Source organism: Neofelis nebulosa, chromosome X (assembly GCF_028018385.1).
Source record: "Neofelis nebulosa isolate mNeoNeb1 chromosome X, mNeoNeb1.pri, whole genome shotgun sequence".
In the NCBI taxonomy this organism is placed as follows: domain Eukaryota; kingdom Metazoa; phylum Chordata; class Mammalia; order Carnivora; family Felidae; genus Neofelis; species Neofelis nebulosa.
In genome coordinates, this window is record NC_080800.1 from 99,599,610 (window position 1) to 99,671,698 (window position 72,089).

Genomic DNA, 72,089 nt, shown 5'->3' on the forward strand with positions numbered 1-72,089 from the left:
TTCAGAAGTATAATAGTCATTACATGGGATAAAATGGTGAGTCAAGTTCATGTCTTTTCCTTAAGAATCTCAACAACCTCACCCATATCTAGTGTTAGTCTTTTTGCTTTAGTCATTTTTATGGCTATGAAGTATTCTCTCATTTTGATTTTAATTTGTATTTCTCTGATGATTAATGGTGTTGAGCACCTCTTCATGTGCTCACTGGCTATTCATATACCTTTGTTTTTGCACTTTCTCTTTGGCTAATTTTTAGTGGATCATTTATTTTATTTTATTTTTTAATTGTAGGTAGAAGTTCTAAGTTCTGGATGCAAGTCTTTTGGATATATATATTTGAAAACATTTTCCCATTCTGTGGCTTTTCTCTTTATTCATTTAATGGCATATTTTCACAGAGAAGTTAATTTTGATGAAGAATAATTCTTCAATATTTCTTTCTGGGTTTTTATTTTTTTTGAGAGAGAGAGAAAGAGTACGAGCAGGGGTGAGGGGCAGAGGTGGGGAGAGAGAGAATTTTAAGCATGCTCCACACCCAGTGTGGAGCCCAATGTGGGTCTTGATCCTATGAACCATGAGATCATGACCTGAGCTGAAATTGAGTCAGATGCTCAACCGACTGAGCCACCCAGGCACCTCCATCAATTTCTTTTATGTTTAGTATTTTTGTGTTCCACCTATGAAAATGTGTTCACCAAACGTAATGAAGACATTCACCTGTGCTTATTTCTAAAAGCTTTACAGTTTTAGCTTTCATGCTTAGATCTATTATCCATCAATTAAATTTTTGTGTATATTGGGATGTAGAAATCAATGTTTATTTTCTTTCAATATTAATAATTTCTAAAAAATGTTTATGCAGTTATAATTAAAATACAGTGTTACATTAGTTTCAGGTGTACAATATGATTCAACACTTCTCTACATTATTCAGTGCTCATCTCTGTAAAATGCACCCTTGATCTCCACCTGTGACCCATCTTTTTTTTTTCTTTGTTTGTTTTGTTTAGTAGTTTTTTTTCTAAGAGAAGTTTTAGATTTACAGCAAAATTGAGCAGGAAGTACTACCTGTTCACCTGACCACCGCCTCCTCCACTACTATAACACTCCAAATTCTGTGTCCAGTGTCAGGTAGAGAGCAAGCTTCTTTCTCCCCCACAATTTAATAGATTTTATTTTTCTCAAGCAGGTTTAGATTCATAGTAAAATTGGGTGGAAAGAACCCCTGCCCCCTCATATCACCAACTCCTCCATTATCAGAAACAGACTACACCAGGGTGGCACATTTGTTACAATTGATGAACTTACACTGATAAATCATTATTACCCAAGGTACATAGTTTACATTAGGTTTCATTCTTGGTGTTGTATATTTTATGAGTTTTGACAGATTTATAATGACACAAATCCACCATTTTATTTTATTTATTTTTTAAAGTTCAGTTTATTTATTTTTTAAAGTACAGTTGGGGAGGGATAGAGACAGGGAGAGAGAGAATCCCAAGCAGGCTCTGCACTGTCAGTGCAGAGCCCAATGTGGGGCTTGAGCTCACAAACCATGAGATCACAACCTGACCTGAGATCAAGAGTCGGACGCTTAACCGACTGAACCACCCAGGTGCCCCCAAATCCACCATTTTCATATGCTGAATGGTTTTACTTTGCCAAAAATCCTCTGTATAATCATCCGTCCCTCTTTCCTTAACTGGAAACCACTGATCTTTCAGTAGAAAGTGTTCAAAGTTTTGTCTTTTTTAGGATGTCATATATAGTTGAAATCATAGTGTATGTAGCCTTTTCAGATAAGCTTCTTTCACTTAGTGATATGCATTTAAGGTTCCTCCATGTTTTTTCATAGCATGATAACTAATTGATTTTTAGTGTCAAATAATATTCCATTGTCCGGATGCACCACATTTCTTTGTTCACCTACTGAAGGACATCTTAGTTGCTTCTACATTTTGTCAATTACTGATAAAGCTGCTATCAACATCTGTATGTAATGTTTTGCGTGGACCTAATTTTTCTACTCTTTTGGGCAAACATCAAGGAATGCATTTGATGGATCATATGGTAAGAGTATGTTTAGTTTTGTAGGACTGCAAAGTATGTTACTATGTGGGCATTCCATTTTGCATTGCTATCAATAGTGAATGAGATTAATGTTGCTCTTCATCTTTGCCAACATTTGGTGTTGTCAATGTTCCAGACATTGGCCATTCTAATAGGTGTGTAGTGGAATCTCATTGTTTTAATCTGTAATTCCCTGATGGCATATCATGTTGAGCATCTGTTCATGTGCTTGTTTGCCAACTGTATATTTTCTTTGGTGGAATGTCTGCACAGTCTTTGGCTAGTTTTTTTTTTTTTAATTTTTTTTAACGTTTATTTATTTTTGAGACAGAGAGAGACAGAGCATGAATGGGGGAGGGTCAGAGAGAGGGAGACACAGAATCTGAAACAGGCTCCAGGCTCTGAGCGGTCAGCACAGAGCCCGACACGGGGCTCGAACTCACGGACTGCGAGATCATGACCTGAGCCGAAGTCGGCTGCTTAACCGACCAAGCCACCCAAGCGCCCCTGGCTAGTTTTTTAATCAGATTGTTTTCTCATTGTTGAGTTTTAGGAGTTTCTGGAATATTCTGGGTAACAGTTCATTGTCAGATATGTATTTTGCAAATATTTTCTCCTAGTCTATGGCTTGTTTCCTCATTCACTTGACATTGACTTTCAGAGAGCAGAAGTTTTTAATGTTGCTGAAGTGTAGCTTCTCCCTTCTTTCTTTCATGGATTGTGCCTTCGGTGTTATTCAATATCTATCACCACAGTCAAAGTCGTCTAGATTTCTCCTATGATGTACAAATTTTATAATTTTTTATTTTGCATTTAGTTCTGTGATGCAGTTTGAATTGAATTTTGTGAAGGGTATAATGTTTGTGTCTAGATTCTTTTTGTGGGGAGGTTGGCTATGAATGTCCAGTTGTTCCAGTACTATTGGATGAAGGATTCATATTAAAAACATAATTGTCCTGTAATTCTTAGATGTTGAAAAGCCTTTCTTTTCCCTAATTGAATTGTTTTGGTGCCTTTTTGAAAATCAATTTACCATATATTGTATGGGTCTGTTTCTGGACTTTTTATTCTATCTATTGATTTGTCTATTGTTCTGATAACCACATGACTTAAGAATTGTATCTTTAAATACAGTAAGTCCTTACTGTTTTTTAATTAAATTTTTTTAAGTTTTTAAATTTATTTTGAGAGAGACAGTGACAGCATGAGCAAGGGTGGGACAGAGAGAGAGAGAGAGAGAGAATGAATATCTCAAGCAGGCTCCATGCTGCCAGCTCAAACCCATGAATTGTGAGATTATGACCTGAGCTAAAACCAGGAGTTGCATAACTGACTGAGCCACCCAGGTGCCCCTAAATAGAGTAGATTATGTAAGTCTTCTGCCTGTGGATCTGTAGAATTGATATTTTGAAGTTTTACAGTCCATGAACATAATAGATCTCTCAATCTCCTTATGTTTTCTTTAATTTTTGCCATCAATATATTTTAGTTTTCAGTATAGAGACTTTACACAACTTTTCTCAAATTTGTTCTTCAATATTATTATGCTGATGTTATTTATAAACAATATAAGTTTTCTTTCCCAATTTGCTTTCCCCTAGAATAAAATACAATTGATTGTTGTTTACTGACCTATTAAATTAATAATTTAATTGATAATATTTTAACTCCCATCTCATTGCATTCATTAGGACCTCTAGGGCAATGATGAAATAGAAATGAGAGTGAAATCTTTATCTGATTTTTTAGTTTAGGGACCAAATGGCCATTATTTCACCATTACATATGATTTTCTTTTGGATGCTATTTATTGAATTATATCACATATTTACTTCTGTTCCTAATTTGCCAAGAGGTTTTTATCAAAATTATGTGCTGGATATTATCAAATGCTTTCTTTACATTTCCTAAAATGGTTGATTGTTATTTTTTTAACCTTTCTTCTGTTAATGTGGTAAGTAAAGTTCTAAAATCAATCTTAAAAAAGATCTTCTATACTTGGAATAAACTTGCCATAGTCCGTTTTACACGATATAGGATTCAGTTTGTAACTTTTTGTTTAAAGTTTTGCACTTATGTTCTTGAATGATATTGGCATATAATCATCTTTCATAATTTTTGGTTTTGGTCAGGTATTGGTGCTGAAAGTATGGTGATTTCATTAGGTAATTGAACTTTTCTCTCTTTTTATTGTTATTATTTTTTAACTTCTTAGTTTATTAATCCTCTGATGAAAAATCTGCACAGTCTCTGCAGAAAAAGTCACTACAGAATCTTTACTCTTCCTGTTGTCCAATCTCCAGCTTACTTTTTATTGGCATCAACATGGGCTTTCACAGTCCCCCTGACTTTCTTTATTCTGCTCTTGTGTTCCTTTCTCTGTTTTCTTGAGCTCTTTTTCTTTTCATACAGGACATGTCTTGAAAGTCTATGTTTGGGTTCATTTTTCTTTGCATCATCCATGGAATCATAAATCATGGCAAAGCCAGTTGTCTTCCCACCACCAAAATGGGTTCTGATTCAAATACAAAGATGGTATCTGGTGTGGTCTTGTACATTTTGGTTAGTTTTTTCCTGAATATTCTGTTTTAGGTACTGTTGCCTTTCTGAGGTGAAGAACATCAATGACCATCTGTTTCTGGTGATGTAGTCGGTTGGTCTTGAACTTTCTGATCTGGATAGTTAGTGTGCTATTCGTGATGGTGGCCAAGCTTCAAGCAGTGAGGGAGGAAAAGAGCTCCCTCTTTTTAAATGTAAGCTGTGTAAGAGTTAAAGATTGCTGATATGATATATTTATGAATCCTTAAATGTTTGGTAAAATTCTCCAGGAAAGGTTCCTGAGCCTGGAGGTTTCTTTGTGGGAACATAATTACAAATTCAATTCCTTTAATAGATTTTTAAATCTTTTTTATTTTGAGAAAGAGAGTGTGTGTGTGTGTGGGGGGGGTGAGAGGCAGAGGGAGAGAGAGAGAATCTTAAGGAGGCTGAATGCCCAGGGTGGGGTGGGGGTCTGGATTCCATGACCATGAGATCATGACCTCATCCAAAGTCAAGAGTCAGATGTTTAATCGACTGAGCCACCCAGGCACCCTTCCTTTTATAGTTTAAAGTTAGGTAAAAATCTGTCTATTTTGCAGGTTAGGAACAATTTTTCCTCTATACTTCTAGATTATTTGGCTTGTGTAATAATTAAATTGATATAAAACAGGTTTAATGGGAGAAATACAAATTTAGTTTTATATATATGGGAGCTTCATAAAAATATGATGTCTCCTGGCAATCAGTTACAGCCTTATATGCCATCCTGAGTTAAGCAATGGGAAAGGGGCTCTTTGCTCCAAAGAGTAGGAGGGCAATTCATAGGAGCATAAGAAGAGCATATGTTTAGTGATTAGATGTTTGTCTTGACATACAGATAGACATTCATATCAAAGTTATCTCTGGTAATAGCTCTCTTTCTGGGGGGCAAAGACCGTATCTAAATTCTTTTGGGTCGTTAAGGGAGAGGTAAAAGTTTTTGAGTGTACGTGGTCTTGATTGCTTTCAGCCCCAAATAATCTACATGCTAAAGTGGCATATTTCAGATTCATGTATTTTGCTTCCCTTCAATTTTAACTAAATTTTCTTTTTGTTTAATATTTTCGTGACTTTTTTTAAAACTTCTTGAGAGAAATGACTAGTTCAGATCACCTTTTTTTAAAGCTCCAAATAGTAGATATTTTAGGCTTGTGACCAATACAGTCTTTTTCACAATTACTCATCTCTTCTATTGTATTTCAAAGGCACCCATAGGCAATACTTAAACAAGTGAGCTTGACTGTATTTTCCTAAGAATGTTAACAAAAACAGGTGACTGGCCTGTGGGCCATTGTTTGTTAGCTCTTTACCTCCATCATTGATTTTTCAGCCTTTTTTTCCCTAAGTTATGCATTTAAGATTATAAATTTTTCTCTAAACCTCAACTTTTAATATAGCTTATTTTCATGATTGTGTAGTTCAAAATACTAAAGATTTCACTGAGATTTCTTTTTTGCCCCATGGTTATTTTGAACTGTATAGCTTAGTTTCAAAACATGTAAGCGTTTTTAAAGTTACATTTTGTTGTTTTCTAGATTAATTACACTGTGGGCAGAGAGCATGTTCTATGTAATTTAAAGCTTTATGGTCATTTTTGGTATAATTTTGTAAAATTCCACATAACTCTTTAGTTCGTTGTGCTGTTTATATGTACTAATTACATGTAATTTGTTAACAATTTTATTTATAATGTCTCTATTTTATTTGTTTTCTTATTTATCAGTAAGCGAGATAATTGTGTTCAAAATCTCCCACTATGGATGTGAATTTGTCCATTTCCATTCTCTGTGTGTGTGTGTGTGTGTGTGTGTGTGTGTGTTTATATTTTTCCCCCAGTTTTATTGATATATAATAGAATACAGCATTTGTATAAGCTTACAGTGTACAGCATAATGACTTGTCTTACATATATTGTGAAATCCACAGGTTTAGTTCACATCCATTATCTCATGTAGATACACAAAAAGAAAAGGAAAAGAAATATTTTTTGTGACCTGGAACTTTTCATGTTTACTCTTTTAATGTACCATTCAGCAGTGTTAACTATAGCCATACTGTTATATATTACGTCCCTATTATTTATTTCTCTTCTAACAGGAAATCTGTGCCTTTTGACCACCTTTTTTTCCATTTTCAATACTGTGAAATTTTCCTTCCATATTTTGAAGCTATGCTAATGGTTCCTATGAGTTTAGAACTGTGTTATCTTCTTAATGGATTGACTCCTTTATTGTAATGAAGCATCCCTCTCTGTCTTTGGCGTTAGTTCTTTCCTTTAAGTTTACTCCACTGAGTTTTACATAGTATTATAGTAGACTAGCTGTGTCAGCTTCCTTTTGTTTTAAGTGTGCATGGCATATCTTTTTACTTTCAACTTTCTGTTTTCTTCTATTTAAGATGTGTTTCCTTTAAGAAGCATATATATTTGTATTTAGTTTGACAATTGTTTGGCTGGAATATCTTGTTTGTTTAGATTCTCTATAATCAGTACATATATTTTCATTTAAATCTATATTCCTCAACCCATCCAATGTCTTCCATCCATTTTAAGTTCTTGTCTTCTTTCTTATCTTGCCTTCTTTTGGATTTACTATCCATTTTGTATTTTTTATTTTTTCCATTTTCTTTTGCATGCTCACTATATACTTTTTAATTATTTTGTTAATGGCTACCCTAGATATTACAGCATCTATCCATGGTTTCTTCTGACCTTCAAATACAATAACTCCATTTATTACTTTCCAACTTGTGTGCTGTTTGAATTGTGTGTTTTAAATTCAGAAATATATATATTTTTAATTTTAATGTTTATTTATTTTTGAGAGACAGAGACAGAGCATGAGCATGGGAGGGGCAGAGAGAGAGGGAGTCAGAATCTGAAGCAGGCTCCAGGCTCTGAGCTGTCAACACAGAGCCCCATGTGGGGCTTGAACTCAGAAACTGTGAGATCATGGCCTGAGCCAAAATCGGATGCTTAACTGACTGAGCCACCCAGGTGCTCCTAAATTCAGAAATATTTTAAACTCAATCAGATATTATTATCATTGTTGTTGTTTACAGTCAATAGTCCTCTGGATTTACCCCAAAATTTCTGCTTTCCCATCTCCTCCTTTCTTCCTTTATTTCTGTGTTTGTATCTGGGATTATTTTCCTTCTTCCTGAAGAGCATCCTTTTAGTATTTCCCTCAGTGTAAGTCTGGGTGGTAAAAAACCAATTTTGGTTTGGGTTTATAATTATTTTCTTTTGGCATTTTGAGATTACTGTTTGCTTTTCTCGTAGATTTTGTTGTCTTTGTTGAGGTAAGCAGCAAATATGATTATTAACATGCTGGACATCATCTATTATTATTCTTTTTTTATTTCTTGAGATAAAACTTTTTAAACCATTTTAATATATACAATTTCATAGTTTTTAGTATTCTGATTTCCTTTAAGATTTTTTTCATCAGTTTTACTATGAGTGGTTTTAATTATTATATTTCCTGTTTCAAATTCATAGGGCATTTTGAATCATTTATTTGATGTCTTTCTCTAGTTTCAGAATGTGTTCAGTCATATCCCCTCTATTCTTTATTTTCTCTTCCCCTCTTGAGACTTACTTTATTTTTTTCCCACTCTTTTGTCTCTTCATGGTTCTTTTTGCCTATTTTTTAATGACCTACTTTATAGTTTACTGAATTTCTTTTCAGATATATTGTCATTTACTATTAAATTCATCATATGAATTTGTAATTATGGTTGCTGTATTTTTAGTTTTAGAAATTTTATTTTTTAAACTAGAAAGTTTTCTCCACACATTCTTGGCATTTTTCTTTTATTTCATTGAATATATTCACCATGCTTATTAAAAAGATCTGTGTCTGATATCTCCATTAATTTTATTTTCTGATATTTCTTTTTATTTTCTCTATCATTTTTTAATATTTTTTCCTCATCTGTGTACTGTTCTTTGATTTAGTGATGGATATTGTACATAAAAAACTGTAGAAGGAGTGCCTGGGTGGCTCAGTTGGTTAAGCGTCCGACTTCAGCTCAGGTCATGATCTCATGGCTTGTAGGTTGGAGCCCTGTGTCAGGCTCTATGCTGACAGTTCAGAGCCTGGAGCCTGCTTCAGATTCTGTGTCTCCCTCGCTCTCTGCCCCTCCCCCACTCACACTCTGTCTCTCTCTCTCTCTCTCTTAGAAATAAATAAACATTTAAAAATTAATTAAAAATAGACATTAAGAAACTATAGAAAGCATTTGAGCCCTGAAATGACAGTATCTTCCTTAGGCACCCCTCCTCCCACCCCACTCTTTTTAGCTAACAGATGGCTATCGGAACTCACAGTCCTGGATCATCTTAATCCAATTTCAGTGACTAGTAGGCATACATTCTGAGTGATTTGGTCTATTTATAAATTCATCCCTTATTCCTAGGATTTAAACCTTTGTGGCCCCAACCTAAAGCTGTTATCAGCATGCACTCCCTCCTCCACAGTAGACTCTGGACTTTAGTTTTTGTCCCACAACCTCTTCAGATTTTCAAGTGTATTATTTAGTTTTCAGCTTCTAAGCTGTGTGTTCCAGAATGAAAGGTCCAGGTCACCTGTCTTGTTTTTCTTCTCCTTTTGTATCTTTATTCTACAAGTTTTAACCACCTTGTTAATTCTCCAACTTAGAGATGACTGTTCAAATATTTATGCCAGGTTTCCTGGTTGTTTTGGGGGAAAGATTGTCCTTAATACCTAGTTTACCTTTATATGAAGTAGAAATCTGCTATTTGTTTTTAAAATGTCTTCTTGGCCAAATTAAAAAAAAAAAACAACTTAGAAACTTTCATCAGATCTTCAGAGTCTTTTTGTGGAAATTTTGCTTATGCATGAAATTCATAGTTTTAATAGCCACTAATTAAGATGATACAAAAGAAATATAGGCTCCTGTCCTTCTAAGGAGCTTTATTTTCAGTTACTAAGTCCTACGTAGTTACTAAGTCCTAAGTAGTTAGTGATTTGTAGTATATTCCTTTTGTTGTTGTTGCTGTTGTTGTTGTTGTTGTTGTTATTATTACATGGGGCTCAAACTTAGAACCCTGAGATCAAGAATCACATGCTCTACTGACTGAGCCAGCCAGGCACTTCTGTAGAATATTGTTTTTATGCTAGGCTTTGATTGGGTGGATAACCTCCACATAGTAGTTGAGAATTCACATAGAAGTTAAGGGCTGGAGCTAGGGTTTGGTAGATGGAGATCACCAGAGGGAGGGAGAAGGGTATTGCTTGTATGGAACCACATAAGCTAGGGTTTAGTCACCACTGAACCTATTTAATTCATACCATGGTGACTGAATAGTTTATCCCTTAATCCTTCTTTCCCTTGATTTGTTGTTAATACTAATCAGGCTGTGCTGGAAGCTTGGGAATTCATTGGTGCACATTGTAAAACATGTGTTAATTTGATTGCCTGTGATTTCTGTGGCAGACCCAGGAGTGCAGCAAACATACAGGTGATTGTATAAAGTCTGCAGAGTCCCCCAGTTGGGTGTTTTACAATCAGCTCTACCTCAAGAGTATCTCAGTTAATCTAGCTGTTTTCTTCTAATACTCAGTTGGAGAATCCTGCGTACTCACTACCCCTTGCGTTAGTACCTGAGTGAGATGACTGTGAGTATAACCCTAAAGCATAAGCCACACTGGTAAAGATTAAGAAGGGCCCACATTGTACCTGCCTATTCAGCATGCTGATTTCACCTGCCTGAAGTGACTGCTTTTTGGAGCTCAGTATTTTTTCTTGTGAATTTGCCAGAGATGCATGAGGCATCTTGGTCAACTCCTCAGGGTCTAGAGCCTGTATCTTTGAGGCTCTCTGTGGCTCTGTATCTCTGGTGGGTGTAAGGAAAGGAGGCAAGGTAGTATAGTGACCATGAACTTAATTTCATAAACTCAGTTGTACAAGATATATTTTATGTGTTTCCTGTAAGTCAAATTTCATCTATTCTGAGCATCCAGTTTATCAGGCTGGTTGGAAATTCAGTCTAAATTATTATTGGTCTTTTTCCTATCACTTTACCCTCCTACATTGTGTTATGGTCCTGAGAGTCTGGCGCCAAACAGGACATGCAGGAAGGACGTTGATCTTTTGTTTGTACTGATGTACTCCTCATACATACACTGACCCACTCCTCATCCAAGCCTGCATCATCTCTTGAAGGTAAGGTCCACTGTGGCTTCCATGGATTTTTGCTGAGTTTTAGAGCCTCTAGGATTTAGCATCTTTGTAGACCTCTGGGCACATATTTTCCTCTGAGGTCTTTTTTTTTTTTTTTAATCATTTTTAAGGTTTATTTTTGAGAGAGAGAGAGTGCAAGCAGCAGAGAGGTCGAGAAAAGGGGAGACACAGAACCAGAAGCAGGCTCCAGGCTCTGAACTGTCAGCACAGAGCCTGACGTGGGGCTTGAACTTACTAGCCATGTGATCACGACCTGCGGGGAAGTTGGATGCTTAACCGACTGAGCCACCCAGGCGCCCCTCCTCTGAGGTCTTGATGCCATGACAGGGTGCTTTGAGGGAGAGAGCATCCAAACGTGGTTCCCACTTCAGTCTCTTAGAATTTTTTCTTCATTTGTGGAAGCAAAGGTGAACGTGTAACGAAAGTACTCTGAAGTTACCTTGAAACTGTAAACATCTCTTTCTTCCACTGGATGAAAGGGGGCTGTGGGAAGCTGTCAACTCTAAGACACAGAGGTGCGGAGACTGGACTTTATAATCATTAGTTGATTTCCTGATTACCTATTGGGTGTCAGATCCTGTGCAATGAATAAAATTTACTTTGTGTTCTCAGGGAGGTGATGTTCCTAGTGGGGGAATAAAGAATATAGTAGAAAAAGGGGTTCTTATTACTAATGACCTCAACTTCCCAGGCAACCATCTTAACTCTTCGCTCTCAAATTGCCTTTTTAAAGTTCCACTGGTAATTATGAGTCAGTCATTCTTTGGGGGTGTTTGGCCTATAACGGTGGGGATGGCTGAATGTGTCTATTTTTGTACTAGGTGTTCTTGGGCTGTGGTCTCAAAGGATGGAACCGTGTGGCTCAGGCAGTTTTCTGAAATCTGTGGCTTTACAAGACTTCCTGCTGTAGATAAGGACACTGACTTCTCTTATCTGCTTGTCCCTAGGTGCCTCTTTCTGGCGAGATAGTGAATTTACCTGCAGAGTTGGATTGCTTTTATCCCTGAACTATATACTGCAGACACTTGAGATTAGTGCCAGGAGAGGAGAAAGGGTAATTGTTTCTGGGGAAAAGAATTGTGTAGGTAGTAGTTGTTTAAAAAAAAAAACTGGGGGCTAGAGTGGTAGTTAGTCAAATATGGCTGCCAGACAGCAGAGAAAGAGCCTTTTAGCATCTTTTTCAACGAGCTCTGTACTGACGTGCTTTGTACTCTGACAGTTATTCTAGGGAAGAGTGCTTAAAATGTTACAGCCTTTTAAAAAAATTCCTCACCTGTTTTAGTTGTATATCACGTTTTTGTTGAGTCTTCTGGAATGCTAGGGATATCAGGGTTTTATGAATTCAGTGATACTGCATTGTAAATCAGAAAGTTGGCGTTCTTGGCCCACACCGTTTTAATTTTCTAAGCATCTGAGCAAACTACAACTATTACCTCAGAGATATCTGAATGCTCTTCTTGTTAAGTATACATTTATCCTAAAAAACTTGGTTCTGGAGAGAGCCTTTTATGTGCAATTTTGACTTTATATTTTGTAAACCCATATTGATTTTTTTTCCATCTCCATAGAAGTGGGATTCCTTTCCAGAGCTTTAGGCCCTTTAAGAAATGTGAGTACATCTAAATGGAACTTCTAGAAAGAGCCCTTAAAACTGTCCTAATAATTTAGGGGTATCAGGGTTACAAGCATTCCTTTTCAATTAGGCAGAAGGGAATTAATTAATTGTGAGGAAAAAGCGTGTTAAGCCACATTCTCCCAGCAGGAATGGTTAGTTTCTTAAATATCTGTATTCCTGTCACTTGGGATGTACAGTTGACCTTTGAACAGTATGAGTTTGAACTGTGTGGGTCCACTTAGATGTGGATTTTTTTACAGTATTGTAAATGTATTTTCTTTATGATTTTAATATTTTTTCTCTGGCTTACTTTAAGAGTACAGTATATCATTCCTATAACCTACATGTATGTATTAACTGTTTGTTGTTAGTAAGACTTCTGTTCAACAATAGGCTGTTAGTAGTTATGCTTTTGAGGAGTCAGAAGTTTTATATGGAATTTTGACTACTTAGGGGCTAGAGCTGCTAAGGCCCCTGTTTTTCAAAGGTCCAACAGTATTTATGTGAGAAATAAGCGCAACAGGCATATTTGGGGAGTAGATATAGTAGGTCCTCTGGTCTCTGAGATTTTTCTCACTGGATGGTCCATCTCCTTAGCTTCTTTGGAGACGCCACATGCTTTCTGTATCCTCACAAAACTTGTTTTTAGTAAGGAATCCAAAGTAGGAATTCATAGTAGAGTGTGAATAACTTAACGACTTAACCTGCCCCTCTCCTAAGTCATTTTCATGTGAAAAAGCTGACAAAGCCCCAAAGAAAGCCTCTCACAGGAGATTTTCAGTTATCAGTTCTTCAGTGGAAAGGGTATTTATTAACAAGTAATATCTTTCTGTACCTCCTTCTCCCCCCACCCAATATTCAATCGGGGTTCCCCTAGTCTCTTTTAATCTGATGTCTGATATCCACACTGAGTGGCAGTTGAACTGTGGCTGACCAAGTCTCTAACTTGCTCTGTGACACTGTGTGTTGGGGGGAGTTGGGGGGGGGAGCTGGTGGTGTGGTAGAGACTGGCCTTGCAAAACAGAGGAGTAGTGACGAGAGAGGAAGTAAGTTTAGCAAATCACATGGACATCCACTTTGGACCTTTTGGAAACACAGGCCTAGTTTCTACTTCTTATAACAAGAGTCTTATGACTCTTTTGATTAAGTAATGTAAAGTATGTAATTTAGTACATTTGGAGACAGGCCAGTGTGGGCCTCTGTATAATTCTTTTTTTTTTTAAGTTTATTTATTTATTTTTTGAGAGAAAGAAAGAGCGTGAATACGAGTGGGGGAGGGGCAGGGAGCGAGAGAATCCTGAGCAGGGTCCATGCTGTGCACAGAGACTGACACAGGGCTCAGACCCACAAACTGCAAAATCATGACCTGAGCTGAAATTAAGAGTACGATGCTTAACCAATTGAGCCACCCAGGTGCCCCTCATTCTGACTTCTTGCCTGTATATTCGTGGGATGAATCCTTTACCTTCTGTAGCCTTCAATTCCTCAAATGTAAAATGAGGGGTGCCTGGGTGGCTCAGTCGGTTGAGCGTCCGACTTCAGCTCAGGTCACGATCTCGCGGTCCACGAGTTCGAGCCCCGCGTCAGGCTCTGGGCTGATGGCTCAGAGCCTGGAGCTTGCTTCTGATTCTGTGTCTCCCTCTCTCTCTGCCCCTCCCCCGTTCATGCTGTGTCTCTCTCTGTCTCAAAAATAAATAAACGTTAAAAAAAAAATTAAAAAAAAAATGTAAAATGAGACTCCTGCTTTCCACTGTCCAAAGATGCCACAAAGAACAAATGAAGTAATAGATATAAAAGCATGTTGCAAACCCAAAAGCTATAAAGAGCTATTAAAGCTATATAAAGCTCAGGATAATAGTTTAAGAACATTTAGCTGATATCTTTAACTCCCTTCTCCCTGTTCTTCCCTGATGTTACATTGCCTTTCACTTCTTTGTTTGGGAAAGGACACACTAATGTAAAACTGGCGGTATAGTGTGGTTAGACAGAAATAATTGAGTGCCCCTGGGCAGTGACAAAGGGCCCATTGTTTAGGGTGGCCCTGTACTTGCCTTAATGGACTGCTCATCACCTTGAAATTCTGAATTTTTGAATAAAGTGTTCCCACATTTACATTTTGCACTCAGTCTTCTAGATTTTGTAGCTAGTCTTGCTCCAGGGTTGTTCTCTGTTCCTTTGTGGAGTTGGAACCAGAAGTTTCTTTATAACCCACTGGGAGGAGGAGTATATGGAAGTTAGCTGAGAGTCTGGCTGGGAAGTTGGCCAGAGTGGGTTTAATGTCGGTAGTTAAGTAGCTACCTAGACGAGCATTGTGGGGTGGCCGGTCTGGATTGAGGACCAAATGTTAAAGCCAAACGTTGTGCTAACAAGTGCTATGGTGGAGCCTAACCAGGAGTGAGGACCATTGGGCCTTGACTATACTAAAAGAAAACAGCTTAGAATTCACCAGCAAATGCTAACAGAGTGAACCGTCACCAGGTGGGCAAGGCCCATTGCCACACAGACCCAAGGAATGAGGAAGTCAGAGGAGAGTTATAAGTAGCTGTGAGTGATTGTGAGTTCCCCTCTCATTTTCTCCTGCTATAAGCTTATGTAATGGTTACATGGGAAAAGTGGAAGTCAGTGAATTGAGTTCATAAAGCAGTTGTATTCTTTCCATCTCCCTCTCTGCATACTCAAACCTGCATCATGGTTTGTTCTTTCTTTGCCACTGAGTGATGTACTGGAAGCTTCTATAGTTCTGGGATAATTAAAAATCCCCTGGTCACATTTGGCCACAAGAATAGTCTCATTTCAGTAATTAAAATGCCAAGTCCTATGTACTAGTCAATATTGTGAACTTCATTTTGAAGTTAAAACTCATTCCATCTCTGAGCATGGTCAGTTTCAGACTTAACTGTAGTAGACAAGGAACATATTTTCACCTTCACATCTCCTCGTTGTGCTCCTCCTTCTCCCAATTTCTGAGCCACATTTTTGAACTCTTTGGGAAGTGGTCGGTGGAAGGATGATACATAAGGAATGAGAAAAGACTTATCTGAAAGGGCTTTCTGTGGTTTGACTTTAATGTACCTATTTGGCAGGTGTTTAAACCTTACTCCTGATTTGTTTTTCTGTTACTGTATTCTGTTTTGAGTTATTTAGTGATCTCTACTTCTAGATTCCTTAACAAAGTTAATGTTTGTCTTCTGGATTGCTATTAAAGAAGTCCCTCCCACTCAACCAACTCCTAATTCTGATTTAAAAAACAAAAACAAAAACAAAAAACCCAAACCAAATAAAACAAGACAAAAAACCCCTTCATTCACTTGTGCTGAGGTCCCATTGCCCTTTTGTGATGGAGTACTTAAGGAAGCTCACTTCTGATCTATGGTAGGTTGAATAATAGTTTCCCAAAGATTTTAGTGTCCCAGTCTTCTGGAACCTGTGAATATGGTACCTTACTTGATAAAAGAGACTTTGCAGATGTGATTAGGGATTTTGAGATGAGGAGATTATCCTGGGTTATCAGGGAGTTCTCTGTATCATTACAAGGGTTCTTATAATAGGGAGGCTAGAGGTCAAAGGGCAGAGAAGGCAATGTAACAGTGGAAGTAGAGATTCAGGTGCTGTGGCCATAGCCAAGGAATGTTCACCCTCTCTAGAAGTACGAATGGACAAGAATGGATTCTCCCTTTAAGCCTTCCAAAGGAACCAGTTTTGCAAACACCTTTTTTAGCCCTGTAAAACTAATTTTAGACTTCTGACTTTGGTTTAGGGCCCTCAGTTTATGGTAATTGTTACAGGAGCAACAGGAAAGAGCTTCATGTCTAAAAGCAATACAATGCAAAGTTAATGTGGACAGATTGTTAGACTGTAGGCTAGTGTTAGTGTGCCATCTTCTCTTCACTCTATTCTTAGAGCAGCTAGCCAGCTGCAACCTGTTGCCCTTTAGATTTCCAAGTAGACACTAGCTTCTTGTGACCCCTAATTTGCAGGGGATGCAAAGTAAGCTCTCTGAATGTTCTTCTTGAGGACCCTCTCACTTGAGTTGAGCTAAGAGGAAAACACCAACTCCCTTCTCTTATGGGGAGAAGGAAGAGAAATGTTACTAGAAATCAACGATCTTTCTGAAAGAGATCATTACTTTCCATTTTCCAATCCATCGTCAGCCTCAACTCAGTGATGCCAGAGGTGGATATTCTTTGAAATTTTTGCATTGGTTATTCACGAGCCTCAGTTTGGAATATAAGCATACTAGCAAATAGGTTTTTTTTATACTTAATCTTCTGAGGTGTCAGATTAAACCGATCATAAAGACCAGATGCCATCTTGGGGATGAGCAGTAGGATGGAGAGCGCATTTTAAAGACTGAATTAAGAGTTTAAATTATTAGATTAGACTAAAATGAACAAACTAGATAATTTTTTCTCTTCTATCAAATGATCAACTTTGTGAGAGTTTATGCACACTATCAGCTCAATTATGGAATAAATTAATAAGCTGCATTTTCTTTATGCATCTGCATGCAGTGTGACTTGTTTTATCCTACTCTGTGTCTGATTTTTGAGTACCTAATGGTTGGCAATGTTGGCAGTGCTTCCTCAATGTGAGGACTATTGTGGAGTCTATTTAAATTTATGCAATCAGGGGCGCCTGGGTGGCTCAGTCGGTTAAGCATCCGACTTCGGCTCAGGTCATGATCTCACGGTCCGTGAGTTCGAGCCCCACGTCAGGCTCTGTGCTGACAGCTCAGAGCCTGGAGCCTGTTTCAGATTCTGTGTCTCCCTCTCTCTCTGACCCTCCCCCGTGCATGCTGTTTCTCCCTGTCTCAAAAATAAATAAACGTTAAAAAATTTTTTTTTTAAATTTATGCAATCAGTTTCTATAGCAATCACTATGGTAAAGACTTTTACTGAGTGCTAAAAATATGGAACTCTATAGGTAGTACCTGACCCGTGGTGTAGAAAAGAAGACCCATCTATATGTCTAATATTTTTAGTATCTAGGTGGCCATAGTGGGATAAAACACCTTCAAAGAGATATGTGTAAAGGAAAATGAAGAATTATATCCCCATACTATAGACAGCCCCATTTTGTAGGACTCTTGGTAATAATCTTCATACCCTGCTTAAGCTCTCTGTCCATACATGCTGTGCCTGCTCACTCTATGTAATATCTCAAGTGAGAAAAAAAGTATAAAAATAAAAACCCAGAAACATCTGTTGGATCTGAAAAAGCATGGTGCTGATTTACATCCAGAACCATCATCAGCTGAGAAATGAATGAACAGGATGGCATGTTTAATGCATAGTGTACAGAATCTTAGGTGTAAGTGTCTCATCTTTGAACAGAATGGCTATTATACCTATTTCTCAGATAGTAATTAATCAAATAAATCTTACACTTAGATCACAAGTGATTTCAGGAAGCTGACATTATGAATTTGATTCTGGCAGAGTGATTTTTATAAAGTAAGTGACTGCATGGGTTTTATTAGCAATACATGTGATATCCAAAAGGGATAGACTGGGAGTTAAGACACATAGGTTCTAAACCCACCTTTGTTGTGTGTTAGCTATTTGATCTCGAACAATTCACAATGTACCTGGGCCTATTCATTTTCATCCATGAAATGTAGATGATAATCCCTGCCCTGCTCATCTCACTGGGTAATTGTGAGCCTCAAATGAGGAAATACACATGAAAGAGCTTCATGTAATGTAAAGTGCTTTTCACATAAGAAGTGTTACTGTGTTAGCTTTAGAATGACTCATGTGTGTGTGTTTATTGAATTCTCTTTACCTCTCATTTTCCCCTCTGAGGAATTCCCATTACTGTCTTAAGGATGGTCTATTTTTAGTGTGCCATCTTGTGTGTGGTCTACTATTTTAGTTTCTCAAGACATTTCCCTTTGTATCTAATGGATTTCCCTTATAGGAATGGATGGTAAGAGTCTGTTCTGCCACCTGAAAGTGTTTCAAAATTTGTCTCTTCTTATGTTGGAACTACTGTATTTACTGATATATATACTTTTTTTTTTTGCATGTTCTTTTTCTCTCTTCCTAGTCTCAATAATTAAATACAAGTTTGTTCTTCTCTATTATTTTATTGTTGGAAGAATGTTAATTGCTAGTATCAATTAAATTCTAAACTTTGAAATGTGCGTCAGAACAATTTAAGGGACATAAACTATGTTGATTATAGTAAACCAAGGTGTATTAGTCAGGATAAGCTAGGTTATGCTGCAGGAACAAAGGACTCTGAAATCTTAGTGGTTTCAAACATGAAAGCTTTATTTCCTGGATTCCCATGCTACACATCCATTTCAGGCCTTTGGGGTTTCTGCTCTGTGTTGCCATCACCCTCACTCTGTGACTTTGGGTGATGGAGGTGCAAATATAGGGAACAATGAAGAGACTTCTGAAGGTTCTTACAATGACAGTTGTCTGGTTCAAAATTGGCATGTATCACGTCCATTCACAACTCTTTGCACAGAAGTGGTCATTTGGAATCACTGGGAACCACAAGGAAGGCAGGATGTACAACTACATGCCTGGAAGAGGGAAAAACTAAACATTTTGACAAGTTTAACTAAATTGCTCATGCTTTTTTGAGGCCTCTGTTTTACAACAGAGGAATCATTTATCAGTTTTGCTGTGGATTGTCTTTCTGGTGCCTGGATGATTGTTAATTCACCTCTGAGATCTCATTTATAGAGTTAAATTCCAAGGTAAAGTCAATATAAGCATTCTTTCTGAAGTCTTCCTCTCGTGCCAGTGATGCCCCTTGTCATTATTTGATGGCAGGATGTGGTCATCTCCAACCTCCTATGTTTTCTCCTCTAAATGGTATTAGTCAAAAATGGCACACGACTTAACAGTTGTAAGAAAACAGGATTCTAGTTTGTTCAGAAAATGTAGTGTATATGATCTCTTCGATCCAGGGAAAGATTTTTATTTTCTAACTGATGCTCCTCTTTGATAAACATGAAAATGTCATGTCTTTACTGTTGTTTTAAATTTCCAAGTAAATTAGTGTGACTAAAAACAAATCAAAGAAATTACCAGTTTAGAATTTCTGTTTTTAAAACTACCCACGTACCTCTTTTCCCAGAAGATTTTATGCTCCATGGGATGATTCCTCCTGCTTGCCATCTCTGTAGCATTCTGTCATCACCCCAGTTGAAAATGATTCCTCCTCTAATTATATCATTTGCATTTATATCCATTGTTACAGTGGGGATTGGGGAACTTTTCAGGCTGTGTGTCAGAGCCTACAATGGCCTTGAAGGATGAAAAGGCTTTGGGTGGGGCCGCTGGGTGGCTCATTTGGTTATCTTTAACCTTCTTTAAGCCAACTTAATTGACCACAAAACTTTTTCATGAAACATCAATTAATATTACATACAACACTTTTTCAGAAATGTTGCCCTTGGGGCACCTGGGTGGCTCAGTCCATTAAGCTTCCTACTTCCCAAGGGAACCTGCTTGGGATTCTCTCTCTCCCTTTCTCTCTGTCCCTCCCCTGCTCGCGCACTCTCTCTCTCTCTCTCTCTCTGTCTCAAAATAAATAAACATTAAAAAAATAAAAGGCTTTGGGTGGTCAAATTCAGACGGGAAGTGGTTTTTTTACTGAATAACACATTATATTATGATTCCTATTACCATTCTGTTTCTGTTTTTAATTTCCTTTATATTCTTTCACAGTACTGTGAACATAGTAGATGCTAGTTCAAACTGGCTTGTTCTGTGAATAAAGAAGTTGACCTACCCTAAACTCCTGTGTGGAAGCTCAGATATTGATAGGCAGGCAACTATAAAATGTATAAATTCCAGCAGAAGCAAGTTTTCAAATATTAAAGCTTTTTCTAACCTTCTCAAGGAATTCTACAAGATTGTAATAGTCTGGATATTGAAAGAGACTTTGGGCAAAGAAGCTAAAACTCACCAGTTGGGTGATTCAGCAACAGAGATTTATAATCTGGGACTGCAGACCCTCCCACTGCTCCCCACAAACACTCAGTTCTTTGTCTCTGGTGTGAGAGATTTGTATTATTCTAATTTAGCCTTTCTGCTTTTGGCCCTTATTATCTGGTTTGAAATCCCCACCATTGATCTCAGTTTGCATGTAAAGATCAGGACATTGGTTCTGCAAGACCAGTGTTAAAAATCAGAAATATTTCCTGAGTACATATATCCCTTTTAACTTACCATATTTTTTTTTTACATGTTGTCTTAGATGTCACAAAATGCCTGCTCTGGAATCCTCCAAAGGGAAGCAAGAAGGAGGAATGGGGGCTTCGTAAGAATACTTAGGAAATTCCACCTATCTATGAATTTAGCCCTCCTGATGCCCTTCACCAATTTGGTCTTGGCTCTGATTTTTCCCTTTATTCTGTCTTTGCCATGACCTTTCCTTTCCCTTAGTCCCCCTGACTTTTTGCTGTTAGCATAGCTTCTTTCCAGGCTGTGGATCCCTGCTGGTTTGCCTAAGGAATAGCCTTCTTCACCTGCTTCACAGTTTGTGATATTTACCGAAAAATATAAAGCCTATCACTATCCCTTTTTGTCTACACCTGCAGATTTCACTTTGTATAATTGCCCCAAGTGAATTCCACGTGGCTAGTTGCCATGGAACATTTTTGTCTTTTGCTTTTAAGAAATTTATTCTTACCATTATTATTATTTTTGTTATTCATTTGCAACAATGAGTGCTTTTACAAATCTAATAAATGCTCCAATTAATCTCTTGTAAAGAAAAAGAAATCACACATCATGTTTCCTTAATGTGAAGTGCTTCTAGTTAGCACAGACTTTCCTGCTGTTCCTTTTTCTGCAAAGTGGTCCTGTTATTGCTGTGGGAAATTTTACCGGCTTGTCTTTGGGAAATGCAAAAGGACAATAACCCTCATATTCTCCTCAAAGGGCAGTGCCTTCTTGGGGACATGGCCACTTTTCCTTTCTACTTCAGACATAGTCAGCAGCTCTGTGCTGTATAGAATGAGACATATGTATAATTTAAAAACCATTTCCTGCATCGTAATATCAGACTTTACCAGGAAAGCATATTCAAAGCTGATATTCCTGCAGGCCAAATGAACCCAGACCTTTTCTTTCTGCCTCTTCGCTCCCTTTGTCAGTTCTCCTGGAGGATCAGGATTTTAAAAATTACATTAGTGTTTAATTTTTTGCAATATGTATTTCCATTCCCTGAATGCAAGGCTCCTCAACCACAGCAGGTCATTACCTGATGATTTTATTTCCCTGGTCGCCCTTTGACATTTAATGATTTCTAGCTTTGCCTTGTGTATAAAAACATGAAACTCAGGAAATAGGTGGAAAAAGGCAAGGCCCATCTTCTATTTATGAAGATTTTCTTCCTAGTGTGTTTTCTAGGACTTGGGACATTGCATTCATAACAGTTGTAAGATTCTAATTAGAGTTCCTAAACTGCTCAGGAAGATCCCTACCATATTGAGAAAGTTGTAGGAACATCAGTTTGGAGAGGCTTCTCGTTCTGTAGACTCACAGGTGATCAATATTCAGGACAGACCCTTCTAGATAAATTTTATAGCAAAGATTAATAGTTTAAAGTATCAGAGTTTTGTTTCAATTTTTGTTTATAAATCGTGGTTAAAAAAATCCCAGTTAAAGTTCACCTCGTCCAGGAAGCCTTTCTTGATCACTCTAGATCCAATTATTTTCTTGTCTGAACTGCTAGCAGTTAGCTGACACATAGTTACATATTACCTTGTGACAACTATTATCTCAAATGACTAATTAACTCTGGTGTTATGATTTAAATATTTGTAAATACAGGTATTAATGTATCTCTTAACCCCCACCGTGGGGACAGACTTTGTGTACTTTATTTTGTTTCCTGAATCACTTAATGTCATACCTTGTAGAACCCTGGTAGATGCCTTTTGAATAAATGAATGTATTAAGTGATACTTCCATTTTGAATTGCCAGTGAACCATAAATTATTACAGACCGATAAGCATATCTTTTTTTAAGACACTTCCAGTGTTAGCTTGGGCATTCACTTCTGTGATTCATTTGAATTCTTTTCCTTGCACAGTAGTGTAACTACTTATTCTCTCTCCCCACCTGTTTGACACTTCCTATACTTTCCTTCTACCTTATTCCGTAATTTTGGTTGTTTCTCGCTACTTTGGTCTTTGCCTCTTATTCTCCTTCTTGAATATTCATTCTCCTGGCAAGTTTATCTCCTGTCTGGCTTCAAATACAATCTCATTGTAGTTACTTTCCAAATCTACCTTTCCAGTCCTGTCTTATGGACATTAGTACAGTGTTGTCAAAATGGAGGGGGAGATAATCACTTGGGTATATTTCAATCACCTCAAAATTAATATTTTACTAAAGAAATTCATTATGTTTTCTATCACCCAAACAACCTTCTCTTTCTTCTTTCCTTCTCCATTTTTATTGGTTGTATGTGGTTCTGTCATCCCACAGCTCCTAGGCCTTGGAATCTTCTTTCTCATTCCTTTTTTCTTCAACTTTCATGTGTTATCTGTCCCCAAATCCTGTTGAGTCTCTCCTTGGAATGTATTTGAAGTTACTGCTTTTGTGACCTTAGCAAATGACCTGATTTTGGACTTTATCTAGGTTTAAATAATAGTTTACTTCTAGATTACTGTCTCAGCTTCCTAATTACTTTCCATAGTCCATTTGTTGTTGGGAAAGGTAATGATGGTTATTAGCAGAAATCGCCACTGTTTATTGTATAGTGTGTGATAGGCAGTATACTAATGCACTTCATGTAGATTATCTCATTTGATTCTCCTAACAACCTGATGGAGTATATATTACTATGCACATTTTAGAGATTAAAAATCCTGCGTCTCAGAGAGGTTACATACCTTGCCCATGGCCTCACACGTAATAAGATGAAAAAAATCGGCATTTTAACTTTGAAGGCCATGCACCAATAACAAATACCCTGCATATCAGTGCCAGACCAGTATACCCTTTTCACTGTTCCACTCACCTTTTCAACATGTGGAGATTCCCAGTGACTACAAAAACTAAATGAGGACCTTTATCTGGTTCTAAGGCCTCCCATGACCTTGTATCCTGTTCTGAATAATAGTATTTCACCATAGATCCATTCAGTTTAGTGGAGGAAAACTTTTTAATTACAAGGGAAAGGGAATATAAGGAATTAAACAATTATAGTAAACAAATAGGGAGGGAAGTATACAGAAGAACAAAGAAGGCTTAATACATCAAATTGGGTACTTACAACACCCACCCTTCTGGCTGGGGAGGCCTCACAGTGACCAGCCCAGTTGGAGCCCCATTCAGAGTCCTGGGCTGAATGTCCTTCCCTCAGGTGAGACTTCCAACTAGCTATTGCCTCCAGGGCAATATATGCACTACCTGTGTGTGATCTCTGGTTAGTCATTAAGTTTGCCAATGTGCAGTCCCGAGCGAGCTGGTTTTTCTGTTTCTCTTATTGTAGCTCACAGTCTCAGGAGCCTGGGCATCTGCTTATTCCTCTTTCTTCCCTGATCCATTCCAGGGGGCCAGCCTGGTCTGGCTCAAGGAGGTGAGGCAAGCTAATCCTTCTTGGCATCAGGAACAGAAGGGCCAGTTCTAATCCCAAGGCTAGGTACAGAATACAACCCAACTAAGCCCCCTCCATGTGTATGTGTGGTTTTGGGCAGATATGTATGATAAGTCACACAAACAACGTCTATACAAAATATATCCCCACAGCCTTCCAATTTTATTTCTCATGACTCTTGATAGCTACCCCCTGCTTAATCTAGGCGGACTTGACTTGATCATTGTTTTCCACTTCTTTCCCAATATTCACTTCCTCAATGATTTCCTCTAGTTCTGGGACACTGTTTTCTTACCTTCAAATCCTGCCTGTACTTTAAGGTCCAGTTTCTACCCCACTTCTCCATGAAGCCTTCTCAAAATGGTCCAGCATGAGAAGAGATCTTGTTCGCTTTCTTAACTGCTCTGTGAATTAGTTTGTGTTCCATAAGATTTAGCACTCTGTGATGTATTCTTGTGATATTCTGTAGAATGAGATAATTCAAGGGAACATTTTTTTTATTGATGTATAGTTGACATACAATATTGTATTCATTTCAGTTGTACAACTTAATGATTCAACATTTATATATATTATGAAATGCTCACCACAATAAGTCTAGTTACCATCTGGCACCATACATAGTTATTACAATATTATTGACTATATTCCCTATGGTGTAATTTTCATCCCTGTGACTTATTTTATAACTGGACGTTTGTACCTCTTAACCCCCTTCACCTGTTTGGCCCATTCCCCCAAGGCCCTGTCCTCTGATAACCACCAGTTTGTTCTGTGTATTTATGAGTTTGTTTTTGTTTTGTTTTGTCCATTTGTTTTGCTTTTAGGGAATTTTTCTTTTCTTTTTTTTTTTAAATTGTAATGTTTATTTATTTATTTTATTTTTTATTTTTTTATTTATCTTTGGGACAGAGAGAGACAGAGCATGAACGGGGGAGGGGCAGAGAGAGAGGGAGACACAGAATCAGAAACAGGCTCCAGGCTCCGAGCCATCAGCCCAGAGCCTGACGCGGGGCTCGAACTCACGGACCACGAGATCGTGACCTGGCTGAAGTCGGACGCTCAACCGACTGCGCCACCCAGGCGCCCCGCTTTTAGGGAATTTTTCATTTAAAAATATTTTTTATTGAAATCTTTTTATTGAGATATGGTTGAAACAGAATGTTATGTTAGTTTCAGGTGTACATCGTAGTGATTCAACAAGTCTATATGTTACACTGTTCTCACCATAAATATAGCTATCACCTGTCACCATACAACACTATTACAGTACCATTGACTATGTTCCCTGTGCTGTACCTTTCATCCCTGTGACTTATTCATTCCATAACCAGAAGGTTGTATCTATAACTCCCCTTCACCCATTTTGCCCATCCTCCCAACCTTCCTCCCCTCTGGCAACCCACAGTTTGCTGTCTGTATTTTATGGGTCTGTTTTTACTTTTTGGTCATTTATTCATTTGTTTTTGTTTGTTTGTTTGTTTGTTTGTTTCAGTATCCACATATAGGTTTAATCATAGGATATTTGTCTTTCTCTGTCTGACTTATTTCACTCCACATAATACACCCTACCTCCATCCATTGTCACAAATGGCAATAGCTCAACCTTTTTTTGACTGAGTAATATTCTAGTGTGTGTGTGTGTGTGTGTGTGTATCACATCTTCTTTAACCAGTCATCTATCAATGGACACTTGGGTTGTTCCTTACCATTCTCTTGAGTCTAGTATTTTGTGCTCGTTTATCAATTTCTATGTCCTTATCCCTACCGAAGTGCTCGCACAACCTGCCCAGAGTCCTTTTTAGGTATTCCCAACTAGAAGTAACCTTGTATTCATCCACCTTCCATAATACCTTTTATTAAACCTCCAGTAGGTCGGTATAAGGAATTTATCATGTAAAAGTGTATGTGATTGTTTACTTATTGGAGAGGGTTGCATTAGGGCAGTATTGCTTATGAAAGAGTATCTGCTTTGTTTGTTGGAATTTTAGAAAGTTAAAAGGGTGGAGTGTGGCTGAGGGAAGAGAAAGATCTCAGTGAGTGGGGAAAGGAATATATTGGGGTGGGTAACTATTCCTACAACCTATTAAAACATAGTATGTAGGTCACCTCCAATTCTGCCAGAATATAAAGTTGGATAGGGCTCCAGTGTCTTCAGGGTTTTCCTGCCTGTGACTTGCAGTATAAGTATTGCCTGAGTGCACTTAAGAAGAACTATCTGGTCATTGAACAAATGATTTCTCAGAAATTCATACTGTTTTTCAGATTCATGTACAGACTTTAAATACAAAAGTATTTAAGAGCATGACTGCATTCACATACCAGCTTTTGGTCCATTTTTTCTCATGATCAGTGAACACTATGTGTATAATTGGTATCATGGGAAGATCCACAAAATACTGTGATGTTTTATAAGGATCCATTTTAAAGGACCTACAAGTAGATCTCTATCAGAAACTCTTGCAGGGCAAAGATTGTCTCCCACTTTGTTGATGTTTCACAGAACATGATGTAGGGGTGGAAAAATTTCCCTTCTTCTCTTTGAGGTTATTTGGCTCATCTGATAACCAAATTGATATAAGACAGATAACTACAAGAAAAACCAATAAATGCTTAATAACATGTATACCTCCTGTATACCTGGGAGAGATCCAGAAAAACTTAGTAACTCTCTGAAATGGTTGAATCCATCACCTTCAATATCATTTTCAACTAAGGATGATGGGGAATGTTGGGGGGTAGATGGCCAGTGGAGCCAGTGATGGGAGTCTATCAGGCAAAGCACAGTAAAAGAGGATATGGTTGTTATGGAGGTTTAAATCCTTTCCTTTTCCATTGATAAGTTTCTAGAGATTGAATTATCCCTTTCATTCTGGTACAGGGAAGTAAACATTCTTATAAATGAAGATTTTTCTTATAAATGTAAATGTACCTCAGTAAAGGGTAACTTCTATTCAGGTTTTCAGAGCTTCATCTGTGTCTGCTATTTTGTAGAAACAAACAGCTAAAATAATATGCCACAGAGGCACAACTTCGGGTTGTAAAATTTGATCCCCTTCAATGCTACTGCACTAGTAAAACAGAACTTTGAAACTCTTGAATGAATGATGGAGGGAGGAAGTTGGGTGGGGAATTTCATTTTCTCCCCTGTCCTTCATTTGTCAAATGAGAGTATCAGACTAGGTGATGTCTCAGTTCCTTTCTGGCTCTAGCATCTTAGGTTGATGTGTACTTGGACATAATTCAAATGCTTTGCTGGTCCTTGGCACTAGGGAATGTTTGTGAGAAGTCGGCTCTTCTTAGGATGGTTCTTGGCATCTATTTGAACTTGGTTTCTCCATTTCCAGAAGTATTGTTTCTAGTGAGAAGTTAAAGGTACATCATAGATTCATTTGGCCGGTAGTCAGTGACTTGTGGATTTTTCATCTTGGTGCATAAAGCCTTAACCCCTCTCCTGATGCACAGATTCTCATGATTCTAAAGGCTCACTGTCTCTCTGACAGTGGGGGTCATTCAGTTAGACAGGAATAGAGGAAAATGACTTCTCATGGGTGTGGCTTTGTCTTTTCTGGACACATCAATACCAATTCCACTCCTCGCAAAATTGATCATATTTCAAGTGGCTATTCCTCTCTGCCTAAATTTGGCATGGAAGATACTTCTTGTTTATCTGACAATAAGGAGCAGTCTGAGTTATTTCTTTCCTTTTCTTCCTCAGTTTCTAATAATAATTTGTTACAGTCCAGATTCTGTGTCTCATTATCTGTATGATCTTGGGCAAGTACTTTAGTGTTTTGAATCTCAGTTTCCTCTTCAGTAAAAGCAGTTGTACTGTTGAGAGAATTAGAAAGAGTGACATGTTAAAATGCCTGGAGAAGTATCAGGCACACAATATACATTCAGTAAAAGGAGTTATCACAGTTATTCTTGCCTTTTTATTTCTTTCTCATTTTTCATTCACCTTGCCTCTAGTTTCTGTTTTGAGAAATGATCTTTACTAATGTAGTATAGACTTACATGGCAAGTGGCGATAGTGACCTCTCAGCCTGGGCATCCAGTTTCCTCCTAGACTCTCCTGTAATTTGGGATTTCAGGCTTGAAACTGGGGTACTAACTCTGGGTCCTTGATGGCAATAAATGGCGTGGGAAGCAATTAATCCCAGCCCCACTGGTGCTTCTCAGTGGCCTCAGTCCAAGGGATGTGGGCCAGGAATTGGATCTCATGTGGATTGTCCCTGCAGAGTTATTTCTGAATCTTCTAGATTTACAAATCATTTGGTACCCAGCTGTTAGGCTGCGTGATTCACGGTTATGGGTGCCTTGTTTCAAACGCTTGTCAGCAGTTTCTTCCCCACGGTTGCCTTGTGATTCAGTTGTTTTCTGTGTGGTGTGCATCTCCTCACATTCATTTGGACTCTGCCTCCCCCAACTTCTGTCATGGAACAAATGAGTCAGTGTCTAATGGTGCCGCATTGCCATCCAATTACTTCAAGTTTCCTTGTTGTGGGTGGGCGCCGGAGGAGATGGTGCTGCTGGCTCACAGAGGGGGCTGTCTACCCTGTTGCTAAACTGCCCCGATAAGTGGGGGGAGAACGGCCACATTTTCCACAATGAATATTCAGAAAGCATTCAGGATAGACAAGGCCAAGGAAAAGGGCATTCTTGTTCAGTAGGTGGCAGTGTGGTCTGGCTTGATGAAAAACCGCACATTTCCTGCATGTATTTGCAGTGCTTTATCCTGATGTCTTTGACAGCTTCAACTTGAGATTTTATTCTGAGTATTTTAGTACCTTTTGTCAAGTGCTCTTTTTCCCGGCGGGGGAAAAAAAAAAAAACAGCACTTCATTTCTTTAGAAACTTCTCTTGGTAGTGGGCGGCATGTGTTTGTGGCAAATACTGTGATCCGAACCTTCTGGGCGCTCGGTGGGCTAATTGCTCTTAGTTGGACATTTTTGCCAGGTAGAGTCGACTTCTGCTTCCCAGCTGTGGTGGAGAGAGTTCTTTCCTCATGGATGTGGTGGATATTTTGCTGACTTTATCAGTGGGGAGCACTTCTGTAGCCCCTAGATCTGACTGGTTTTTGTGTTGGGGAAGGAAGCTTCTAAGACCCAGCGTGTCTCTCCTGTCTAACTCATTCAGCTCACTTGGTCTGGTCAAGCTGAGAGTGTGATTCCATGATGTACCCTGGCAAACTGAATATGGCCAAATCCTACATTGTCTGTACCTTGTTTCCCATTGCACAGTCCTTGACCAGGATGTCTTATTTCTCAATAACAGTAGAAATCTTTGAAAAGTTTTGGTTTTTAGTAGGAAGTCTACTCTCCAGCATGAGCCTTGGCAGGAAGAAGAAAATATGTCTTTTAAAAAAAAATTTAACGTTTATTTGTTAAGAAGAAAATATATCTTAACTAGGCCATAAGTAGGTCATCCTTACCTCGATTGGTAGCTTTTTGGCTGGGACCGATAAGCCTAAGGAAGGGCTTGGATATCCTGGTCTCCTAGTTTCAAGAGCTTTTCAGAATTATAGATACTACATCTTGACACTGAGCTTGAGACCTTGGAGTCTCTGTTTCACTGGCTCTGTTCCTGGTCTTTCGTGCCCAGATGCTTGTCCAGGTGTGCACATGATCTCCAGGAAGCATGTGCAGTCATCTCCAGGACGAAATGGTAGGTGTTGAGCACAAACCCATTTCATGTCAGATAGGAGTAAGAGATTCTAGAAGAATATGCAGTTGAGTCTTGTTATTTCTGATAGTTATGTTCCAATACCTAACTTCAGTGTTCAGAACACTAAATTTGGTTAGATTAGGTTTCTGTGAGCTGATTTGTTAACCAATCAGGATATAAACTTGCATTATATGTGTTTTTTGTTTAAAGACACCTTATTTAATATATATTGCTTATTCATGGATATCAAACTCATAGCTAACAGCACTATATATAACTCAGCCTGAATGAAGCTTATCTAACACACATATTTTCTCTGTAAGGCACATCACTGCCTCTTGTACTTAGAAACATCAGATAGCACTTCAGCACTATGTTGGAAGACCATTTAAAATAGTGAAATTACCAAAAAAAAAAAAACAAACCAAACCCCACAAAAAGTTAAAACAGTGGCACTAAAAAGACTGAAAGATCAGTTGTTGTTGTTGTTGTTTTACAGTAGGAGAACTGAAATTTAGGAGAGTATTTACTTGTTCCATGTCAACTGGGAACATTCATGGGCTGACTCAAATTTTTCTCTGCTATGCACATGTAGGTGTCTGTGAATTACCATGAAAGCACTATGAGTTTTGATCTGGGGGTTACAAATAGATTTTAGGGAGTATGCATTTGTGGAAATCAGGAAGTTTTGAATATTAAGGATCAACTGTCTATGTCTGACCATAGTCCCACAGCATTATGTATAATTTAACTATTAGAATTCTTAGTCTTATCCACATCTCTCCATTTTGGTAAAACACACTCTTGTGAATTGGACAGTGGTCAATTTAATCTGGTCATGAGTGTTGAGTTCCAAGCAACTGACTAGGGTGAGCAAACTTCCTCAAATAGCATTGATCTGTTGGTTTTTCATATGTATTATTTAGCAGTTTATTAGTCAGCAATTCTAGGGCCTCGTTAGTGAGGCTTAAAGATAGAGTTGGAATAGTAAAATTCAAATCACATTCAGAAACTCAATCTATATAAATATACTTTGCATATATAAAAACCCACTTTTTCAAATTTAAAGTCAAAGTTGTAGTTTAAACTCAAAAGGTAAGAATGGTGGCCTGAATCTAAATGGTCAACTTGATTACCTTTAGTAAGTCAGCAAACCTTTCTGTTCTTCTACAGAGGAAGGCAAACAAAAGGCAAACAAAAACACACCACTGTCTTATCTGTTGATCATAAATAATAGAAAATAGTTCCTCTAGGAAGATGTTTGTGACTTTTCAAGACAGCTATGCCCTGCTGGACCATATTTTTTATAAATCTCTTTCTTATTTATTGCTAGTATCTACCACCCTAGAACTTCTGCCTCTATAGCCAAGTAGAATATTAGAGTACTATCTCTTCTACATGATTAGCCTTTATACTTCTTAAGGCAGCACTAAAGTCATTCATTTATCTTTCCTTCCATTAATTCACTCATCCACTTATTTAATAAATATTTACTGATAACCTATATTTTAGGCATTGTGGTACAAATTGGGGATATATGGGACACACACAATCTCTTAGTTCATGTATGTTATATCTACCTGAATCATTTATTTTATTTTATTTTATTTTATTTTATTTTATTTTATTTTATTTTATTTTATTATCTTTTAGTGTGGAATATGTTTAACTTCTTGAACTTTTACTACGCTGGGCATTGTTTGGAGTTCCCTCACAGCCTTACTTTTCTTCCCCTGGCCATGCCACCACCTTCCCTCTAGGTGTGTGGGTTCCGAATCAGGAGTGCTCTCATCAATGGTTGAGATATCTAGGTTCAAATGGTACGTTTATTTCTTACTGTGTTATATTGAACCAGGTATTTAACCTCTCTGGTCTTCCATTAACCAATTATGTCAAACGGGAGTAATAATAGTATTTTCTTGGCTGTTGTGTGGATTAAACAAGATAATGTATATAAAAAGCACTTAGCTCAGTACTTGGCATATAAGAGCCTCATAAAGAATAAAACTTTATTTTATTCATATTTATTAAACAGCCTAAGATGGCATTAGCATTTTTGGCAGATACATTCCACTGTTACTGCCTCCTGAGGTTACAATCACCCTAAACCCTCAAGTCATTTTCTGTCTTCCTGGGAAATTACTCCTGTCTTCCAGAACTATGCTGTGATGTCAAACCACCATCAACCTCTTTGAGACACATTTTGACCAAATCTGTCTGTTTGACTGGCTTGTGTGTCATCTTCCTGAGAGATGGATGTAATTTCAGTGCCAGGATCGATGTCCTTGACTTGACTTTTCTTTATCTCTGGGTTTGCTATGAATATGAAAATGTGGTGTGTGGCTTCCCTTAACTTTAGAATCATATCTATAGATGAACAGATTATAAATATAACACTTAAAGCAATAGGGTGAAAATGTTGTCCATTCTATTTGTGCCTTGCTTTATTACATTTGGTGAGTCTTTGATGCATAGGCCTTTACAAGATGATTATTCAACCAAATTAATCCCATTTCTTAATGTGGTGCATTTAATGATGGCTTGGCTGCCTTTGCCCATTCCATCATTTTGTTTTAGGACTTTACCTGGACTACTAGTCTTTTTTTTATTTTTTGGATGCACACAGAAACACACGTCTGGTTTTTCCCCTCCCTTCACTGCTGTCTAGAAATGTTGGGCAATAATTCAGAGGGTGAGGACTCGTGAGTGGGAGTGGGGAGAGGAGGAAAGATTTCAGCTATGACTTATATAGATTATACAAATAAATATAACTCTACGGACAGGCTTTATGTTAGTGTTTCTGGGCAAGGCTTAAATCTTAAGACTGGGAAGTAGGGAACTGGGAAGTTAGAAGCTGTCTGAGTGCACTTGTGCGAGCTAAAGCAGTGCAGAAGACATAAATGGAGATTAGAAAGCTGACCCAGAAGTAAAGCTTATTTGATTACTTGGGGTCTGTCCAGTCTTATTTCTGGTCAAGATGTGCTACTGCCTTGATCTCTGTGCTCTAAAGTGCCCTACACTGGCCCTCCTTTGGCCACTCTTTTCCACGATGAGAGGACTTAGTGCCACCACCGTGTGCTTCCCTTGGCTTGAGGGAAACTGTGTGGAAGGGAATCGTCTAGTGTTGCCGGATAAAATGCTGCCTGGATTTCTAATAACTGCATCTGGCAACCCTAATATAATGAGAGTATGGATTTGTGGGCTGGGATGTCTTCATGCTTGTGAGTGAGGCCCTTCATTCTGTAGGACAGATCCTGGAGTGGGGAGAGGAGCCAGGAGGCCATGGACTTGGCTCCAATGGTCTCTATACTCCTATATTCTGGTGCAGAACTCCGGGGAGTCTGAGAATTCTAAATTTGAACCTGCTCTGCAATGTTGTTACAAATTCTATTTTTCAAGATAGGAGGAGAGAACGTATTTTATTTAACTATTTTAAAATTGTGATTTCTATTTTTAAAATATATAGACATCTGCTATGTGGGTCTCAGTTTATGCTCTTGTCCCAGGCTCCACATATACTAGTACAGGGCCTTTAATAATGGCAACAGATTACCAAATGAGGTTTAGTCACAGATGCTTTAGATACCAAATTTTGTTTGATCCTTGTAAGAACTCTGAGTTGGCAATGTAAGTGTCCCTGTTGGGCAGGTAAGGAAACTGAGGTTCAGTGCATTGAGAGGAGTTCCCCAAGGACACAGAAAGAGTAAATGGCAGAACTGAGATTGAAACTCAAACCTTAGTCTATCTCAATGCATAACAGAAGCTTTGGATCCAGACTGCTTGAGTCAAAATAATGCTTCTGCTACTACCTAGCTCTTGGATTTTGTGCGAGTTACTAAGCTTTCAGTTTTAGTGCCTATGTTTCTTGAGCTGTGAAATGTTGGAATATATGTGATAGTAACAGTACCTACCTTATATGATTTCCAGAAAGATTTAAAAAGACCTCATGTGTGGGGTGCCTTGGCTCAGTTGGTTAAGCATCTGACTTTGGCTCAGGTCATGATCTCACAGTTCATGAGTTTGAGCCCTGTATTCGGCTCTGTGCTGACAGCTCAGAGCCTGGAGCCTGCTTAGGATTCTGTGTCTCCCTCTCTCTCTGTCCCACCTCCACTCACGCTCTCTCTCTCTTTCAAAAATAAATAAACATTAAAAAACATTTTTTTGAAGACCTTGTGTGTTAAGTGCTTAGCAAAATGCATCAAAAATTGAATGGCTCCCTAAATGATAGCAATTAGTAGTAGCTCTAGTGAGAGTAGCAGCAACAGCCTTAAATTGAGATATAAATATGGTGCAAGTATAATTTTGTCTTAATCATCTATTGTTGTTAACAAATTATCCTGAAACTTAGGGGCTTAAAACAACACACATTTATTTTGTCACTATTTCTGTGGGTCAAGAATCTGCTCACAGCTTAACTAGATCCTTTACTCAGGCTCTGTGTGGGGGAAGATCTGCTGCCAAGATCACAGGACTGTTAGCAGGCCTCAGTTCCTTGCTGACTATTGGCTGGAGGTGTCTCTTAGTTCCTTGACTCATCGCTTCTCCGTAGGGCAGCTCCTAACATGACTGGCAAAGATCACAACCGTAGTCTTTTGTAACCTAATCATGGAGGTGACACTCCATCACCTTTGGTATTTTCTGTTCATTAAAAGGTGGTTCCTTGGGGAGGAGAATTTTAAAAGGGCAGTAATACCAGGAAGCAGTGACCGTGGGGGCGTACCTTGGAAAGCTGCCTGCCTCAAATAGGTGGTATCGTGCCAAACTGTTGAGGCTCCGTGGGATGCACATGATGCCTCTTCTTGGAAAGGCAGTTTCACTCTGTGGCCAATGCAACTTAAAGTCAAAATACAGGTACAATATGAAGTAGAAGGCAAAATTCGTGCAGCTTAAAATTAAACACAGACATGAACTTCTAAAGTTGTCTTATGTTCATGACTGCTGCTTTGACTGTACTGTCTACCAAATTTCTGAAAATTCGACTGGAATGATTCTCAGATCAGAGGAAAAGAGATTCATCTTGAAAATCTTGTTGTTCAGGTGTTTTCATTTTTCCTATGTTACCTAGCGTTCTCCTTCTGGAACAAGATGAGCTGGTCATCTCTTTTGTCTTGCCTCTCTGTGTGATTTGATGGAGGTTGGGGAAAGACAGTGCCTGACACAGTGGTCTTCAACCTTGGCTGCATATTAGAATCAGTTTGGAAAATTTTGAAAACTAGTGAGGCCTGAGCCTTACTTCCAGAGATTCTTTTTTTTTTTTTAATGTTTATTTAGAGCACGAGCAGGGGAGGGGCAGAGACAGAGGGAGACGCAGAATCCAAAGCAGGTTCTAGGCTCTGTGCTGTCAGCACAGAGCCTGACGGGCGGCTTGAACCCACTAACAGTGAGATCATGACCTAAGCTGCAGTTGGATGTTTAACCCACTGAGCCACCCAGGCACCCCCAGAGATTCTTCTTGTTTACAAATAATATCAGGAAAAGTGATATCATATGTTAACTATCTGCTTATTAGAACGGTAGAGGGATTGATTAGCTTGGTGCACCTGGTGCCTTTTATCACTGATAATGATGATAGTTAATATTTCACATACTTGTTTTATGCCCAGCAGGTGTAATACTAGAAGCTTTATATGTAGTACTTTCCTTAATCCTCACAAAAATCCTCACAAAAATCCTCACAAAAATCCTTCTATAGACAAGGAACTTGAAGCCATTCTAAGTAACTTGTTCAAGGTTACAAAGGTCAGTCACAGTGAAAATTGCTGGAAGTACTTATGTAATGTTCCCTGTGTGACATGCACTTGGAGAAGTATGATTTACATAATTATTTACTCATCACAACAGCTCGATGCAAGTACTATTATTATTACTGCTTGAAAGGTGTAGAAATCAAAGCACAGACTTGTCCTATGACTTGTCGGGGATCATAGCTAGAATATAATAGAACCACTGTTTAAGCACAGGCTGTCTGGTTTCAGAATCCACATTGCTAAACCACCTTGCACACTGCTTCTTGGATAACAGTTAAAATCTGAATCTAGACTCTAAACCAGCTGCTTCAAAATACTGGCAGCTAGTATTTATTGAACTATCATGATATAGACATGGAATGGAGCCATCATTTTCATTATTTTCTTTAATCTTTATGATAGCCCTGCTATTTTGTTACACAATACAAGCTGGCAGTAAGACCTCACAGCCCTAATTGGCATGTTCCAAATGCTACGTTCCCTCCCACCCACCACTCAAATAATCTGCTTCCAGCTATTGAGTTCCTGGCCAGTCTCTCTCTTAGTTAATTATGAGGCCTTACACAATTAAGTTAGCCACAATTTCATATACAAAAGAGTTATTATTACTGAGCCCCCTTTTTTCCTGTAGGTTAGATATTCTAAGTCATTTCAACTGTGCTTCTTGTGACATGGTTCCTTGATTCTTCCCAATCCTAGTTTCTGTTGTTAGTTTAATAAATGGTTTTCATTGCAGATTTATGCTATTTACATTTTATTTTTATTTTTTTGTTAAAGTGGCTTTATTTAAAAAAATTTTTTTTTAATGTTTATTTATTTTTGAGACAGGGAGAGACAGAGCATGAACGAGGGAGGGTCAGAGAGAGAGGGAGACACAGAATCTGAAACAGGCTCCAGGCTCTGAGCTGTCAGCACAGAGGCTGATGCGGGGCTTGAACTCACGGACCGCGAGATCATGACCTGAGCCGAAGCTGGATGCCTAACCGACTGAGCCACCCAGGCGCCCTGCTATTTACATTTTAGACAAGAAAATTCTGCATACTTATCAAAATCTCTTGCACACTGTAGAATTCTCTTGCAATACTGCCTCTAGATGAGAATAATCATAATTAAACACAGAATCTTATGAAGAAGAACCACTCTATTTTTTGAATCCGTTGTCTAACGCACCCTATTTATTGGCTTTGTAATGATTGATAATTACATTTCTCTTAAGTAGTGATATTGGCAGTTTTGAGGAGCCACAGCATATTATTGACTCAATTGAATTTGTTGCTAATAGGAAATTGTAAGACATTTTTAGTGTCACATCTGTTTTGTGCCTATACATTTGGTTGTAGGAATACAGGTGTGCTACTTTATTTCTATTCTCTTACAATTTCTTATATTTTGATTTTGTCAACCCATGTATTTGGTATTCTTTCAAAGTAATTGTCACTTGGAATTTTGACCAACAGGCTGTCTATATCTTCATTCAAGTTACTGATTACCATGTTGTACAGGATTAGGTGAAGGACAAGGGCCTTATATGTTATTATAGACCTCCTCCCAGGTTGACATTGAAACAGTATTCAGCATCAATCAGTTAAGGTTGTATGCCACTTTATTATCTAGACATTCTGCATTTCTTCATATTGTCCATAAGGATATCATGAAATTCTTTTTTGAGAAGGCCTTGATATAATCAAGGATCACTCTGGAAAAACATTTCCTCTGTTCTACCACTTCATAGTGCTTTGCATGTAAGTAGCAGCTTTAAGGGTCGTTATTTCATAGACCAGTTCTATTTGTGCTTAGAAATTATATGGAAATAAAAAATTTGATAAGTGACTTAGAGTTTAGTGATGTTATTGAATCCAACATCCATGAGTAATACCAAGATGAATTTGACATTCCAGGTCTGTACTCGGAATTAGTCCTAGTTTGAGATTGAGTCTCTGACCTCAGGGTTCCTGAGGAGGTTTCAAATTATGCCCCCCTCCTTCCCCAATTGCTCACTAAATCCAGAAATTTCTTCAATAGGAGATAACAAATTCTGTCGTTTCTCAAGGAAAAAGAGGGCTTTAAATTCACTCCCCATTGCAAAAAGAAAATGGTTTCCTACCCTAATGGAGGTATTAATGACAATGCAGTTTCTTTCATGGGAGCAAGTTTTAATGAAAGGAGGGGAGAGAATGAAGAGACTGGTTCCTTGTTGAGAGGCAAGATTAATTGTAGAGAGTGGGCTAGGATGAAAGTACAGAAGGGGGAGACTGAGACAGTAGAACTTTCCTCTACTTTGCAGTCATGCCTTGCATCAACCCTGTCCTCCACCAAATGCTTGCAGAGCATGACATTTCTGCCTGTTAGAATTATTTTTTGAAGGTGTTTTCAAAACATGTGCATTTTCACTGGTTAGAGATGTCTGTTTATCTGATTCTTTGTAAAAAAATTTTTTAAATGTCTTTATTTATTTTTGAGAGAGAGAGAGAGAGAGAGAGAGAGAGAGAGAGAGAGAGAGAGAAAGAGATAGAGAGAGAGGGAGATACAGAATCTCAGGCAGGCTCCAGGCTCCAAGCTGTCAGCACAGAGCCTGACATAGGGCTTGAACCCATGAACAGTGAGATCATGATCTGAGCGGAAGTCCAATGCTTAACCAACTGAGCCACCCAGGAGCCCCTGTTCATCTGATTCTGATCTGCAGTCACCTACAAAAGAGCAGGTGTTGAAGCCAGAGGGCTTCTTGGGAAGCAATGGGACTGGGAGCGGGAGGACAATGAATACAGGGCATAGCAGGGCATAGCAGCCCGGAGGAACTACAGCGATTCAGTAATAGGAGCAACTGGGTTGCTAAAGGACACACATTATTTAATTAGCAATTTCAGGCTTTTGCCCATTGTGTGACTCTCCATATGGCCAGAATCTGCACCTTTTCCTTCCATTTGGGCACAGATCTAGGCCTGGAACTTCCCCCTCAGGGGCAGCTCTGCCTCTCCGGTTTTTCTTTAGTTTGCATTTTTGCTTTTGCAGGCTTCTGTACAAAGCTTTATTGGCGATGTGGTTTTTGTGTACTTCTCTCTAAATGCCGGACGTTGATGAATTTGGCTGCACTTCTTGTGTTACATGCAGCAGTAAATAATCTGCCTGTGTGTCTTCTTTTCCTTTTTTTCTTTTCCATTTTTAATTTTGAAACGGAAGTCAGTCCTCTGGCTGAATGGCAAAGAGAGCTCTTCTGTTCTTAAATGATTTGGCTCCCGTCTCCTTAGCCATCTTCTTCCTTGCTTCAGCCCTTGGCTTCCTCAGTTGCCCTGCCTGTTAGGACTGAGTAAATGGATTCTAGCTGAAGGAGCTACAAATGAGCCTCAAAAAGGTGAAGTAAAATTAGTGGTGAGCGTGTTCTGGAACATAGGTCCACTGACCTGGTCAGTGGCTCTTTCTGTGGCACCATTTTGCTGGGAACATTCATGGAAATGATTCTGATGGTGCCATGATTGTCTTCCATATCTTTTGTCTAGCGACATTGCTACCCTCAGTACTTAGCAGGTGACCAAGAGAGATAGCAGCAGAGATGGTGGCAAGGATGATTTGTTGACTGTTTGGTCATATTCCTGGGACACTTATTTTTTCTCTTATGGGGCATGCTGGATGCAAAGGAAGTCAAATTGAATTTCTACTATCCACCACTTGCTCTCATGTCTCTCCTTTTTTTATCTGGCATCATCATAAATGCCCTCATCCTGTACACAATTGCCTCAGGCTACCCCTGGATTGACTAAGGTCCCCCTGTTGCTCTTCTTCTACCCTAGTATTACCTCAAGGTCCAGTCATCTTCTTCCCTCCATCCTAAGTGAAATTCTACGCAGGAGTTAACTTACTTAATAAGTCTACCTCTGTTAATGGAGCCACTAGGAGCTCATGGGTCAATATGTTTATATTATGTGTTTTTAACAATGGGTTACTGGCAGCTGTAGCTTAACAGAAGGCATCAGAGCCATTCATAGTGCTTGGGAGGGGGTGACAAAAATATATGCATTACCTAGACCTACCAAAGATTTTCTAAGTTAGCGACTTAGCAGGTTGGGACCTGAGAATCTACATGCTAATAAAATTCTTAGGTCATTCTGAAACATACAAACAAGTTGAGAATTACTTTCCTACATAGTATTTTCTGCAGGTATGTAAACATGTTTGTATGTGACAATGGTTATTGTTGGTCTAGCTGATGTTTTTTGCCTTTAGAATTCATTTCGGGGTTCTCGGGTGGCTCAATTCATTGTCTGACTCTTGATTTTGGCTCAGTCATGATCCCACTGTCATGGGATGGAGCCCTACGCACTGAGCATGGAGTCTGCTTGAGATTCTCTTTCTCTCTCCCTCTGCTCCTCTCCCCTGCTTGCACATACTCTCTCTCTCTCTAAAGTAACACATTTTTTTAAAAAATTGCGTTTCATGAGTCATTGCTTTCCTCACCATCTTCCCCCACCCCCAATTCATACAGTAGACTGGGTTTCTTTTCTTGTATGGTGGATGTAAATACACAACCTGTGAGGGTTTTTTTCTGGAAAAAAAGTCTGATTTCCATGTCTAGCTTATAGTGCATGACATACACTCTGTTCGATAAGTGTCTTTTGAATGTACAACAGTGTTTCACATGGGAGAAAGCACTCTATTTCATCATAACAAGGGCACCCAACTCATTCCTCTATGATTTGAAAGGAGCTATGACATGAAAGAAAGGGAAATTGGTAGGTAAATGGGGGAAGTTTTCAAAAGAAGGGCTCATTTTATTATAGTCTTGATCTCTTGGGAGACTCATATTTGTGGGTGTCCTGGCAAGTGAGATAGGGGAAAGAAGAAAATAGGAATAGATTATTAAGCTGTTTCTCTCTTGGACTCCTGTGTAATCTTTTCACATGGGCTGATCTTTTAAAATTTGGGTAATCTCAATTCAGTGAATAGATACATAGTAAATGAAATGTGACTCAAATGCCACCTTATAGCTATGTGGCTATTTCTTGTCTGTTCTCAGAATTTGTCCCATACCTTATCTATTGAATTTCATGTTCATGGAGTGGATAGATAAACTTTCTGATTACAGAGAAGTTGGGCTCACCTAAGTGAGGAGTCTTCTCACCATATAAACTGCAGAGCTGCTCTGTGGCCCTTCTGCAGCTTGCTCAAGGCTAATCAGTGACCGAGAAGTCACGCCCTTTGCCCGTTGCACATCATTTATAAGGTTGGGGTGCACTTTTTACCTTTCCACCCATGACCTATACAATAAGATGATTAATTTTGAATTATGGAGACATATCACTCTAAATTCCTGTGTTTAGTAGAACCATCAAATCTCTCTGCTGGAAAGATTTACTGGGATCTTAGATTCACTCATATCATACTGATTTTGACCAAGGGGGTGAAACTGGTGATTGTCTTGGTTGATCTAGGAAAGGAGGTGGTAATATGTGCTTAGCAAAGCTCAGCCTGAGCAGGCTGACCCATTTTCAAACTGACTGGTTCTTTGGCAAATTTACTCACTTACTTACTTACAGATAAACATTTAAGACTTAAACATGTCACATTAAGAATCAAGTCAAAATGTTTTATTCATTTAACACACTGAGTTTAAAAAGCATAAATTCCCAAATTAAGTTAATTTTTACAAACATCTGAAAGCATCATCATTAGTAATGTAGAGGTTCAGAACTAATCACCCCAAGATTTACATGCAGATTATTTCTAGCTGCAAACAATCAAAGGCAAAAGGACTCTGAAAGAAATTTTGACCTTCCTCCTATCTGCTTAAAAGAATTTTCATGAAGGACTAGCTCTAGAAAGAGCAGTATCACCATAAATAACTACATGATGATATGAATATGAATTTGGGGTAGTAGACGGGGAGTAACTTAGCCTTAGATAAGTCTGTTGGCTAAAATTCCTCTCTATGTCTCCCTGTATCTCTGTGGCCCAACAAATATATGTTTACCAAACATTTGCTCTTTTTCATCTTCCTATTAATTACTTTTACTTTCCCTTTGAAGTCCCAGACCCCTACCCTGTTTCCTTAGTTTAGGATGACATATACCTCATTCTGCCTGTCTTTAAAATCTCTCATGTTTAGGTGGATTCACTGTACATATGTAATTTATTTTTATTTTCTCCTGTTAATTTATCTCCTGTCAATTTAATTCTTAGACCTGTCAGAAGACTCTCAAATGGTAGAGAAAACATTTTCTACCCTACAAGTAACTTTATTGGTTTTTCATTAGCAAATGGAAACAGGTAAGGTAAATGGATCATACAGGCTCTTTTTCTCCCTCTTCCACCATGAATTATGAAAATGAGGGAAATACAAGGCATTGATAATGTTTAACCTCTTCCCTTGAGCACTAGTTCTATATAGGTAAGGGACCATGCCTGTCCTCTGCCTAAGATGCAGAGTCTTCTCTCTGCTTATTACAAGTAGACAACCTCATTTGAGATTTTGGGAAGAGTAATTCTCTTTTTAATGAGACTCTAATGAGGTGATAGGTTATTTATGTAATTTTATGCTCATCACACTTCTGCATTAAAGTGCCAACCGTTTTCTTCACCATCCCCGTTATCATCTCAGTGAGCTTGATTACTGAGAAGGAACACTCTGCCTTACTCTCACCCAATCCAAACCTCCTTGCTGTGACTGACAATTTTTGGATGAACATCAGATTCTCCAGCAACTGTGGATTTGGGATTACAAAGAGTAAGTCAGTGTGTTGAGTCATGAACATGGAGAAATTGGTTAGCAGGAATCTAATAAGTTAGACATACAGAGAAATGGAGATGACAGACCACCTGGTACAGAGAGGACAGAAAGGGAGACAGTAGCTGGCTGTCTTTTGACATTCTGGTTCGTATCAGGTCTAATACTTCTTGCAATAGGATTTTATGAGAATTTCCTAGAGTCATAAAATAAATCTCCTATTCTTTTTTAAAAAATAAATCTACTCTTAGTGGGTTGCTGATCCTTGCAACTTACAGTCTATGGGTAGGATTAATTTGAACTTGGTGCACAAAAGTTTCTGGTACATTTCCAAAAGGCCTTCATCTCTATTAACTCCCTTGTTCCCTATAACACTCCCATGTCACACATCGGGTAGGAGTGATAATTGCTTTGGGAGCCAGAGAAACTGAGGCCTCAGATGGGAAAGGCGCTTGTTTGAAGTTAAACGGCTAAATAGAGGCAGAACCATGGCTAAAACCCTGTCTTCTGGTTCCTATGCCTAGTGCTTGGCACTTACTAGGCACCTAACGATTATGTGTAGATCGATAGACAAATCTACGTAGGAATGGGTGATTCTAGGCAGAAGTGATAAAAGAGTAGCTGGTCTTGTAATACACATGAATATTCTGAGGAATCCCAACACAAGCAAGCCCCTGGAGTCTCTAGCAAATCTTTCCATTTGAACTCACTCACTTAAGGAGAGGCAGTATATTGTCTCCTTGTGCCTCTTACAAGAGAGTGCAGATCAGATCTTGCCTTTGACAACACTCACCTTACCTCACCTCTCTGAAGCTGCTGCCAGGGGAGACATCAGTTACGTGGCTCAATTTGGTGATTTCTGCCTCAACATTTAAAAAACAAAATCGTCCCCGGGGCAAAACTTTGAGTGCCAACTCCATTAGAAAGTAAGTTTCTAGGCAAATGACAGAATTCTGAAAATCATGTTTTAGAACCAGATTGCTGACAGGACCTAGCTTCTCATGGAATATTTAGAGCTACAAATGGATATATCCCTTTAACTGTTGGGCAGTTGTAACCTCTTCAAAGAAGACAAGATAGGGTCTGGTTTTAAAGTATTACGTATATTTCCATGGCACTGTTTTACTTCAGTTTCCGAGTAATGTCTGATTTAATTTGTCCTTTGAAAACCAGATAATGAGATGTGTGTGTTTTAGGAGGAGTCATATGGAGATGGTTTTCATTGCTATTTCATGATACATTAATAGGTATTAGAACAGAAAATACATAATATCTTAAGAGCATACAGGTCTCCCTCATTATTTCACATGGTCTCTGAAGGTTTATGTTGCCCATTGAAATAAAAGAAAATGAAGCAGCATGGACCATAAGGTTGTTATTCTTTAGCTTTTATTTATAAACAAAGTAGAATTGGAGAGTAATGCTGAGGAAAGAAACATCCTAGAAATGTGGTCCAGTCAGAAAATCTGGATGTATTGGGGCACCTGGTTGGCTCAGTCAGTTAAGCATCTGACTCTTGATTTCAGGCTCAGGTCATGATCTCAAGGTTCATGAGTTCAAGCCCTGCATTGAGATTCTCTGTCTCCCTCTCTCTCTACTTCTCCCTGGCTTATGCTCTCTCTCTTTCTCTCTGTCTCTTTCTCTCATAAATAAACATTAAAAAAAAAGAAAATTTGTATTATAAAGCATTGGTTCTCTAAAAGAAGGAGTTATTAAAGTTTCTGAGGAATCTTGCTGTTAAAAAAAAAGCCTTACTAAACTTTTTAAAAATCAGCTTTCCTGAACTTTTTTGATCATGGGACCTTTTTCTATACAGAATACCTATTAGCATTCCAGCTCCCTTTTGAGGAATACTGGGGTAGACTCTAGCTTGCCTAAGGAGGTAGGGTAAGAGATAAGATTAGAAACATAGATTGGGAATATGCTACAGTTTCCAATACTATGCCCAAGAGGATTCAAATTCATTGTATAATTGTATAAATAATGGGATAATGATTTAGCTTTTTTCCCCTTTAGTAGTTTCCCCACTTTTCTCTATACTTTGATTCATTCTCCTTTTCAGTTCATCTTGAGTAGCAGTATTAGACTACCTTTCCTAAAACTGCTTCCATCATTTGTCTGCCCTATTTAAGAATCTAAGTAATGCTTTTCAGGACTCTAGATTTTGGTATCTTTTCGTCTTCAAATAGATTTTTTTTATAAATGACTTTGTATTGCTCTCCACAGTTACCTATGTATCATTGAAATTTTTTTTTTGAACATTTATTTTTGAGAGAGAGAGAGAGAGAATGAGCAGAGGAGGGGCAGAGAGAGAGGGAGACACAGAATCTGAAGCAGGCTCCAGGCTCTGAGCTGTCAGCACAGAGCCCTATGCAGGGCTCGAACTCACAAACCACGAGATCGTGACCTGAGCCAAAGTTGGACGCTCAACTGACTGAACCACCCAGGCACCTCATACCTATGTATCATTTTTAAAAATTCTATTATAAAGTGGTTTCAACCTTGGCTATATGTTAGAATGGCCTTGGGGGTTTATAAAAATCTCTGTGCCCTCACCTAACACATTATTTCAGAATTTCTAGGGGTGGGATGCAGGGATTAGTCATGTATAAAACTTTCCTGGTGATTCCAATGTGTAGTCACAGTTGAGAACGAGTGCTCTGAAATCTGGCTTGAAGCTTAGCTCATAGTGTTTACTCGTTTCAAACTTGTAGAAGTCATTTATTTTTATTTTTTTAATTTACATTCAAGTTAGTTAGCATATAGTGCTACAATGATTTCAGGAGTAGATTCCTTAATGCCCCTTACCCATTTAGCCCATCCCCCCTCCCACACCCCCTCCAGTAACCCTCTGTTTGTTCTCCATATTTATGAGTCTCTTATGTTTTGTCCCCCTGTTTTTATATTATTTTTGCTTCCCTTCCCTTGTGTTTCTCTGTTCTGTGTCTTAAAGTCCTCATATGAGTGAAGTCATATGATATTTGTCTTTCTCTGGAAGTCATTTTGTTAATATCACATTGATCAATTTCCATGGACCTCACATTTACTTATTAAGAGGAGACTCTAACTCTCCTGTGGCAAAATCAAAGTTGTCAGTTTTGTGCTTGGAAAGGGAAATTACTTAATTAATAAACATTCCACCCTTTTTTTTTTTTGAAGCAAGTCAGAAGTACAACAGGAATATCCAAGACCGAAGAACTATTGAAGTTTTTATAGGTAAACTGGTTACAAATACCTTTGTCAGTCAATTTGATTGATTACAGCATACACATACTGAAGTAGGCTTCAAGCAGCAAGTTTGTCTGAAGCCTTGCTGTTAAATCTCTTGTGAAGCAATTTGAGATTGAACCCCCAGAGAATTGTGAACTGCTCTTTGAAGGCAGAAAGTTCTAGTAAATATACCATCACTGCATACCACTGAAGAAATCAGATGAGCATTCAGTCTTGGCATTTCATAATATGGGCATACCTCCGAAATTTTGTAGGATTGGTTCCATACCACGGCAATAAGGTGAATTTCCCAAGAAAGTGAGTCAAGTGAACTTTTTGGTTTCCTAGTGCATATAAAAGGTAGTTTTATATTATATTGTTCTCTATTATGTGTGCAGTAGCATTATATCTAAAAAAAAAAAAGTGCATACCTCAACTAAAAAAAGCTTAATTGCTAAAAATTAACCACCATCTGAGCTTTCAGTGAATTGTAATCTTGTTGCTAGTAGAGGGTCTTTTCTTGATGTTGATGGATGCTGACTGCTGGAGGTATTGATTGCTAAAGGTTGGGGTGGCTGTGGCAATTAAAAAAAATAAGACAACAAAGATTGTGATTTTTAAATATCTTAATGTATAATCAGGGTTGAGAATTATTATAAATTTTATCTCCCAAATAACTTTTGATTCCTTCTTTTTCTTTTAGGCCCATGATCTTTAAATATTGTTGGAGATGCTAATGTTTCCTGCTACCCCTTTTGGTTCTTTGGCTGGTGTGTAATAATCAAAGTAACAGGACAGATTAAGAGAAAAACAAAATTAGTTTTGGATGTATGTGGGCCTCAAAGATATGAAACCCACTGACAGGCTGTTGAGGCACATATGAAGTCCTGAGGTTTAAGGGGTAGGAGATAGGAGGTTAGGTTTCAAGGGTTGAAGGAGGGGAGGGAGAGAGGAGGAAGACAACATAGGAGAAGATGGGAAGATCAAATGTTTGGTAAACCAAGTTTTGCCATTTCTTTTGGAAGAGTCCTTCTGATGAAAGAAAAAGAAAAAATTCGTTTCTGGTAACAGCACTCTCTAACTTTTTTTAGGCTGTTAAAGGGAAGGGAAAAAAGCTCTGCTTGAGTCTTGGATTGTCTTTATCTTGAAATAACTCACATGCCAAAGTAGCATATTCTGGGGCTGCTTGCCCTGAACCCCATCAATGTTTTCCGATTGCATATAGAATATAGGTCATACTCCTTAACATGGCTTACAAAGTCCTGTAGAGTCTCATTATATTCATTCATTCTTTCACAAGAATCTGTTGATATTGGTCATTGCACAATAATGGTAATGTCCTTCATGCCACTTAACTTTCCACTTCACCATGGTTAAAATGATAAAATTTATGTTATGTATATTTTACCACAATAATACTCAAAAATTTATTGAGTTCTTACTAAGTGTCAGGCATCTCCCAGTATCATCAAATGTCTTGCTTTTTCCTCAACACGCCAGGCTTTTTCATATTCATTGTCTGAAATATCCTTCTCTTCCCTGATTCACAAACTCCCCACTGCTGTTAAAGATACAGTAAATGTTTCTTCCTACATAAAGCCTTCTGAAATTGCTAGTTCCGATGGAACTACTCACATGAAGTCTTTAAATGAGAATGCCTCTATTTCGTCCCTCTAAACTATTTTCCTCAGAAAGAGAAATGTTTCTTCTATCTTCATTTTTTTGTTTCTGTCTGATTCCCACCTTGTGGTGGGTAGGGTAGGGCAACACGACCAGGTGTTGGGGTTGAAGTGTGAATTTTGAGGGGCCAATGCTGGAGAAGGCACCTGGGAACAGCTAGTATCAGAGGAATGGGCAAAACCAAAGTTTTTAGGGGAAAGCCAGTGCTTAAATGTCAGGGCCATAACACAAAGGGCAAGTGGCAAGGAGTTCAGAATTGGTTGAAGATGTGATCCAAAGTCTTCTTCCCACTGACCTGCTACAAGCAGCTTAATTCCTTATTATTAGAGGTCTTTTGTTGTGCTCAAGGTGCAATGTGTACCGGAAATAAACCCTTGTGAAAAATACCTGTACCCACAGGGTATGCGTCACATTCACTCTCTTATGACAATCATTTGGCACAAATGACTTAGGTGTTTTGGTTATGACTTTGGAAAGTGAGAAGTAGGAGCCTGAGTGATGTTTCGGTAAGGACAGGGAAGGGTTTTCCATGCTCTAGTAGCAGATCTGGGTGACTGTGGATGCAGGAAAACTGTGGGCTCCTGAGGCAATTGCTGACGGAGACCATGAAGATACACATTACCTTTGTCCAGGTTCTGTTCAGAGCTGACTGTATCCAAAGGAAGCATGGTCCTATCTCTGATCCCTTGGAATTTGGTAGCTCTATGAATAAAATGTAGACATTTTAAAGGAAATGAAAGCCATAGAAAAGTTTGTGAATATAAATGCTTTCTATTGGCAGCAAAAAGTAGAAGAGAAAAAGGACCATAAAGATTGGTTCAGCATATTCCTTTTTTTTAGGGTTTATTTATTTTTGAGAGGTGGGGGGAGGGGCAGGGAGCAAGGGACACGCAGAATCCAAAGTACGCTGTAGGCTCCGGGCTGCGAGCTGTCAGCACAGAGCCTGATGCAGGGCTCGAAATCACGAGCAGTGAGATCATGACCTGAGCCAAAGTCGGACGCTTAACTGACTGAGCCACCCAGGCACCCCTGGTTCAGTGTATTTCTAATGGTAGTACAGTTAGGTAGGGAGGGGAGACACATACTCCTCCCCCCACCTGACCTTCTCTTGAGTGTTTAGAGAGCCTAATTCTTCACTTGCTTGTTTGCTTGTGCACAGTAGGCTTATTGCATTTTTTGTCCTGAATTCAAATTACTGTTATCAGTAAGAGATGCTTCTGTGGCTTGCTGTAATTTTAGATGCTCCTTTGTTCCTGCTCTATGGCCATTCTTAAGTTAGACTGTTTAGAATTAAGCTCAATGAATGTGCTATCTGCTCTGAATGACCCAAGACATGTGTGTTGGAAGTAAACCTGTATTTTTACTCTTGCTATATTTTGTGTATGTGCCTCTGTGGACCGGGGACAGCTTGTGCAAATGTTTCTCTGTAGATTTAAATAGTCTAGTAACAGCCAAATCTGTAAGTCCTGTCTGCAGTACTCAGTAGGAAATTCAGATGCATGTCAAATCACTTGGAAAACCATAAACCACTTTATAAATCGGAAGGATGCTAACAAATACCTGAATACACTGGATAGCCACTGAAAATTCTTCATTAGCAGGCTGAGCTAAGTGCAGACACAAAAGAGCAAATTTCTTATTAGCTGTACTCACAGGAGGACACCATTGGTACAATCAATCCAAGAGCAGCAGATAATTTAGACATCCTTGATACTCGAATCAGGGATTTACAGATTTACTTTTGTGATTTACTGAAACCGATAGAATTACCGGTTGTCTTTCTCTGAGTACAGGTACATAGAACATGCAGAGATGATAGTTTAGGAATTAAATATGCCTCTGACTTATCTACGGAGTGGGTTCTCATCAAAATACAGAGTTTGAGGCCTGAGATTACTCCATGTGACACCTCAGTCCATATTGCCTCATAATGTCCCCCATTTATTTCCAGGACATGTGGTTTATTGCTCTAACTAGATTATGTGATGTGAAAACAAATCTTTTTTTATGAAATGAAACTGTCATTTACTGAGACAAGTTCTATGTGATGATTATTTTCCTAGTCTCTTTCACAAACATTATTTCACTGACTTCTCAGGACATTTGTGCGAAATGGAATTTTTATCACTGTTTTTATAGATGAAATGCCAAGAGTTTAAGCAAACCTGTGCAAGGTCACACCACGGGCCAATGATGAGTTGGGGCTTGAAAACCAGGTATTTCCTTTCCACGCCAGTGCTTTTTCGTCTTTTGTGCCCCTTTGTCCTTTTTATCTGGCTCTATGATTTCTCTTAGTGTTTGGGAGAATATATCCACTCCTTGTGTTTCAGCTGATGGAAAAGTGACCCAGAATCTCTTTGTTAGTGAGCAGTGTTAGAAAGTCGCCATAATTACTTAACTGGAAAAAAGTGGACCTTAAACCCCATTTGAGCCTTGTCTAATATAGAAACCTTGAAATTCTCATAATGCTTTCTGTGTTTTCTGTTGTATCCTCAAGGAGATTTGGGGAAGCACAGTTTGAATCTCTCACTTCATCTGTGAATTTGAAAATGTGCATGGAAAATGGTATGATTGTCTGGGTAACACAGAGGTAGCTATTTCTCCATGGGCATTAAACCGTCTTATCAAGTTTTCACCAGTCACTCATTTTCTGAAAATGAATTTGCCATGTTTCTTTCCCTCCCTTTTTACAAGATGGAATGGGAACTCATTTATGTTAACTTTTCAGCTTTAAAATCCACTTTTAATCTTTCACTGGAGTACTACTCTCTTGGCCAGGAGAAAAAGATCTCATTAAAAACAAAAATGATATACAGTGTCTATTAATCAATTGGATGGAACTACTTTATGCCCTGAATGCAGAATGTTGAAATGTATCTCTTAAGGATCGATACTGTTTCTAAGTAACTAAAGCTAAATCAATACCGTCTCCACACTTCACTTTTGGTAACAGATCATTAGATTCTAGTGTTTCAGAACCTGTAACTACAAATACAGACTGGCCGGAAATAGTTTTCAAAGTAAATTTTTACCATTTGTTTTTTTTTTTTTTTGGAGGTTGATTTACTTATGTTTTCATGAAACCCTTTTATAATATTACTGTTAACATAAGGCAAATTCTCTTAAAGGACTTTTAATATATAATGTTTTGACATCTCAAAGAGCTTAATTTGAACTATGTATGTCCAAAACCACGTAATAACAGGGTTCAGCTATATTATGTTTTATTGATTTCTGCTTACTCATTTTAGTTTCAGTGTATACCAGACTTAGGGAATGAATGAGTTCTCTGTTGAACATTTAAGAACAGATTTTAAGCCATAGCGTTATTGCTTTTCAGGGTTGGAGAAAACCCTCAAGGTATATGGTTTAATTTCTTATGTGAGGCTTGGATCAGTCTCCTGTACAATAGCCCCAGCAAGCGAATTCAAATTTAGGTTGGATTCAATCAAGCATAAAATGTGGAGGGAATGAGGTTGATTCATTCAGATACCTGGCAGGAAACGGATGATATCCTTTGAAGACAAATTTGAGCGGTTTAATTAAGGGGTATTTACCTAGGCATAGGGACAGATATAGATAAGAACAAGAAATAGTGGATTACGTCGAGGTTAGCAATAGTAGGGAACTGCAGGGCAGAAAAATATGTAATTGGCTGCACCTCCCACCCCTCCATAAAAAGATTAACTTGAGAAAAACAAACACAAATTTTGTAATATGTTGTTAACCTTAAAAGTAAAACAGCTAGTTATTTTCTCAGGAAAATGGATTTATTCTGGAATAACAGAGGGATCGCAATTTTGACTTGCAAGCTATGGCAAACCATAGGTAAGTTTAGAGATCAAAGGAGAGGAATGTTAGTTTATGGATAAAAGGAGGAAGCCAAGAGGGGTGCTTTCAAGGAAAATTCATTGGAAGAAAGTGAGAGTTCAGGGTGGTGGCACTTTATGATTGGCTGTATTGTGGTATTTTCTTATTGGCTAATCTTATTGCTGGGCAAGGAGAAATTCTTCTTTGCTCCTTCTGGAATAGTAAAGTAGGTTTATTCCCGGTGGGACTCCAAGGTAAGTCTTGGTCACATAGTAGCGCGTGAGAACTCTCCCTTCTTGCCTCCTGTCTCCATTTTAAATGAGGTTTCCTTTATTCAGCTTTCCAGTATATACCTCTTGTGTACATGGGAAAGACCCAGGAAAACTGAGTAACTTAAAGACAAAAGAAGATGTTGGCAGTTTGAAGGGGTGAAAGGCATGCCATGGGAGTTTATCAGGATAAGCCCAGTAAACAAGGGTAAGATTGTTATGCACATTTAAGTCCTTGACTTTTCCTTGGGTAAGAGATTCCAGAGTTTGAGAATCATCTCCCTCTTCCTGCTACATAGAAGTAGACACTTACAAATTGAGATTTTACCTATAAATGTAAATGTCTCTTATACCAAAAGGTAAGTTCTATTCAGTTTTCAGAGCTTTTCCTATGTCTGCCGTTTCTTAAAAATAATCAGCCTAAAATAACCTTTATGCTAAGGAGGTGCATTTTGAGGTGGTACATTCTGTTCCCCTTCAGAACCAATAACTTTCCTAGACCTGAAGGAGCACAGGGTAGAGAGCTGTTCCTGGAACATCACAAAGTTAGCTTAGAGGATCTACTGATGGGGACAGTGACCTTGATTAGAGAAACACAACTACAGCCAGCCTGTGACCCAACAGGGGTGAGTACTAGGGGAATAAAATACCCTTCTCTCCCTCAAGTTACTCCTCCATTATCTTTCCAGTGATTTCCACAAGCCGAAACCAACTAGAAGCCATAGGGCACAGAAGTGCAGTTAATATAGTATATGGAGCTCAACCTTGTAGGTTACACAGCGGGTAGGGGATAGATTGGAAGAGGTAAAGGGAGGATATTCACCATGAAGATGACATCTCCTTTCTCCTGTGACTCCATCTAGAGTGCAGTAATTAGTTCTGACTAAACAGGGCTGTTGGTTCAGAAAATGTGTTCAAAGAAAGAAAGCCAATACAGTGAGAGGAATCAAAAGTATTCCATGTAAAAATATTTATAAGAAGTAGGAATGTTACTTCTAGAAAAGAAAAGATTTGAGGGTCCATAAAACACTATAGTTAAGAGTACAGACTCGAATCGGCTCTAAATTTATTAACTGCATGACCTTGAGCAAGCCACTTAACTCTGTTCACCTTAAAAGTGAAATAGCTAGTTACTTTTACCTGTAAAATGGATTTATATCGTGACAGCAGAGGGATTGCAATTCAGGAAGAGTAAGCTATCACAGAAGCCATGGGCCAGGCCAGTCCAAAGAACAAAGGAGAGGAGAGGACCCATCTTAACCGGGGGAAGGGGGGAGGTGGGAGGGGCTTTGTTTGTTTGTTTATAATAGTACCATTGCAGTAATCTGGGAGTTCCAAGTACAGTGCATTTTCATTGGCTAAATTGTGGCAGTCTCTCCTGGAGAGAGACTTTTCTCTTTGGACTTTTCAGGGTGAGGAGAGTATCTTACTTCCTTCTGCTGGAATAGTAAAGTAGCCTCCTTCCTGTTGAGAATGCAAGGACATCTTTCCCTGTTAGGTCAGCAAAGGGCTACAGGGAGCAGTAGGGCAGGAGAGCTCTCCCTTTTGTCCTCCGGATTCCATTTTCAATGAGGTTTCCTTGGTTCACTTTTACAAGTTCTTTTTGCTTCAATTCCCTAATTTGTAAAATTGGGCATAATAATCAGCATCTACCTCACAGGCTTGCTATGGGAATTAATTTAATATTCAAAGCAATTAAAACAGTTCTTGGTATACAGTAAATGTCATATAATTTATATGAGCGAGGAGGGGCATAGTAGAGAAGTTTGAGTGGGTCTGTGTGTCCTGAAGCAGTTAAATCCAGCTCAGTGGTTGAAAACTCTCATAGATTTTCTTTAAGTGTAAAGATAATTTGCCTTATAGACATAATAAAAAATGATCTTATGTGGTAGTGCATTCCCTCTCCCTATATTCTAATATTCCCTATAGAGTTGTTCAAATTTAGACTAAATGACAATTCATGTCATACAGAGATTCAAACATAAACTACGAGGTTGGATTAGAAGATTTACAGAATCAGGGCACCTGGGTGGCTCAATTCCATTAAGCATCAACTCTTGATTTCTGCTTAGGTCATGATCTCACAGTTCACGAGATAGAGCCCCGTGTTGGTCTCTGTGCTGGCAGCACGGAGCCTGCTTGGGATTCTCTCTCTTTCTCTCTCTCTCTCTCTCTCTCTCTCTCTCTCTCTCTCTGCCTCTTTCTCTGTCTCAAAAAAAAAAAAAAAAAACTTAAAAAAAATTTACAGAATCCATTCCAATCCTGGCATATCTTTGATTCTTCTTCAAAATTATTTGAATTGCCACTGAAAATATAACCTTGTTAGTTAAACTTCTGTCTCAAGGAATGTCTTGTAGGCTACTGATTGCCTAGATGTCATTCTTGACCTTTAAGTGGTACGTGAAAAAACACATTCTGAAGGCTTTTTGTGATTACATTATGTTCCCCACCCTCCATCATCTTGCAACTATCTCTCTCCAATTTCATTTTCTTCAATGAAAAAAAGGGAGCATTCGTCATTGTTTTTGTTTATCCTTGTAGGTTCTATAGGTGTAAAATTTGGAGGAGGGATTTAGGCTCAGTCTCTTAGTAGATGTGTGATTTTTGGACAGATTACTTCTTAGAATCTGACTTTTCTTCCCAGTAAATCATGGATAATAATGCCCTTTACTTCACAGGTTTCTTGAAAAGATTAAATGAAATATCATTAGCAATGTTACTGGAATATTGTAAACGTTGAGTCAATATCAGCACTTGTTAATGTATTTTATCATATATTAATGATATGTAATATGTTGTTATTATAAACTAGTGCCTGAGGTGCCGGGTTATTTTGGTTGCAACAGGTTTTCACACTCCTCCTGACAGGTGGAGCCTACAGTCTCCAGTTAATTCTGGAGGATTTCTGCTGGGGCAAAGGAAAAGAGACAACCCCTCTTTCAGTGGGAGACTGAAAGAGAGAGACTGCAAGAGCATTCTCTGAGGCCATCCCTATCCCAAAGCAAGTCATGAGGCGCTGTATGCAGCAGAAATGCAGTCCTGGGCAGTTTCTCCAGCTATATGGAGGGAGACTTGTTAAGGAAGGGATTCTGGCCCCCTGGCAGCCAGCCCTGAAGCTTACATGTGGATTTTCATAGGAATAGAGTGCCAGCTGCAGAAGGCCTGGGTGTTCCTTGATCTGTGGCACAAGAGCTCGTAATAAACTAGAGAAAACTACCTTCTCAGGCTTTGTTTATATAATGAAAGGAGTTTTCAAACTTCCCTTAGCTGTGAATAATTTCAATTAGCATCTTTGAGGGAGCCAGTTGATTAACCATTGTATGAAGTGCTAAAAGCTTCAAGTTTGACACAGGAGGAAAAACAGGTACTCTTGTCTGGCATTCTGTTCTGTCCCCTGGCCAGAGACATTGTCTCATCTTCCCTTGTCTCTGGTACACCCACCCCTAGATGCAAATCGATTTTTTATGGGTGGCGCCTTAATGTTAAGATGACGAGGAATGGGAAATTAAGGGTATGATGACAGATTCATCCCAGGTTGTCTTTTCTAGTTTTAACACTGAAAGGCCTGGGAACTGAGGAACACCCTCAGTTCTGGTCAAACCAGGATTGACTATTGACTCTCTGGCTGAACCTATCCGGAAACAACATTCAAGATAGTCTCCATTGAAAAACCTTGGCAGCCTGAAGGGCTGGGTCTCCATATCAGTAGATCCCCTAGTCCACAGTGAAACAAAGTTCTTGAGACTCAGGGAATAGGCTGGAACACACCAATTAGAGGAGAAACATTATTGATAATGGTGATGAGGAAGAACAAGCAGAAGAGGAGCAAGAGGAAGAGGAATCACAGCTGGTATTTGTTTAATGTTTTCCACTTGCCAGGGTCCATGTTGTTATTTTATAGATAACACCTGTTTCAATTCAGTGTTATTATGCTCATTTTATGGATGACAAAACAGGTTCAGTGAGCCTCTGTGACTCGCGAGGTCAAGTTTAGCCGGGATTCAGATCCATGTCTAACTCAGACGTGCACACACTTCACCACTATATGATAATGCCTGATTTATTGAGAACTTCCAGTATTCCAGGCACTGTGCTCTGACTCTGTGATAGGCAAAGCACATATGATTTTTACTCTCGTGAAACTTCAATCTATGTTAGAAGGACCGCAATGAAAATTGGATTCTTTTGTTTGGAAATCATTATCGTTGTATGGGTACCACTGTTATCTTAGTAATGTGAGCCAGAATTCCAGGGTGACTGACTGAATGAGTGAGAGAGAGATGTGTTATTTTTTGATGTTCATGGCTAAGAAATTACAGGAAGTGAGTAGACCAGCTATTGAGTGACTAGTCCTAGAAGGATGAGGCCCATGTTTTAGGAAGCTAAATTAAGGATGCCAAGATGAACAGCTGTCGACGAAATAGGAAAGTGAAGGTGATTGTTCTCTATCAATTTCCTATTATATATCAAACAAAAAGGAAATGATTGAAAAACATTTATTCATGGTGTTTCTCTGGAGCCAAAAGATATCTGTTAACATGGATCTCCTGCCAGTTGCAAGTTTTTCCCCCCCTTTCATCAGTGACTGTCCTAGTTAGGACCTACTCAGATTTAGAGCAGTTATGGAGGGGTTTGTGCTTCCACAAACCTGAGCCTTACAGGATCATGAGACGTAACACATGAGGTGACCCTGATAATTAGTGTATCCCATTAAGTCCCATCGTTATCTGTTTCTGACTCTACAGATTAAATAGCAAAGTTAAAATATATACTGTCTACTTTTGGGATTTGCTTGGTCCATACCCAGTTTAGGAGTTGGAAACTATGGCCAAAAGTCCAAATCCAGTCTGCTGCCTATTTTTGTACAGTCTGTGAGCTAAGAATAGTTTTTACCTTTTTAAATGATGGAAGAGCAATAAAGGCATAATATTTTGCGACATGTGAAAATTATATAAAATAGAGATTGCAGTGTCCATAAATACAGTCTTCATGGGACACAACCATGGTTATTCCTTTATGTGTCCGTAAATACAGTTTTCGTGGAATACGACCTTATTCCTTTATATATATGACTTATGGCTGATTTCCTGATGCAGTGTCAGAGCTGCCTAGTTTACAGAGACCGAGTGACCCACAAAGGCTAAACATTTACTATTTGATCTTTTAAGAAGGAAACATGTGGACCCCTGCCCTAGAGAAGGAGCTAATCCAGTGTATAGAGCACTCGCACGAGAAGGCTCACCATTACTGGGAAAAATAACTCATCCGTGCTGTATTTGATCCGGTTATTGCAAGTCATAGAGAGTTTATAAAAGTTAGGAACAACTTAAATTACATGTCTATTCATAGTTTTTGTAGATGTTGTTTAAAACTTTGTCATGACTATGATTAATAGCTGTCGATCACTGATAATTAGAAGCTATACACATTTATGTTAAGATTCATCTTCAGCTGACATTTGCCCATACAGTATCTATAATACATATAGACAATGTACATATTTTATCAAACTCTCTTCATTTGACTTGGCATTCAGGCTTCACTATGATTGATGTTAAACCCGGAGAAGCCACTGAGTCAAATGAAAAGCAAAGACGGGATTTACGTTTTGCTCTCTGTTTCTCAGTAACACTTCTGGCTCAAAACTGTGGCCCTAATTTTCCCTCCAGAGCAAAGAGAAGGAAGATCTTCTCCCCTGCTCTCTTCTCCCTGGCCTTTTCTCTCCCCAGCAATACCATTACCTGCTTGGCAGGAAATGATGAGCTCAAAGATATTCAGTTAAGATGTGCCTGTCAGAGTTGTTTTAATAAATCAACACTGGAAATTAAACTATTAATTTTTCAAAACATTAAACAGCAAAGGAGCACAAGAAGAAAGATGAGAGGAATAGGAAATTAGCACCTAAGAAATATTTACCCTTTATGGTAGCCCCTTGTGTAACATTGCAGATTGAGATTTTACCATTTGTTATGGGATAATATAGCAAAGGAAGGAGGTTGTTATACATCGTTTTCAGAGCTGACTTGAAGGCTGGCTGGGTGAACAAGTGAGCAGAGTTTTAGGGACTGAATGGGCCAGTTCAAAGGCCCCTGTGATGAAATACGGAAGAGACTCAGATATCGTCATCATACTGGATGAGGAAGCACAGTGAATAGGGGTATGCGCTCTGGGATCAAATTGACTTGGTTTTGAATTCTGGGGCTGCCGTTTACTGGCTGAGTGATCTTAATAAGGTTATTTATTCCTATTGAACTTTGCTTTCCTCATTTGTAAAATGGTGATAATAAAACTTCCTTCATGGGGTTGTTGGGCAGATTGAATGAGATGTGTTAAAATGTGCGTGTCACTGGACCTGGTAAAAGTACCCTACATGTTTATCATTCTTATTATTAGTGTGGGTCCCGAGTGAAATACCTCCTGGAAAACATTGCACAGTTAGTAAATACTTTGTTATATAGTGAATTTCTACCTACTCATGTAGAGGAAGATATAGAAAGGAATGATGAGTGGAATTTAGGAGGCTGGTCTGACTTGGTCTTTGATCTGATTGGTAACAGTAATAACAATAGCAACAAAAAGTTAATATTCAGTAGGCCTTTGCTCAGTGTTTAATCATTACAACAACCCCGAGTAGGTCATACCATTGTTCCTAAATATTGGTCTTAAATATGGGTGAACTGGGGTTTACAAATGTTTGGCTACTTGCATAAGGTGGCTAGCTTATACTAGCCAGTGGCTGAGGTGGCATTTGAACTCACGCAACTTGACTCCAGAGACTATACTTAGCCATGAGATCATACTGCCTTCCTGGTTCTGTAGTTAACGAGCTCTATGACCTCTATGACCAAGTATCTACATGGTGTTCAGACAGTTGGTCAGGTTATACAGTCCACGGCTCAAGGCATGTTCTTCCCATATTGGCCATATGCAGTGAATACCATGTGTAGTCGTATGTAAGTGCTCCTAGGAAGTTCTTTAACCTATCTGGGTTTTGTTTTCTATGTTCCTCATGAAGATTTGAGATTTGAACTGTGTGGTCACTGGGCTCTTCTAGGTGAAGGTCTAGTGTAAATGTGTAAATAATGAAAAAATAATTACTATTTGCCTTTGGATAATTTTTTAAATATTTATTTTTGAGAGAGAGAGAGAGAGAGAGAGAGAGAGAGAGAGAGAGAGAGAGAACATGTGCCCACACTAGCATTCGAAAAGGGGAGGGGCAGAGAGGGAGGGGGAGACAGAGAACTTCAAGCAGGCTCCTGGCTATCAGCACAGACTCCGACACAGGGCTTGAACTCACAAACCGTGAGATTGTGACCTGAGCTGGAATAGAATCAGACGCTGAACCGACTGAGCCACCCAGGCATCCCCGGCTGTGGGGAATTTTAAATATGTATTTGATTTTGTGCTTATTGGATGAACTGAATTTGTAGAATAAATCAAATAAGACACGGCTTTTGAAGACCTGGAGCTGGAGGGTTAAGGGCCTAGTCTTGCCATTGTGTTCCCCTGCTCACTTTCTCCTTGCCATGAAGAATCAGTTCAGAACTGCAGCTCATGCGTTTAACAGAAGGAACAAAAAGTTCCTTTCTCAACTATCCCTGGAAGTCGGGACATGGTTAAGTGAGTTGATTTGAAGGCTTTCTTTGCTATGGTGTAACCTGCGTGAAAATTAAGTATAACCAGCTTCATAGACTCAAAAAGGGATACTCAAGTGAATTAGGTGTTGTCTACCAAAACCCATTTTAATGAAGCAATTAAGCAATTATTTTATGTGCTACCCATCAATAAATTAAAGGCATAGTTTGCCGATGTGAATCTACATATATATATATATATATACACACATATATGATCGATATATTAGGACTCACAAGTATTCCTTACTAGATACTTTGGTTGCTTTCAGTTAAATGATGTTTTCTGTAGCCAAGCTTTACTATAAAATTGATTAGCATGTTCTTTTACTCAATCATATTCAACCCCTAAATAAGCTTCTTATTTAATTTTTTTTAAGTTTATTTTTGAGAGAAAGACAGAGAGGGAGTGGTTTAGGGGCACAGAGGGAGAGAGAGAGAATCCCAAGCGGGCTCTGCAGTGTCAGCACAGAGCCTGATGCCAGGCTCGAACTCAAAAACTGCAAGTTCATGACTTGAGCCGAAACCAAGAGTCAGACATTTAACTGACGGAGCCACCCAGGTGCCCCAATAAACTTCCTTAATAAATAGTTTTACATAGGGGTGCCTGGGTGGCTCAGTCGGTTAAGCATCCGACTTTGGCTCAGGTCATGATCTCTCGGTTTGTGGGTTTGAGCCCTGTGTCAGGCCCTGTGCTGACAGCTCAGACCCTGGAGCCTGCTTGGGATTCTGTGTCTCCCTCTCTCTCTCTCTCTGCCCCTCCTCCGCTCTCACTCTATCTCTCTCTCAAAAATAAAACATTAAAATTTTTGTAAAAATGTAGATAGTTTTACATCACCATTAAAGACATTCTTTTAAGATAAATTAAGAAAAATAAATACAGTGTTCTTAGTCTTCCCATCCTTCTGCCCTATAAGGCTTCTTTATAATGCCTCTTAGCTTTAACATTGCTCTCCATCCCCAAGAAGTTTTCATGGCTCTGGCACCTCTGGAACCTTCACCAAGTGTCCCAGACCTTGTGGCTTTTCTTCTTGTGTAGATCATCAATTCAGCTGCCTGGTGAGAATAAGTCTCTGCTTACAACTAATCAAAGGTCAGTAGTTCTTTTGCCATTTCTAATGCTCCTTACGCTTTAAGATGCCCTCATGTTCCCTTCTGTGGTCATACTGGTTTACTCATTATTCCTTGGCCCCATTCTGCCCCTTCCTGATTCAGAGCTTTTGCTTATTCTCATTTCCTTTGCCCGAAATTCCCCTTCCCTCCACTCATTTCTCCCTTTCACTGTCCCTATTCAAAACCCACTGCAAATCGCACTTCCTCTAATAAGTCCTCCTCAGAACTCGTGTTTCCATCTTTCATCCCTCATAGCATTTTGCTTCCACTTTAGTTACAGCTACAGCAACTGCATTGGCTGAACTCGAAAATCAGGACACATGCTTTGCCGGGTATAAGTATACTTATAGGAACAATGTGATAGATTATTTGAAATCATGATGGTTCTAGAAATTTCAGAGTGCATGTTTGCCTTAATTGTAGCATTCATTACATCTGCCTTGTGTTGGCATTAATTATGTATTTGTTTGTTTCCTTCCTGATGTTGTTGAGCGAGAATATGTGTCACATGCATCCCTGTATCACCCCACACCTGTCAGATTCCTTTGTCTAGGCTAAGCATGCATTTTTTTCAGGCAGTCATCAACTATTTATTAAGCTCAAATGAAATGTCAGGCACTGCTAGGTGCCCAGGATGAGATGATGGGCTTCCCAACCATGAAATACAATAAAGCCTTGGCTTGTGAGTAATCTGTTCTGACTGTTCCACAAGACGAGCAAACATTTCTAATAAATTTTAACTTGATAAACGAGCCATGTCTTGCAATATGAGTAGTACCTGACACCAGACCTCACATGATCACAACTGAGCCAATGGTTCTTGAAATTCACTTTGATATACAAGTGCTTTAGATTACAAGCATGTTTCCAGGATGAATTATGCCCACAAACTCAGGTTTTACTTAAATCATTACAATACCATGAGATGAGATGAGTGTGTCGTTAGGGTAGGCCTGGAACACATAAGAGGGGCCCCTAACTCAGACTTGGAAAGCTAGGGAGGACCAGAAGGAAGTGATTTATAAGCAGAGAGGTTAAAGAGGAGAAATATTTTGGCAAGGAATGATGGGGCTTAGGGACTCAAGGTAGAGAGAGGTGGAAGGGTGCAAAGGTGAGAGAGAGAATGCCCTGTTGTAGAAATTCGCCGGGTTTCAGTCCCATTGGAAGTAGAGTGTAATGGGGGTAATGGGAAGATAAGAAGCTGAAAAGGGTAGCAGGTCACTGGGTCAGGTCCTAGGGATACAGGCATGAGTGAGATAGGCCCAGTCTCCTAGAATGTGTATTAAAGAGAAGACAGAGAAATAATAAAGTATGATACAGTATGAGTGCTTTGACTGGAGAGGTTGCGTGTACTGTAAGAACACACATTATGGCACCTCACCCTTCTGAACACAACCCAGGTTTACCATAAGATGTGAGATTTGAGTTGACATCAACATCACTAAGTGCTGAATGGATAACATTTCTAGCATTTAGCCATTTTGCCTTTTCTCCTATTCTGAATCTTGCCATGAGACAGAAGCTGTGAAGGAGTAAGAGAAGGACAGCATATCCTCTCTGTGTCCTTGTGACCAGCTTTCCTCTCTGTATCTATGCACAATGGCTGAAATAGAGAGATTGATTACATGAAATATCATCTTTTTTTCACCCTTCCAGTCCGAAAGCAGTTTCTCAGTCACTTTATTACTTGGTTTGAAGCTTCTTCCCTTTCTTCTGATCAATATTTTAGCTGAGTCTTATGGAAAATGAAATTAACATTCAGTTGTTTCCTTAGCAACCATCACACACAATCAAATACATCTGCTTTCAGAATCAGCTCCTCTTTTGAAATACCTTGTAGTTACCCAATCTTCCTTTATTAGCAAAATGGCTTTCTAAATGGGCCACAGTCTCTTTCAAAACAAAGCATTTTAAGAACCTATTTAAATAGAAATTTATGTGGGTTTTAAAATATAGATAGGAAGTCGCTTCACCAAAACTTGCATGCATTTATTTGATCAATCAGCCAGTAAATCAGTAAATATTAAGACCTAGAGGTCCTATGCTTGCTGCTGTGGATTATAAAGATGTAAAAGACATGGTCTGTTGCTCTCGGAAATCTTAGAATGTAATAGGACAGACATCTACAGCGATAACTGTGATACAAGGTTTACAGATGATACACATTCAGTGTAAGGGCACACACATATTAGTGTTTGTTTTAACTGCATTTGCTAAAATGATCTTTAACCTCTATTGGAGAGAATCTGAGAAATATCAAATGTCACTTCCAGAAGCTCCAATCCCAGAAGTGAATCCTAAAAATCTAAAAAGACTTTGGGTCTGGGAGTTCTCACATTGTCACAGGAATCTGGGGGAAAAAATCTGAAATTGCCCTGAGAAACTGTCAGAAACTGTGTGCTATAATAAGGGAATGTAAAGTTCACAGAAGGATTGCTGGACTTTAATTTTTCAATAAACCTGATGTTCTTGACATAGAAGAACACGGAACGCCGAAAGGACGTAAAATATTCACAGATTACTGTCCTTAAAATAACCTTTCTTCAAAAAATGGAAGAAGGGGGACACTGTGCCCAAGTCCACGTTATAGAGTTTTAAAACTACTGTTAGAATCCATGTTCATGGGCTCTTTATTTTTTTGTTATCCTGGTCAGAATTCTGCTATGTTGGACCGTCCAAATTCTAAAATGCAGGTGAACTTAGCTCAGGTTATTAGAATAGTAATAGGCAACTGTCTGCTTTGCTAGTACAGGCAACAATGTATGTGGCATTTTCCTTAGCACACACTCATTTCTGCTACTATTAAGCTAAAGATGTTTTGTTTTGTTTTGTTTTGTTTTGAGGGAGAGAGAGCATGAGCTGGGGAAAGGGGCAGAGGGGGAGAGAGAAAATCTTAAGCAGGCTCCATGCTCAGCATGGAGCCCAAAGTGGGGCTCAATCCCACAACCCTGAGATCATGACCTGAGCCGAAATCAAGAGTTGGACGCTCAACAGCCTGAGCCACCCAGGCTCCCCCCAAGATCAAATGTCTTACCTTGGTTTAGAGAGCTCTGTGTGGTCTGGCACTCACTTGGCTTTCCAACCTCACTTTACAAAACAGTAAACTCTGTCTTGTATTTTAAGCACCATTGAGACCAGACTACTTGTAGTTCCTCAAACACATCATGTTGTTTCAGGTTTCTGAGCCTTAACCTACCTTGCTCTTCATGTTTGGAATGTTCTTCTGCCACAACCATGTCTGATTTGTCCATTCCTTATACATGATGTAGCTCAATTATCAATTCCTCTAGGTAGCCTTTCTTTACCCTTCATTTCCACAAATTGAGTTACATAGTCTCCCTTTCTATTCCCCTAACACCTTGTAGTCATGTCTGGCAGTTCTCTCTCAGAAATTTAAACTTGGCTCAAATCCCCAGTTTTACAGCTTTGTTCAGTTTAACGCCATACTCATGATCTTCATAAATTCTCGACCCTACTTCCTGTGGTTGCTATTGTCTTTGTTTTTGGGTGCACAGAGATTCCTGGGTTTTGCTCAGTGCTGAACCAGGAAACCAAACTCTTCTCATTTGATGTTTTCTACAAAGAGCTATTCACACCAAGTCATTGGTGAATTTTTAAGGTTTACTAAATATTTGGAGGAGCGTGGAGCAGAATGATGTGTTTAACTGTACAACAGTGTTTCATATTAGATACCCTCTTCATACTCACCTACCTTCCAAAACCTTCCCCTTTAACCTGTGATCCTCCCTCCTGTGATCCGATGATAATACGGGTTATCAGCTCTGTCCAACTTTCCCACCCCCATGAATATTTCTTTTGTGGAGAGTGGTTCCTTCAGGCCTGTCTGCTTTTCTCAACTCCTCTCAAATTTAGGGCAATATTTTTTCTTAATTTCTTTACATCTTGATCATATAGCTTTTATTTTTATATTTAAATGGTTTGCTTTCTTGTTTCTCTCTTGCAGTGTAAGGAGGCAAGAGACTACATATGTTGTATTCATTACTATATCTCTAGGGTTTAGCACAGTGCTTGAAACATAATAGATCCTCAATAATGTATGGTGAAGTGTCTTTTGAACACATCTTACAAAGCTGTCAGTTAGTGCTCATACTAACATGTTCAAGGCTTATGGGTGTGGTCTCTAGGTAGGTTATTTTTTTCAGTTCTATAATCAAAGTCAGTACCGTATAGTTGTGTTAACTGGTATATTGTAAGGTGACACTATATCCTGTGTTCTGTGCTAAGAATACGTTAAAAGAACTAGTAAAAGCTACTTAGTGAAAATTGGCCCTTTTATGCATATTAACTTGCATTTTGCAACATTCCCTATGAAGTAGATGATATTATTGTTTCCATTTTCCAAACCAAGAAATTGGGGCACATTGAAGTTAAGTAACTTGTCCAATGTCACACATCTAAGTAGAATAAGTGAGATTTTTGTCTGGGCAGTCTATTCTAAGAGCCTGTTCTTTGAGTCACTTATATAATGTTGCCTTGAAAGCGTAAGGATTAAGTTGTCAGGTACAGATTGTAATGGCTTGTTCACATTAGAGAAGATAATCTCAAAGGCTAGAATAATCAGAGAAATCTGCATGAGAGGTGGTACACATTGTAAGATACAAGGATATCTGTTTTTTATTCAACCCTATTTGGCCAGACTTGTTGGGTTGGTGGTCAGCAAAAGCCAAAGCTTTTGGTCCTGGATGAGTCACCTCACCTTTCTTTCACCTTACGAATGTTTTCAAATGGCTGGAATATCCTTGGAATTGGCTTACTGGTACTTGTTTATCTGGTTTGTTTGAGTTTCACAAGAATGAGAAATGCCTTGGTATTTACAACTGGATAACAAAATTCTACCGGTTGTCTGCTATCACTTTGGTAAATAGAATTATCCTGGTTCAGATTTTACTTCCTAGAAGTTTCAAAGCCATTTGTCCTCAGAGGTATTTGCAATGTCTATAAAAATGCCCATATTTAAAAAGTCCCCTTTCTCGTAAATATGGAGCTAAAGCACTTTAAACATGACAAATATTTTGTAATTATCCTTTCAATATGCTATAATGAAACGTACAGGTACTATAATGTTCCTTTACTTAGGAATATGAATATATTCCTAGATGTAATATAAAGGATAAAGGAGAGGAAATAATTTTTAACAAAATATGTTTGAAGATAGAGATGTTCAGGTATTACTACTGTAGGAGTTCTGATAAAATAAACATTTCCACCCCCATGGAGAACCACTGTGAACATACCATCTATAAACACAGCATTTAGAGTGGCATGTTGTAACTGAAGTACGGTGAGCTTCATTGCCATTGGTGACATAATTATCTTAAATGTTCAACAATTCTTATTACATTAGGAACAAAACAAAGTATAATTTGGTGTTTACATAGTAGTCGCTTTCCTGGAAAATTCAGTGTATTTTAAAACCATGCAGAAGCAGTTGATATAAAATAAATCTCTGCTCTCGGTTCAGGTAATTATAAAAATGTTTTTCATTTGAATAAATATCTCTCGGGACATTCAAACACAGTGAGAAACACAGTCACGTCAAGTCTTGGTTGTATGGTTGTGTTGAGGAAATGGAGCAACCCTTGCCCTCTTCTAGTATCCCCTCCTCCTTAACAAAGCAGGCTTTAAGGTAGAAGAATTATTATAGTGAAAACCTGATAAATATAATAATTAGCGTGTCAACCACTTGTGAAGATACAATAATAATTCTAAATTTCTATTCAAGTAATGACATAAACTGACAAAAATACAAGGGGAATTTGGCAAATCCACGAACATAGTGAAAGGTTTTACATACCTCTCTTGATAAGTAGTAGAATAAGAAGACAAATGTCTCAGGGTCTGTTTGAGATGCTATAAGAAAACACCATAAACTTGGTGGTGTATTAAAAACAAACACTTCTTACGGTTCTGAAAGCAAAGGTCAGGACACGGGGATATTTGGTGTTTGGTGAGGGCCCACATCCTCACAGATCACCATCTTCTTGTTTACCTCACATGGTAGAAGGGGACCAGGGATTTCTTTGGGGTCCTTTTTATAAGACCACTAATAACATTCATGAAGACTTCATCCTCATGACCTAGGCACCTCCCAAAGCCACCACCTTATAATAGTATCACATTGGGTATTAGATTTCAGCATATGAGCTGCTCTTCAATCCATAGCAATTAATAATCAGAAAGGATAGGGGCGCCTGGGTGGCACAGTCGGTTAAGCGTCCGACTTCAGCCAGGTCACGATCTCGCGGTCCGTGAGTTCGAGCCCCGTGTCAGGCTCTGGGCTGATGGCTCGGAGCCTGGAGCCTGTTTCCGATTCTGTGTCTCCCTCTCTCTCTGCCCCTCCCCCGTTCATGCTCTGTCTCTCTCTGTCCCAAAAAAATAAATTAAAAACGTTGAAAAAAAAATTTAAAATAATCAGAAAGGATAAATACTGAACTGTACTATTAATAATTTGACCTAATAAGACATATATACAGTGGTTTACTGGAGAGCCTATACTGACTTGTGAGATTCGTATGTGTGTGTGTCTTTCCAATTCCTCATTCAGTTAACTGTTAATAGTGTAAAATTGGCCACAGTAGGAGTATTTACTCAATGGAAATTGGCCAACAATATACATCAAGGTGTCTGTTTTTTGAGAGCCAGTTAAAGAGTGACCAATATACCATTGCATGTATAGAGTACTGCATCTAAAACCTGCAGACTACTCATTCTATTCAATTACACATGGATAGCTTTCTCAAATCAATCAAACCCTGGGCCACAAGGCAAGTCTGAGTAAATTTCAGTGAATTCAAATTATATGAGCTATGTTGTTCGACCTTAGTGGAATCAGACTAGACATCAATATCAAAGTGATAACCAGTAATTCATAATTTATTTGCAAAAGTAGCAGTATACTTCTGTACAATCCATAAGTCAATGGAAAAATTCATAAGAATTAGAAAATATTTTGAATATAATTACAATGAAAATACATATCAACACTTATGCAATATAGCTTTGGTTTGACGGATATTTATAAGCCATAAATACAAGAACATAGGCTGAAAAGCAATAAGATAAACATTCATTTCGTGGAGGTAGGAAAAGAGCAATAACTAAACTCAAGCAATATAGAAGAAAGAGAATAAGGATAAGAACAGAAATGAAGTAGAAATCAAACACAGTAGGGAAATTCAAGAATGCCAACTTTTGTTTATTTGAAAAGACTAATAAGATGTATAAACTTCTACCAACATTTGGTCCAAGAAAAAAATCAGAGAAAGCATCACTAACCAGTATTAGTTATGAAAAGGGGAACATCCCAATAGATTATTTGTTTTTATTTTTATGTATCTAGTTTTTTAAAAGTTTATTTATTTAGAGAGAGAGAACACGAGAGGGGGGAGGGCAGAGAGAGACGGAGTGAGAGAATCCCAAGCAGGCTCCGTGCTGTCAGCACAGAGCCCAACTCAGGGCTTGATATCACGAACCAAGATATCATGACCTGAACTGAGATCAAGAGTCGAACACTTAATCAACTGAGCCACCAGGCGCTCCTATCTAGTTATTTTTTTTTTTTAAAGATTTTTTATTTTCAAGTAATCTCTGCACCCAGTGTGGGGCTTTAACCCATAACCCCCCAACCCCAAGGTCAATAATCGCATGCTCCACCAACTGAGCCAGCCAGATGCCCCCACAATAGATTTTTAAATGTAAAAAAGACATCCACAACTTTATGCCAGTAAATTTAAAAATTTAGGTGTTTTGGATAAATTCTTAGGAAAATACAACTTGCCAGTGCTGACAGAAGAAACAGAAAATTATAAATTGTCTTATACCTGTAAACACGGTTGTATTATTGTGTACTTATTATTTTGTGTTCTGATTTTTTTCATGTAACACCTATAAGATTATATATAACAACAAATTCCTCACATTTGTCACTTTTAAAGCCTATTAAAGAACCTGTTTGTTACCATTATCAGTAATAAAGGGCATTTGGACCCTTTCCTAATTTTTATAGTTGTGCAGAGCACTGCCGTGAGAATCATAGTACAAATCAGTTTTTCCCTTTGGTTATTTCCTTGGGGGTCTATTCTTTACGACAGAATTAGTAGGAGAAAAATTATGTATGGTTGCTTTTTTCTTTTCATATATAGGCAAATTACCCTCCTGCAAAACGGAATCAATTTACAGAGCCAACAGCAAAGTATAAGCACGCCCATTTCCCCAAATTCCCGTTAACAGCTGACTTTATAAACTATGTGTGTTTATGTTAGTGTAGTAGACGAGCAGTAGAACTTTCAAGTCGTTTTAATTTGTATTCATTTAATTGCTATTGAGACCTTATCTTTTTTCACATGATGATATCCTATTTCAATTTCTTTCTATATAAACTGCCTGTTCATCTTCTTTGTTAACTTTTCAAGTAGAATCTATGTAGTGGCTTGATATATGTGCATTGATTTTTTATTCAAGTTGGATAGTGAGCCTTTATCAGTTACATTTTCTCATGAATTTTTTCCATTATGATGCTTTCTTTTGATATTCATTTTATTACATTTTATAGCTTAACAGCCTTTTTATTTTTAAGGCATTTGAGTACATTTATCTTGTATTTAATGGTGTATTCTATTTCTTTAAATGTCAGAAATAGGTCTCCCTTCCACAGCTGGACTCAAAAGCCATTTCCTAGTGAGCTACCTGGTTTACCATACCCAATCTCTCTAAATCCTCACAGTTGGAATCACTTAACCTCTGCTTGTACACTAAGCCTGAACTGGATAAATCTGTTTTCTACTAACTTAGTTTCTGTTTTATTCCCATAATTGTGCTTGTACCTTGCACAGCAGTTCTGTGACAGGGACTCTGCTTTTATAATCTACCTGGTGTTCTGATTCTTCTAAGACTGGGACTTTGCATTTCCCTCTCCCGTCTTTCAGGAATTTGGCATCTGTTTCTAAATCGCAGACCAGTAACTGGGACTACTGAACATGCGGCCACAGCTCAGGACATCAACTGCCTAGCCAAATAATGCCTATCTCCATTCCACTCACATTTCTCTCTCTCTCTCTTTTTTTTTTAAATGTTTATTTATTTTGAGAGAGAGACAGCATAAGAGTACAAGAGGGGAGAGGGCAAAGAGAGGGAGAGAGAGAATCCTGAGCAAGCTCCATGCTGTCACCATAGAGCCCGTCGTGGGGCTCGATCCCAGGAAACATGAGATTATGACCTGAGGTGAAATCAAGAGCCAGATGCTTAACCGACTGAGCCACCAAGAAGCCCCCACATTTCTGATCTTGACCTGTGTACCAGATCAGTAGTATCTTATCCTTGCCCTAGCCTTTCCTAATGCTGACTCTTGACCTAGGCTGCCATCTCGAATCCCCAGATTCATTGACCTGCCGAGCCATGGGGCATTTCCTCCCCATTGCATTCAGCTTTATGTCATGCCCCAATGTAGTGAGTGCCTTTTATTCTCAGACACTAGTTTTGTTTGACCCCTTCTGACAATGAATTTCAATTTTTAAAATATAATTTAACAACATTTGCTGTCATTAAAGCTTGACTGGTATCTAGAATTTGTTCCAAGTGTGTATTGTAAGTTATGGGTCTAAGTTATTTATTGTACTATATACATAACCAGATGAGCCCAACATTTATTAAGGATTCTATTTTCCATTACCACATTACTTACATTTTTTACATTAATTTTAGTTCTTAAAATACTAATTTGGATCTGTTTCTGGATGCTCTATTCCATTGATTAGTATCCCTCACTTAGTTGAAATATCACCTAATTCTGACAACTGTTACAGTGTGTATTTGTAAGTTTGTGTATGCTCATTTTTATTTAATCTTCCTAATGATAAGAAAGGTATATTTCTCCATTTATTTAAATCTTCTAGTTTTTACTCGTTTAGGGTCTCAATTTTCTTTTGTGTCACAAAATTAATGCACAGACATTTAATGTTTCCAGTAACTGTTACGAATGGTATCTCATTTCTTTGAGTTATTCGTTGTATTTTCTGTATTATTAGTGTATAGGGAAGCATTTAATTTCTTTTTTTGGATTTACTTCACTCCACAACTCTGCTGAACTCATTTATTACCTCTGGTAATTTTTTGGTTGACTTCTTTGGATTTTCTGAGTATGTATTCATGTCATAAGTAAAAAATGATTTTTGGTGTCTTCATTTCCTAAATATACCTTCAATTCCTTCTCCCCCCCACCCCCCACCTCTCAGATAACTGTAGTCAATATTCCATTAAAAGAGAGTGGCAATCTGGAAAAGAAAAAGGACTAGCATTTGTGGAGTTCTCTTTTTTTCCTGCATTTGATTTTACCGAGATTAATTTCAGTCATACTTCTCTATTAACTTTGTGATTCTATATTTTAAGTGTGCCCTTCTCATTTCAGGGATGAAAACATTTAATTTTGTTAATCAAGAAAATATGTTGAATGTTATCAGTATTTCTTGGAAGCTCTTGAAACAATAATTTTAAGATATTTTCCCATTAACGTATTATACTAGCCTGTATTCATGGAATAAATGATAACAATCATAGTTGATACCTTTAAAATTATGTTCTAGTGTTCCATTTCTTAAGATACTAAGATTTTTATTCAGGCTATATACAGACATACACAAGCACACGTATGCTTGAATAATACAGTACATATTGATATGTTTTACATATGTATATACAAACACGTTTTTTCACAAGTGCGATCAGACTAGAATTCCTGCACTTGATATTTTCCTTCTTAATTTTTGGAATAAAACCATATTCACCTTATACAATGACCTGGGTAGGACACCTTTTTCTATGTTTACAAATCGTTTGATGGAAAAGAATCTGTACTCTAAGAAGGTTTGGAAGAATTTGTACGTAATCCATCAGTTCCAGATGACTTAAGAACTTTGTGTTCAAAAAATTATTTTTCTGTTGTTGGAGTATACACATTGCCTATTTCTTGTGGTACTGGCTTTTATTGTGTTTGCATAGTAATTCATTGTTTTCTCTTTTTTTTAATTAATACCAAATTTATTTGAAAATACTCCAGAGTATTTAATTTTCCTTTTCATACCGATTCAAAAGTGTGTTTTAATCTATTTTTTTGAGCACTTGCTGTGTGCAAAGCACTGATATGGACACTAAGCACAAAGCAGTAAAAATGGTACATGAAAAGTGTATCCTAATTTATGGAGCTTGTAGTCTAGTTGATGTGACAGACCTAAAAGCTACAGTAAGCGAATAAATAATTGTCATAACTGCTATGACGGAAGTAAATAAAACAGATGCCATAAAAAGTGCTTAGTCATGGGAGTTGAGCGGTCTACTTTATTTTTTTTTAAGTTTATTTATCTTTTGAGAGAGAGAGAGTGCGCAAGAGCGCTCAAGGGAGGGGCAGAGAGAGAGGGAGACAGAGAATTCCAGGCAGGCTCTGCACTGTCAGCGTAGAGCCTGACATGGAGTTTGAGCTCATGAACTGTGAGATCATGACCTGAGCTGAAATCAGGAGTTGGACGCTTAACAGACTGAGCCACCCAGGTGTCCGGGTGGTCTACTTTAGATTGAGTTGTTGGGACACCTGGGGGGCTCAGGCGGTTAAGCACCAACTTCGGCTCAGGTCATGATCTCATGCTTTGTGAGTTTGAGCCCCAAGTCAGGCTCGGTGCTGACAGCTCAGAGCCTGGAGCCTGCATCGGATTCTGTGTCTCCCCCTCTCTCTGCTCCTTCCCCACTTGTGCTCTGTCTCTCTCTGTGTCTCAAAAATAAATACACATTATAAAAAAATTAAAAAGATTGAGTTGTCAGGTAAGTCCTCTCACATTCAGAAGAAAGAGCTGGTGGGCTAAGGGGCTGGTGGAAAAGCATTCTCAGCAGGAGGGAAATAAGAGCAAAGTCCCTGAGTTGAGATAGAGCCTGGTGTCCCTATGGTTTGCATTTTTCTGCTTTTTAGTTAACTAGTATAGTATTTTATTTTTCAGTTGTAGTATTTTCCCCTTAAACACAATCACTTTACTTATTAACCCTGATATACTTTTCTTTCTGTCTCTTGTTTCTTATTTCATCTTACTTTTCTTGTTTTCCTTTTGCTATTTTTTTTCCCCCATTTTGGGGGCATGTAACTCTTGTCTTTCTATTCCTAAGCAATTGGTTTTTTTTTTTAGTGAGCAGCAGGAATC

The 72,089-nt window shown here is 38.4% G+C and overlaps 1 pseudogene; it reads right to left on the bottom strand.

Annotated features, from left to right (window-relative positions):
- Nucleotides 1-4,377: 4,377 nt before the first annotated feature.
- LOC131502133 (small ribosomal subunit protein eS24-like) lies at nt 4,378-38,961 on the bottom strand (annotated as a pseudogene).
- Between the last annotated feature and the right edge of the window lie 33,128 nt (nt 38,962-72,089).